The sequence below is a fragment of the Ovis aries genome, chromosome 2 (genome assembly GCF_016772045.2).
Source record: "Ovis aries strain OAR_USU_Benz2616 breed Rambouillet chromosome 2, ARS-UI_Ramb_v3.0, whole genome shotgun sequence".
In the NCBI taxonomy this organism is placed as follows: Eukaryota; Metazoa; Chordata; class Mammalia; order Artiodactyla; family Bovidae; genus Ovis; species Ovis aries.
In genome coordinates this window covers 41,903,915-41,976,003 of record NC_056055.1, presented here as the reverse complement: position 1 = coordinate 41,976,003, position 72,089 = coordinate 41,903,915, and the positions used below count along the sequence as shown (strand labels likewise).

Below are 72,089 nucleotides of genomic sequence, written 5' to 3'. Positions count from 1 at the left end.
TGAAGTAATGTTTACTTTATCCTTTGAAATCCTTCAGTTCAGTTCAGTTCAGTTCAGTCGCTCAGTAGTGTCAGACTCTTTGCGACCCCATGAATCACATCACGCCAGGCCTCCCTGTCCATCACCAACTCCCGGAGTTCACCCAAACTCATGTGCATCACGTCAGTGATGCCGTCCAGCCATCTCATCCTCTGTCGTCCCCTTCTCCTCCTGCCTCCGGTCCCTCCCAGCATCAGAGTCTTTTCCAGTGAGTCAACTCTTTGCATGAGGTGGCCAAAGTATTGGAGTTTCAGCTTTAGCATCAGTCCTTCCAATGAACACTCAGGACTGATCTCCTTTAGGATGGACTGGTTGGACCTCCTTGCAGTCCAAGGGACTCTCAAGAGTCTTCTCCAACACCACAGTTCAAAAGCATCAATTCTTCATCACTCAGCTTTCTTCACAGTCCAGCTCTCGCATTCATACACGACCATGGGAAAAACCATAGCCTTGACTAGATGGACCTTTGTTGACAAAGTAATGTCTCTGCTTTTTAATATGCTCTCTAGGTTGGTCATAACTTTCCTTCCAAGGAGTAAGTGTCTTTTACTTTCATGGCTGCAATCATCATCTGCAGTGATTTTGGAGGCCCCCAAAATAAAGTCAGCCACTGTTTCCACTGTTTCCCCATCTATTTGCCATGAAGTGATGGGATCAGATGCCGTGATCTTAGTTTTCTGAATGTTGAGCTGAAACCCTTAGCATATATTAATTATATTTGGTTTACTTTCCAAGTCTGATATTCTAATATCCCTATCATTCTGGCCCTAATTCTTTCTCTGTGTTTTCAAGTTGTGTGTGTGTGTGTGTGTGTTTGGTTTTTTTTTTGTCTTGATATAGCTTTTTAATTTTTCTTGATAGTTGGACATGATGCTTCAGGACAATGGGAAAAGTGTGAATAGGTCTTTGGTAATGTGGTGAGGTGTTGGGGGAGGGGAAGTGTCCTATAGTCCTATGATCAGGTCTCAGTCTTTTAATGAGCCTATGCTTATGACTGTGAACTTCACAAGTGTTTCTCAGTATTTTTCTTACCCTTAGGCAGGAAGAGATGGCTTTAGTAGCTTGCAACTGGGTATTTCTCTTCTCCCACCTGGAAAGGTAGAGCTGACTGTGTTGGGTATTTCATTTCTCCCAGGTCAGTTAGGCTCTAATAATAAGCTAAAGAATCTACCTACCAGTGCAGGAGACATGGGATATAACCTTGGGTCCGGATGGTCCCCTGGAGAAGGAAATGGCAACTCATTCTAATATTCTTCCTTGGAGAATCCCATGTGACAGAGGAAGCTGGTGGGCTACAGTCCACGGCATCACAAAGAGTTGGACACAACTGAGTGACTGGGCACACACGCACAATAACCCAGCAGGCTGCTGCTGCTGCTGTCACTTGAGTCGTGTCCGACTCTGTGCGACCCCATGGACTGCAGCCCTCTGAGCTCCCCTGTCCCTGGGATTCTCCAGGTAAGAGTACTGGAGTGGGTTGCCATTTCCTTCTCCAATGCATGAAAGTGAAAAGTGAAAGTGAAGTCACTCAGTCATGTCCGACTCTGTGTGACCCCATGGACTGCAGCCTACCAGGCTCCTCCGTCCATGGGATTTTCCAGGCAAGAGTACTGGAGTGGGTTGCCATTGCCTTCTCCGAACCCAGCAGGTTAGGTTCTGATAACTAATTTCTTCTGAGAGCAGGCCTTATTAAGAAGAATGCTCTGACATATTTAAAAATATTTCTTTCTCCCCTCCCTTGCTGGAAGCTTGAGGAAATTCTTTTTCTGACACTCTGAGAAACCAGTAGAGCTTGGTATAGCCAGTCTTAATTTTAGCAATTCTAGTCATGTATGGATGTGAGAGTTGGACTGTAAAGAAAGCTGAGTGATGAAGAATTGGTGCTTTTGAACTGTGGTGTTGGAGAAGACTCTTGAGAGTCCCTTGGACTGCAAGGAGGTCCAACCAGTCCACCCTAAAGGAGATCAGTCCTGAGTGTTCATTGGAAGGACTGATGCTAAAGCTGAAACTCCAATACTTTGGCCACCTCATGCAAAGAGTTGACTCACTGGAAAAGACTCTGATGCTGGGAGGGATTGGGGGTAGGGGGAGAAGGGGATGACAGAGGATGAGATGGCTGGATGGCATCACCGACTCGATGGATGTGAGTCTGAGTGAACTCCGGGAGTTGGTGATGGACAGGGAGGCCTAGTGTGATGCGATTCATGGGGTCGCAAAGAGTTGGACACTACTGAGCGACTGAACTGAACTGAACTGAACTGAACTGAGTGGGTATTTTGGAGAAGGCAGTGGCAACCCACTCCAGTACTCTTGCCTGGAAAATCCCATGGACAGAGGAGCCTGGTAGGCTGCAGTCCATGGGGTCGCGAAGAGTTGGACACGACTGAGTGACTTCACTTTTGCTTTTCACTTTCATGCATTGGAGAAGGAAATGGTGACCCACTCCAATGTTCTTGCCTGGAGAATCCCAGGGATGTGGAACCTGGTGGGCTGCTGTCTATGGGGTTGCACAGAGTCGGACATGACTGAAGTGACTTAGCAGCAGCAGCAGCAGCAGTGGGTTTTAGTGGTATCTTACTGTGGTTTTAATTTGCATTTCCCTAATCACTAATTGCATTGGGCATGTTTTCATATGATCATTTGTCTTCCATATATCTTCTTTGATGAAGTGTCTATTTAAATCCTTTGCCATTACTTTATTGGATGATTCTTTTATTATTGAGTTGGGAGAGTTTTAAGAATATGTATTTATATGCTAGGAGCAAGTCCTTTGAGGGATGTTACTGTTCAGTTGCGAAGTCATTTACAAATCTTTTGCAACCCCATGGACTGTAGCCAACAAGGCTCCTTTGTCCATGGAATTCTACAAGCAAGAATACTGGAGTGGGTTGCTATTTTCTTTTACAGGGGATCTTCCCAACCTAGGGATCTAACCTGCATCTCATGTCTCCTGTATTGACAGGCAGGTTCTTTACCACTAGCGCCACGAGGGAAGCCCTTCCTAGAAATAGTCCATGTTAAATTGTGTGGGAAGCATTGAAACTTCCTAGGTATATTGTATGGGTAAATGTTACTAATATAAGTGTTCTAGAAATTTTCTGGCATTCATAAAAATTTGGTATGTCCTGGTCAAATCAATTGTAATTGTAGTTATCATTTTAAAATGTTGTGTGTCACAGCAGTAATTAAGTTTCTTTGTCAGTTGCATAGTGATCAGGCCTTTTACCATGCCCTTTAAGTCTTGTCATTCATAAATAGTTACCGTGTCATTCTGATGCCTTTACAAAAATGCTTCATTTTCACGAAGTTTTATGGAAACATCTTTTTTTTTTAAAACAAATACAGGTTTGGTTTTTTTTTTAAATAAACTTTAGGTCATACCGTTGACCTGGATCAGAAACTGAGGAATATTAATGAAAAACCTGATGGTTTCATAAAATTGTTAACAAAAAAGATTAGTTACGTAGGAATGAGTGAGCTAGTAAATATAGTTATAGTTTTAAGTTGTTTTTTGGTCTGAACTATTATTGTCTTTTAATCTATATTCTCTAGATAGAAGAAAATCTTTCCCCGTAATTTAATGGTATCTATAGCAAATTGGTAAATTATATCTTTGCAAGCAGAATTGAAACATTTAAGCATTTATCTTTTCTACTTAATCCCACCAGAAATCAAAAATTTAGGTTACCAGAAGTCTTATCAGATGAATAAGGAAGGTTACCACCTGACAGGTGTAGAAATCTCAAGATATATTGGGGAGCTCTAGAGGAGAGAAATTCACTCAAATTTCTGATATCTTGGGCAGAATCTGTGGTAAACCCTTGGCATGGCTTTCTGGGCCTTTAAGAAACATTTTAAAAGTTTACTCTGAGATTCCTTATAGAAATTTCCAGCAAAATCAATTTTAAAAAAGCCTGTATAATCAAGTACACTTATGTAAGTAATCAGACCAGGTTTATTGAAACCAGACTGATTCTTCAAACAAATTAGTTATAATTTAACTATATTTGATAGAAATGAGGGCAATTTTAGAGAGAAAATTATATTTTGATGGATATTAAGTTCTATTATAATTAATTATCTTTGAGGTTTGATATTTACTGCCTGAAACTCACTTCCCAGATAGCTCCTTGTTGCTATGTTACATTATTGTAAATTTTAATTGAATTATTAAAAGAACGGTCTAAGCTTGTTTCTGAAGCTTATCATAGCAATCTATCTTTGGATGAAGATCAGATACTCCACCACCTGCAACCAGGAGATTATGTATACTGAAAAGAACATAATTTAAAGAACTGCCTCCAGCCTAGATGGAAAGACCTTTATCAGGTCTTTCCTAGCTCATCCTAACTAGCTCATGAAAAGTGAAACTGACAGGGTTTGACTCTTAGATTCAATTTCCCACTTAGAAAAGGCCCCTACACTGGGCTGCTTTACAGACAGGACTGCTGATTTCAAAGTCACCTTAAAATGACAGTCAAACTGAGGAGAAAACCACACCCTCATCAGATCAAGATGTCCTCAGAAGCAGACAGCTACACCAAGATGCTGGACCTGACCTGTGTGATTATTTATAGCATTTTCTTAATTTCTTGGACTTTTGCATATGAATCAATTGTTTTTTATATCATAAGTACAATCTAATGCAGAGTTTTAAAAGTCATTCAATTTGGATTTGTGGTTAACTACCTATATGCAGTCCACTTCTCAGTTACTTCAGTGGCTTTCTCCTCTCTAAGGTTCTAACTGGATAGCCCTTAGGAAATTAATTCTAGAAGAAAGAAGTTATAGTTGCCTTTGGGCCACCATTGATAATACTAGATGAGACTCTCCCACTTGGCTAATCAGGCATTCTTGCTCTAGCCCTGGCCATAAGTTTGAATTTTCTTTTCAGGTTACTCAAGCTCAATCAGAGTAATGAACTAACTTTTAGTGAAAAACTTCCTCAGTTATGGATTTATATGGGTAATGCCAGGTCACGATGGTTTAAATTTAAGGCCTCCCCATTATGGTGGGAACAATTAAAGCATACTAAGGATAATCAGCCTAATAACACTAGGAAATTGAGCTGAATGCCTTATGAACAATGCCAGTATATCATTTCCCTTAAAGATAGAAATTGGTATGGAACAGACTAGGTCAGATGACCTGGAGATATATGGTGCTGCACCTAATGGAAGCTCCTACTTTAAATTCTGACTTATGACCTTACTAATCCTACTTGGTATATTACTTGTATTCTGCCCATTTTGCAAGGTTGTTCTTCCTTGCATTACCAAAATGTGTGACTGAACCTATGACAAAATGAAGATTAGGTGACTTGAAATAATTGACCAAATGTATAGTTCTACATGATTTCCCTGATAGTTAAGTTGGTAAAGAATCTGCCCACAATGCAGGAGACCCCAGTTTGATTCCTGGATTGGGAAGATCCGCTGGAGAAGGGATAGGCTGCCCACACTATTATTCTTGGGTTTCCCTTATGGCTCAGCTGGGGTAAAGAATCAGCCTGCAATGTGGGAGACCTGGGTTCAATCCCTGGGTTGGAAGATCCTACATGATATCAATGGTAATAGTGTACCTCTAGATATGTGAAGAAGCAACAAGAGAGATTCTTTTCCTGGACCATCACAGACTAGTCAGACAGGTAGTCCAGAGACTTTTGGCTGTTAACAGGGCCTAGTCCAGTAATAACACATTGAATGGCTTATCGGTGAAATCCTGGTCTGACCTAGGAGTGAGCATTTGTAGGACTATGGGACCAAATAGTCATGAAATGCCTCTCAAACCATGGTCAGTTTTATTATTATGATCACAGTCGTGCCTGACTCTTCGTGACCCTATGGACTGTAGCTCACCAGGCTCCTCTGTCCATGGGATTCTCCAGACAAGAATACTGGAGTGGAGAAAAGTAGAGAAGGGTTGCCATGCCCTTCTCAAGGGGATCTTCTCCAACCAGGGATTGAACTTGCATCTCCTGTCTTGGCAGGCGGGTTCTTTACCACTAGTGCCACCTGGGAATCATAGTGCCCTATGATCATGAGGGGACACTGAAAACTAAAAAATGCCCTCTCTAGTTCCACAAGAATTAAATCACTAGCCACAGTTGTTGTTGACCTTTAACACATTCTGGAAGGATTTCAGGGCAGAAATCAGGAATGAAGCATAGTATACTCTGGGAAAACTTATAGAACAAGCCTTCAGATAGTTAGATATTTTCAGAATAAAAATCTATAAATCAAATTTATTGCATTGTCTCATACTTACAAAAGCACAAAAAACATTAATTAAGACATCTGTTCCTTGCAGCTAGTGGCAACTTTCTACTGAGATGTGTACTTGGTTGCATGTGCCCTTTCACCAAAATCACATGTATGCTGGCCTACCTCTTATCTCTTCAGAGAAGTTTCTTAGAGTTATCTGAGCAAGCTTTCCTGGGATATAGTCCTCAGTAAATTCCCAAATAAAACTGAAATTCATAGCTCTCACATGTGTTTTTATTTCAGCCAACACTATCGAAGAACCAGCTTTTAGTGTCGTCAGTTTGGTGTAATGTTCTATTTCGCTGTCTTTGGCTTTGATCTTTATTAATTCTTTTGATTTCCCTGTTTTGCATTTAGTTTGCTCTTCTGTTTCTAGTTCTTCATGTGGAAGCAGAGGCCATTGATTTGAGGCTTTAAAAAACATATATGTGTGTGTGTGCTTAGTGATAAGAATTTCCCTTTAAGGTAATGTCATAGAAGATGACGAAGCAGGAAGCACTGGGAACATTTGTCTCCACCTGGACAACAATAATACTGGCAGAAACTGTCTGAAATAAATATTTTGAAATACAGAAGACACAAATAACCAAAATAAGAACTGAAACTGATAACATTAATATTGACCTGACGGAGATAAAAAGATTATAAGAGTATGCTATGAATAACTATATGCCAGCAAATTAGAGAGTCTAGAAGAAATGGACAATTCCTTAAGACACATAAATTAACTAAGCTGACTCAAGAAGAAATAACAAATCTTATCATATATATAAAGCTAAAAAGATTGAATCAGTATCCATAAACCTCCCAAGAAAGAACAGTCTTGTACTGGATGGCTTCACTACCGCATTCTAACAAACATTTAAAGGATTAATACCAATCTTTCTCTGACTCTTTCAAAAAAAAAATTGAGGAGGAGAGAACATTTCTCAACTCATTCTATGAGACTAGCATAACTCTGATTGCAAAGCCAGAAGACATCACAAGGAAAGAAAGTTACAGTTCCATATTCTTTATGAATATTGAGGTAAAAATCCTGAAAAAAAATATTAGCAAATTGAACCCAAGAGCACATCAAAATGATTATACACCATGACCAAATGGAATTTATCCCAGGAATGCAAGTGTTGTTCAATATAATTCAGAAAACACAGTTAATAGAATAAAGCAAAAAGTCCACATGATTATCTCAACTGATGTAGAAAAAACATTTGGCAAAATGCACCATACCTTTAATGATAAAAGGTCTCAGGAAAGTAAGAATAGAAGAAATATTCCTCAACAGAATAAACAGTATTAGAAAAGATTACTGAAGTATTTGCATTTAAAAAAACAAATTTTGTGTTAGTTTCAGGTGTACAGCAAAGTGATTCAGTTATACATATATTCGTTTCTTTTCAGATTTTTCTCATATAGGTTATTACTGTATATTGAGTAGAGTTCCCTGTGCTATACAGTATGTCTATAAACAGTATTTATGAATAACCCAAATCTAACACAGATGAACGTGCTTGCTTTCCCTGTTGTTATTCAACATTGTACTGGAAATTCTTGCCAGAGTTTCTTATTGTTCATGTTAACATTGATTATCTGATTGACGTAGCATGTCGGGTTCCCCCCGGAAAGCGAAGGAGCTTCTTTTAATAATGTGTGCTTTGAAAGAAAGTCATTATGTACAGTATACATTTTCGGAGTGGGTAGTTACGTTCCATCCCATTGAGAGCAGAGTGTTCCCATCAATTATTTAGAATTCTTCTGTGATTTGTCTATTGTGTGTGTGTGTTGCTCAATCCTGTCTGGCTCTTTGTGACCCCATGGGCTGTAGCTTGCCAGGCTCCTCTGTCCATGGAATTCTCCAGGCAAGTATATGGGAATGGGTTGCCAATTCCTTCTCCATGGGGGGTCTTCCCAAACCCAGGTCTCCTGCATTGCAGGCAGATTTTTTACCATCTGAGCCACCATTATCTCCCATTTATTGATTAATCAGTTGATTGATTGCCATCCATGTGGCCCCATGGCTATATTATACTTTGGATTATAACTCAGTGTTTCTTTATTTTGTTGCTCAAAATAGCAGAAAAACAGTTTTGGTATTTTTTCAAAAAGTTTGGTGTTTTTTCCCCAAAACCAACAATTATTTTTTCAAATATTTTTTCTCCCTTTTCTTTCATTGAAGGAACAATATGCCTATTGAAAGTGAAAGTGAAGTCACTCAGTCATATCTGACTCTTTCAACCCCTGGACTGTAGCCTGCCAGGCTCCTCCGTCCATGGGATTTTCCAGGCAAGAGTACTGGAGGGGGTTGCCATTTCCTTCTCCAAGGAATCTTCCTGACCCGAGGATTGAACCTGGGTCTCCTGCATTGCAGGCAGATCCTTTACTGTCTGTGCCACCAGGGAAGCCTAATATGCTTATTAGTCCAGTTAAATTTGTCCAGCTGATACTCTTTCCCCCTTTTTTTCTACTCTCTGTGTTCCTTTTAGTATAGTTTTCATTGCTACGTCTTTATGTTCTATACTCTTTTATTCTGCCACATCTAATCTTCCATTAATTACGTATAACATATTTTATAATCTCTGACATTGTACCTTTAATCTCTAAGCATTACACTTATGCACTTCTTGTAGCTTCCATATCTCCACTTAACTATTTGAATATATGGAATATTATTACTGCCTTCATGGATCCTTGTCTACTCATTCTAACATCTGTGTTAGTTTTGGTTAATTGGTTTTTCTCCTCATAAGGCATCATATTTTGGGTTCTTTGCATGCCTGGTAATTTTTTATTGGATTTCAGACATTATGAATTTTACCTTGTTGGATATTGGGTATCTTTTTATTCTCTTACAAATATTCTTTTATATATATATATTCTTAACCTTTTTTCCAGGACACAGTTGAGATGCTTGAACATATTTTGATTCACTTGTGTCCTGCTTTTAAGATTTGCTAAGTGGTATAAAAACAAAGTTTGGTCTAAGGCTAATTATTTCACACTACTGAGGTAAGTTCCTTCTGAGTATTCTACTCAGAACCCTGTGAATTATGAGGTTTTCCAGTTGGCTGTTGGAAATTGACAGTATTCCTGACCTTAAGTGATTCCTGGGCACATTTTCCCTCAATGTTTTAGGTTCTTTCCTTAGCCTCAGGTAGTCTTGTCACAAGGATCAGTATTCTGTTGAATACTTAGGGGGGACCCTCTGCAGATATCTGAGGTTCTTTCCTTGTGTAACTCTCTGTTTTTTGATATTCTGTCCCGTGAATTATAACTAACTTAGATCAATTTCCTAAATTCTAGGAGTCTTTTGGGCTCTGCTTAGGCTTTTCTCCCTCCATGTCATGACCTGGAAACTCTCAAGACAATATACCGGGGCAATGGTAGGGTTCACTTCATTTCCTTCTATCTTTCAGGATCATTGTCCTTTATTACATGATGTTCAGTTTCTTGAAGGGTTTTTCTTTTTTTTTTTCCCATGGGCTTTGTCTTTTTGTTTTGTTTGGTTTGATTGTTTCAGGCAGGATGTTAAATCTTTGTTACTTTATCTTGGATAGAAGTTGAATATAATTTTCTTATTTGTTAAATATTTGCACATAACAAAGAACTTAAAAAGACATGCTGCAAGCAAAAGAGAACATCTAAGCTTTCAGTTAGCCCTTAGGTCATCAGTTCATGATTTCTGAGGAAGAAGATCACATGGACAGGCCAAAATCTCCTTATGAGAAAAATGAGAAACTTCCTTCACATGAAGCAAGTCATTATGAGCTGGTTTAGCTGAGAATAAAAAGATATTCTATGTTTTCAAGAAGAATGGAATTGGTAGTTGATGTCTCCCTCTACGTTGTAGGGTTTGCCAAGATTATTACCAAATTAAAAATTGTTCTGATTAGACGGAGACCAGAGGTTGTATGTGTATAAAACAGGGTTGCCAGGTTCAGCAAATAGAAATACAGAGCATGTCTATCTATGGAGAACAGTATGGAGGTTCCTTAAAAAAACTAAAAACAGAGCTATCATATAACTTTGCAACCCCACTCCAGATGGGCATGTATCTGGAGAAAAACATGTTCCAAAAGTACATGCACCCCAATCTTCATTCAGCATTGTTTAAAATAGCCAAGACATGGAAGCAATCTAAATGTCCATCAGTAGAGGGATGGATAAAGAAGATGTGGTATATACAGTGGAATATTACTCAACCATTTAAAAGAATGAAGTAATGCCATTTGCAGCAACATGGTGGACCTATAGATTGTCATACTGAATGAAGTCAGACAGAAAGATAAATATCATATCGTATCTCTTATATGTACAATCTAAAAAGAAATGATCTCCTTCAGAATGGACTGGTTGGATCTGCTTGCAGTCCAAGGGACTCTCAAGAGTCTTCTCCAACACCACAGTTCAAAAGCATCAATTCTTTGGCGCTCAGCCTTCTTCACAGTCCAACTCTCACATTCATACATAACCACTGGAAACACCATAGCATTGACTAGACGGACCTTAGTCGGCAAAGTAATGTCTCTGCTTTTGAATATGCTATCTAGGTTGGCCAGTACTTTGGCCACCTCATGCGAAGAGTTGACACATTGGAAAAGACTTTGATGCTGGGAGGGATTGGGGGCAGAAGGAAAAGGGGACAACCGAGGATGAGATGGCTGGATGGCATCACTGACTCGATGGATGTGAGTCTGAGTGAACTCCAGGAGTTGGTGATGGACAGGGAGGCCTGGTGTGCTGCGATTCATGGGGTCGCAAAGAGTCAGACACGACTGAGCGACTGAACTGAACTGAACTGAACTGAAAAAGAAATGATACAAAGAAACTTATTTACAAAACAAAACAGACTTGCAGGCTTAGAAAAACAAAGTTATTGTTACCAGGAGGGAAAGGATAGTTAAGGAATTTAAGATGGACGTGACACACTGCTATATGTAAAATTGATAAGCAACAAGGACCTATTGTATAGCAGGCAATTCTGCTCAATATTGTGTTGCAGCCTGGATGAGAGGGAAGTTTGGAGGAGAAGGGATACATGTGAATGTATGGCTGAGTCACTTTGCCATGCACATGAAACTGTCACAGTATTGTTAACTGGCCATACTCCAATATAAAATACAAAGCTTAAAAAATAAAAAATAAAATTGAGAGTTCAAAAAATACAGAGCATGGTTAAATGTGAATTTAAGGTAACAAGAGATAAATCTTTACTAAGTATGTCCTATGTGTAATTTGGAACATAAACTAAAAAATTATTAGATGTTTATCTTAAATTTAAATTTGACTGTATGCCCTGCATTTTTTCCTGCCAACTCTAGATAAAACTACTCAGTGAAATTGGGAGAAGAACCCAAAGTAAGTCAGGGTGAGCTGAGTTAGGAATCAAAAATCCTGCTGTGACTATAATCATAAATGGGTTGTCATTGGCTTAGGTCTTGGGATTAGTCTGGTTTTGAAAGAAAGAACTGAAAACTAAGTAGCCCACAAAGCTCTCTTAATAATACGATCCCTTACATTTATATAACACATATACTTTTCCAAAGTACTCTCACAATGCATTCTCTCACTTTATCCTCCAAACCACCAGAAGTTCAACTCATACTATCCATTGTTTGCAACCAGAAAACCCAAGGGCTAGAGAAAAGACTCAATGGACATGAATTTGAGCAAACTCTGGGAGACAGTGAAGGATAGGGAGGCCTGGTGTGGTGCAGTCCATGGGATCACAGAGATTTATGACTGAACAACTGAGCAACAACAAGAGAACAGAGACTTTTCTGAAGTCCCCAGTGAGTTAGTATTAAATCAAGACCTAAGATCTTTTTTTTTTTTTTAATGCTTATAAAGGAGTTGAAAGTCCTAAAGTAGAGGTGCCAAGCTTCAGACTCTGTGTGTGTGTGTGTGTGTGTGTGTGTGTGTGTGTGTATACATGGACAAATAGTTGTGACTGTGTGTCATTCCTAGCAAGGGAGGAAGAGGTTGATCTGCTTAATAGGTTCCTAATTCTGTGAGTTTAAGCCAAGCAACTCTTCCCATTCCCCATGTCATAGCTGAAATTTAATCAAAATCAGTGCTGGCCATCAGCGCTCAGGTGAAGGCAGCTCTACCGGTCACACTCATTTGTCTTTTGTTCCTGCTTCTCTCTCTGTTACCACCTCTCTTTGCCTCTTAGCATTTAGAGTTATCGTCCATATCTGGATCCACAGAGACCAATTTCAGATTCTTGGGTTTCATTACTTTCATCCTTAAGACACAATTTGACTTGCTCTCACCCACTGCAGCCATGGAATTAAAAGACGCTCTTTGGAAGAAAAGCTATGACAAACCTAGACAGCATTTTCAAAAGCAGAGACATCACTTTGCTGACAAAAGTCCATATAGTCAAAGCTATGATTTTTCCAGTAGTCTTGTGTGGATGGGAGAGTTGGATGATAAAGCAGGCTGAGAGCCAAAGAACTGATGGTTTCAAATTGTGGTGCTGAAGAAAATTCTTGAGTCCCTTGGATTGCATGGAAATCAAACTAGTCAATCCTAAAGGAAATCAACTCAATATTCATTGGAAAGACTGATGCTGAAGTTGAAGCTCCAATACTTTGGCCACCTGATGTGAAGAGCTGACTAAAAGACCCTGATGATGGGAAAGATTGAGGGCATAAGGAGAAGGAGGTGATAGAGGATAAGATGGTTGGATGGCATCATTGATTCAATGGACATGAGTTGGACCAGACTCCAAGAGTCTGGTAGGACTGAAGGGCAAGGAAGTCTGGCGTGCTGCAATTCATGAGGTTGCCAAGAGTCGGACATGCCTTAGTGATTAAACAACAACACCCTCTATTACTTCCTGGTCCTGCCATCTTGACTGAACTCCAGGTCTCTGAGACCCCAGCCTGCTGTTGACTTGATGAGCTGACATTTTAGCCAGGGCGGGGCTTTTGGAGGGAGAAGGTGGGTAGGAATCTTGAGTTGTGAGGGGGTGCTTTGACAGTAGTCACCTAGCTAGAGATCTTCAGCAAACCCGTCTGTTGGTTGTTTCTGAGAAGTGTGCTGTGCTGTTATATATTTGCTTTTCAGCCTAGAGTGCTATGACACAGTCCATAGCTCTGGCAGGAACCCTCATGGTGACTGACTATAAGTGTTGACTTAACCCACAAACATAGGGCCTTGAAAGATCATTTACCTCTTAAGCTGCCAGCAAATGTTTATTTAACACTTTAATTAATCTGTTTTCCGTCTCTTTCTCTCTTGTTCTGCTTTTTGCCCTCTCCCCCACCCCCTTCTCCCTTTGCCTTCCACCCCCACCTTTCTCTTTCCAATCTAGAACTATTTGAATAGAAGTAAGGAACATATTGCAATACAGAAGGCGCAGACCCATCCAGTAATATGTTTTACTCTTTTCCAGTTCATATCACTTGTGCCAAAAACCCATGACTAAGCCATACCTGAAACTATCCCTATTAACAAAGCATTCTCATCAACTGCTTTGAGCTAAGGATGGAATAAACTGGCTACTTGCATTGGAAATTTTCTACTGACCCTGATACTAAGAAAAAATACAGTAATTAGGGGTCATGAAGTGATCATTTGTATATTAGTCAAAGAAGCCCCCTTTGTTGACCTCCAAACCTAAAAATTTTAGGAGAAAATGATACAAGAGAGCCCCAACTTTGTGTCTTAATATCATCCACTTTGTTTTTTTTTAAAAAATAATTTTATTTATTCCTGGCTATGCTGGATCTTCATTGCTGTGTGGGCTTTTCTCTATGAGGTTGAGGTTAGTGACTTCATCTTACAGATGGGGAAACTGAAGATTAAAAAGTTTAAAATACCTTGTTCAAGTTCAAACAGCTAATGAATGGCAGAGCTGGGACTTGATGCGATTCTCAGGAGGCTTCAGCCTGCAACGGGTTGGAGTGGGGTTTGGGTTCCCAGCCAGAGACTGAGGCTGGGCTGTGGCTGTGAAAGCACTGGATCCGAGGCACTAGACCAGTGGTCAGTGAAAGGGCCCTGGCCTTCAGTTTTGCAGAAAAGAATTTCCACCAAATGGAAAGCAGTAAGGTAAGTAAAGTATTTATTAGGAGGAAAAAAGTGCCGTACTTGTGGAGAAAGACACAGGAAGACTCACAGGGAGAGTCCCTGAGTTGTACCCAAGTGGCAGTGTAAATTACTTATATGGTGCATTTCTTCCGGTTTCCCTTTAGCCAATCATTCTTATTTGCCTGGTTCACAGTCTGTATTCGGTATATCTCAGGATCCTCTCCTGTGTGTGCATGCATCTCTTAGTCAAGATGGATTCTACTGAAAAGCTGTCTGGGTAGAACATCCCTTGTCATCACTCTCCTTTGGGCTCCAAGGAAACTTTCTGTACATGTGTGTCAGGGAGGTCTCCTGACTTTGATAATGAGAAATATGGGGTCTGGGTGGGGCCCAGCCTTGTCGCCTTAATTGTCCTGCTGTTCTCATCTCAGAGTTTCGGTCAATAGAGAATGAATTTCCAATTGCTTTAGTATGGGAGTGGCCATCTGCCTTCTGCCTCAACCTGTTTTGATTGTAAAGCCTATCTGTGGTATTTCCCCTGCCCTAATGCCATGGAGGTAGAATCCTGTCTGTCGTCTGGTTTCCGGTGACAGGAAGGGACCGGAAAGGAAAGAGAAAAGTAAAAGCGTTAGATGTTGACCGGTCAGTGGAATGAAGCAGCCACGAAAGAACTCAGCAAGGGCAAGGATAGAACTAGAAAATAAGACAATCACAAATGAGTGAAGCTGGAAAGCCTGATGCTTCTTATATTTTGACTTTGGGTCCCATGGCTGATGGAGAGTGGTCTGGTGAGGGAGGCCACAGATTGGGGCGGGTCTTCCCAGTCATGCTTTGACTCTCACCCCGGGGTCTGTTCTGCTGATAATGACCACTTCACACATGAGCTCCAGACCCCAGGACAACTCGCCAGCCTCGGTCAGCACAGGGCTGACCACGGGGCTCACCCCAGCCTGTATAGCATGACCAGGCAAAGTGGAATCAAAGACTGTAAGCCTATGAACAGAGATGACAGCCTGGGATTTTAGTTAGGCATTAGCAGGTTTGCAGAAAAGGCATCTTTTTCATTCAAGGAGTCCTTTTCACTATAGTGAACAACCTACCCTGGTTGGCAGCTGTCTAGTTTGCATAAGCTTGAGGCTGGCCTCAGATAAAATTGTGCAGGTGATGTTAGCCCCATGGATGCTCATATTTAGGTTTTCTGACTTCCTCTGCAGTTCCTTTCTCAGGAGAAGGATATGCCTCTTCCTACTCCCTCTCTCCCCATCATGTACTTCCTGGCTGAGATGTGAAATGGAGTCCACAGATGGCTTGGAGGAGCCCCAGTGGTCTTGAACTTGGCTCTCGAAGCTGGAACGGGAGGATTCCAGCTCTGCCCTGAATGGCTAACAAATCTCAGCTCTGCTTGTAGGGCTCAGAGCTGCGCTGTTCTCTGCTTCTGGGCTTTAGGCAGTGTCTTGAGAACCGTGTAGCTGTAAGAGAGGAAACAGGTGGACACCACGTGGGCTGGAGGAAGTGCAGGGTCACCAACTCCCTCTGAGGCCCTGAAGGCAATTGCTCCCTTTGGAGAATGGTGTGTTAAATCTTCAAGATCACTGAAATGTCAGGCTGCAGAGAGGAAAGTTAGGCAGGGGATAGCTAGGTTTGTGACGAGGAACCAATTTAGCACCAGTCAGGGTTACTTTTCAGTTCTCAGTGATAAGTTAGATGTTGGAAGAAAAGCATTGTAATTGAACACTGTAATTGACACCAGGCAGATTACACTGCCCTCTCTGTCTTGGTAGTGCTTTTCTAGAGCCATGTTACTGGATAGCTGGAAAAGACCACCTGGTCTCTTATCTGGTGCTGAAGGGGCTCTCTGTCAATGTTTATTGAATCTCAGTGGATTTTATGGGCAGAGTCCTGATTGGTTCAGTGGTGAAGTATCCACCTACAATGCAGGAGACACAGGAGATGTGGGTTCAATCCCTGGGTCAGGAAGATCCCCTGCAGAAGGATTATATGGAGGAGGGCAGTCATCTGCCTGAGCTTGTGCTGTTTATTAGTACTGGAGGAGTGGGTCCTGAGCAAGGATGCCTTCTCTATGGAGGAATGTTGAATTCTGCATCTGCCTGGAAATCTGAATCTGTCATAAAAATGATTGCCAGAATGAGTCGAGTGGATCAGTCAGTTCAGTTCAGTCGCTCAGCAGTGGACTCAGCATGCTAGGCTTCCTTGTCCATCACCATCTCCCGGACTTTGCTCAAACTCATGTCCGCTGAGTTGGTAATGCCATCCAACCATCTCATCCTCTGTTATCCCCTTCTCCTCCTGCTCTCAGTCTTGCCCACCATCAGGGTCTTTCCCAATGAGTTAATTCTTCACATCAGGTGGCCAAAGTATTGGAGCTTCAGCTTTAGCATCAGTCCTTCCAATGAATATTCAGGACTGATTTCCTTTAGGATTGAGGGATTTGGTCTCCTTGCTGTCCAAGGGACTTGCAAGAGTCTTCTCCAGCACCACAGTTCACAGCATCAATTTTTTGGTGCTCATCTTTCTTTATGGTCTGACTCTCACATCCATACATGACTATTGGAAAAACCATAGCTTTGACTAGATGAACATTTGTTGGCAAAGTAATGTCTCTGCTTTTTAATATGCTGTCTAGGTTGGTCATAGCTTTTCTTCCAAGGAGTAAGCATCTGTAAATAAGAATTTCATACATCACAAGTTATTTTCCTATGGATTTGTTATTTAGAGATAATCTATCTTATTTAAAACATCCTTCACAGTAATAAGCATGTGGATCTCTAAGCCACTCTCCCTTAGCTTCTCTGCCAGGTTTTGGTTTTTGGTGTTTATTACTCTACAAACGTTGCATATTCTATGGGATCTACATATTTGTTGGGGAGGCAGGGTAGTTTAATAGAAAGAGAAAAGGATGAGGAACTGAGCAGTCCTGGGCTTCAAATCTTATCTCCACTACTGATTAAATAGATAACCTCTGGCTGGTTACTTAATTTCTCAGAATTTCTGTTTTCCTATCTGTGAAATGAGAGATAGTAAGGACAGTTTCCATGGGTTACTATGAGGATTAAATGGGATAATACATGCTTAGCCTGGCATCTAGTGCCTAGCAAGTCCTCAATAAAGGTTTTGTGTGAGTGTGTGTTTATGCTTAGTCTGTCTGACTCTTTGCAACCCTATGAACTGTAACCTGCCAAATGGACAAGCCCCTCTGTCCATGGGATTTGTCAGGCAAAAATACTGGAGTGGGTTACCATTTCCTCCTCCAGGAGATCTTCCCAACCCAGGGATCAAACCTGCGTCTCCTCCTGCTTTGGAAGGCAGGTTCTTTACCACTGAGCCACCCAGAAATCCAATAAATGTTATTGATATTTAAATCTTAATTTGGACAATACTCAGCATTAGTTTTCTTTCACTTGTAGGATATTCTGTTTTCAAAGTGAAACCTCCCTACCCATTCCCCTCCACCGCTTTTAAAATACATAACCAAATAGCCATTGCTTTGTAAAGTTGAATGTTCTTATATTGGCTGACATATATGGAAATACACATCTGTATTTTAAATTAGATCACCTGGTGTTTATAGCTTCTCTGGGGTATACAGAGGACTTTTACATCAGTTTAGTATTTTTTTTTATAAGCTCATTAGTTTTCACAGCATTCTTATGAGACAGGGATTAGACATATTGTTCATGCATTAATGAAAGTACAGAGAGGTTTCGGCACTGGTCCAACATCACAGAAAAAACCCTGACAGCCAGGAATAGCGTGGCCATGTCCATGCTGAAAACTCAGCACCATTTTGCTCTCAAGCTGACTACATGCTCTGTGTTCACACCTTTTCTCCTCTGCTTGTGTTGTGTATATTATAGGTCCTCTGTGGTACACATGGAGTATAAAGGATGCATAGGGAGGCCCTACCAGACTTGGACCACTGACCATTCCCACCACCCCTTCCCCATGCCACTTCCAACTAGGTGAGAAGGAAGGGACCTCCTGGAGGAGTACTGCCAAAGGTAAATGATATCTGTGAAATACCCAGCTTTCTTTGTTTCCACTTTCCATGCCCTTTTGCCTTCCATGATGTCTTTTTTTTTTTTTTTTAACCCTTCTGGAGGCAAGTTCTTTTCTTCCTTTCACACTTGGTTTCTAGGAAAGGTGTTCTCTATTCCTTCCTCTTTGTTATAGCACCTTAAATCTCATTCTGAACAAAAGGCATTAAGTTCTATTGCATAACCAAAGGCATTTCAGCATTGATATGATGTGCTACATATTCTGGGGCCAGTGTGTCATTCCCTGTGTTTCTAAAATCAAGTTGTAAAGGTGGGGACCTTTCCACTTCTGGGTGAGGAGTGCTGATTGAAATCAGGGTGTCAGATTTAGGCTCCAGTTGCCTTGCTCAGCTGGACATAAGCCCCCACTGTGACAGAAGAGGTCTGGTCTTCTTAGGCAGCCTTGACATTAACTCTTGAATGGCCACGTGACCGCCTGCTCCCATGTTTGGTCTCCCTGATCATGCTGGCCATCTCAGACCCTGGGGTTGGCTCATGAACTCTTCCTCCTCAATGTTTTCTGCAAAGATTTCCTGTCTTTTGTTGCCATGCCTGCTAACTGAGGACCTGGGAACAATCCTAAATCTCTTTTGGCAGCTTTCACTATGTTTTGGTTTCCTTCTTCTAGATTCTTGGCAGCCTAGCCTTGCACCAGCTCTGATTTGGGGCTTAAACACTTCCCTTGGTATTGACTGTTTAGATTTTTTTAATTAAAAAAAGTTTTTATTTATTTATTGAATAATTTTTGGCTCTACTGGGTTTTCGTTCCTGTACAGGGGCTTTCTCTAGTTGCAGCCGGTGAGGGCTACTTTTCATTATGGTGCACTGGCTTCTCATGGCAGTGGGTCACAGGCGCTAGGGTACATGGGCTCAGTTTGGGTGACATCCTGAGAAGTAGAGAGAGCTAGGGAGGGGGCCTCAAGCAGGAGGAGCAAGAGTGAAGCAGTGCAGCATGTGTCGTACAAGAAAGCATGGCTTGGTGTTGGACAGAATTGGGTTCAAAGTGTTAGTGGGTTCTGGTACTTATGGAATGTCTATGTGGGCTTTGTGTATGTTTTAATTACAGTGATTTTATTGCAGAGTTTTAGGGCTTCCCAGGTGGTACAGTAGTAAAGATTCTGTCTGCCAGCGCAAGAGACAAAGGAAACATGAGTTCGATCCCTGGGTTGGGAAGATCCCCTGGAGCAGGAAACGGCAACCCACTCCAGTATTCTTGCCTGGAAAATTCCATGGACAGAGGAGTCTGGAGGGTTACAGTCCATGGGGTTGTGAAGAGTCGGACATGACTGAGAACTCACACACACATACACATACATGTTGCAGAGTTTGAGTCAAACAAGAGAGGCACACACACACACACATACACACAAAGAATTCACAGGATGGGACTTCCCTAGTGGTCCAGTGGTTAGTACTCTGCCCTTCCAGTGCAAGGGGTACAAGTTAGATCCCTAGTGTGGGATCTAAGATCTCACATGCTGCACAGCCAAAAATAAATTAAAATTAACAACAACAACAAAAATCCACAGGAAACTCTTTTCTCTTCCCTCAAACTACAAGCAAAATTGACAGTGTGTTTGTGTTTGCATGCATACGTGTGTACATATTTAGCTTCGAAAGCCCTCTTTTTAATCATAAACATAGCAAAGTCTCCATAGACGTTGTTTTTTAATATAAAAGAGGCAGCTTCTGAAAAATGTATGACTAGTGCTCTGAGAGTGAGGAATTGTCAGAAAGTTTCTTGGGCAGATCCCTTACATTCTCTGAACCTCACCTTCTTATCTGTAACATGGGGATAACGTGACTTACTTATCAGTGTTGTTGATACTATTAATAAATGAAACTGAAAGTGAGAGTTGCTCAGTCATGTCCGACTCTTTGTGACCCTGTGGACTGTAGCTTGCCTGGCTCCTCTGTCCATGGAATTCTCTAGGCAAGAATACTGGAGTAGGTTGCCATATGCTTCTCCATGGGATCTTCCTGACCTAGGGTTCAAACCTGGATCTCCTGCATTGCAGGCAGACTTTTCAGCATCTGAGCCACTAGGAAACAGTACGCATGAGAGCAGCCAGTACAGCTCCTGCTGTAGGTTCTCAAAAGTGTGCATTTTTCATTCATTCCATGCCTTTTATGTCATCATGCTGCCTGAAATGTGGGTTTACTTAGGTAGGTTGGAGAAAGTCAGAGAGAAAAGCTCCCATTTCTGCTTCAATCTCTTCCCTGGCCAATTGCACAAAGCTGAGCTCTGAGGATGCTCCCTTTACTGATATGTGCCTGTCCCCCCTGGGCTCAGGCTTGAGTGTCTCAAGTGTTAGAACTTGCACACCAGGCTAATGATGAGTTTTCCTGCCCCTGATAAAACAGCCTGGGGATGTAAAGTGATGTCAGCCCCTTCCCCTCCAAGTGCCCTGTGTCCCTCCTCTTTTTTCCTTGTGATGATGAATTCCAGTCATTGGTGGCCTTGTGCATTTAACATGAAGCATTGTTATGGAAACTCTTGATTTATACTGAGTATAAGGAGACCGGATGTTGGGGGTAGTTTGAGCTCTTAAGTAGTACTCATTCACTCTTATTAATCAGATATGCTTGTGTGCTTATGAGGCTATATTTTGTTCCAGCTCAAGAACTGTGGTTCCTGTCCAAAGATCTTTGTTTTAGGATTTCCATCTTAGGACTTGAACCTCTGCTAACAAGATGCAATCATTGTCCCTGGTCTTTGATTCCTATTTTCCCCGTTACATTTGATGTAGTTGCTTCGTGAGGTGCCATCATTTTTCTTTAGTAACTCAAAGTGCTGCTGATCATTGTCCAGGTACCAGTCCTGTGATCCTTTATATTGGATGACCAGGATTCTTCAATTCTGTCTTTAGCGGAGTCCCTGGATCTAGGCCTTTTATAGGTCAAAATCTACCTAATCACTTGCCAGAAATACCTGGGGCTGGAAGTATCTCTAGACTCCAAACTCTAATTCTGACTCAGCAGAGACTTTGATATAGAAGGTTGGCTAGAGAACTGTGATGCTGGAGAAGACTCAAGAGTCTCTTGCACAGCAAGGAGATCAAACCGGTCAATCCTAAAGGAAATCATCATTGGAAGGACTGATGCTGAAGGGGAAGCTCTGATACTTTGGCCATGTGATGTGAAGAGTCTACTCATTAGAAAAGACCCTGATGCTGGGGAGGACTGAGGGCAAGAGGCGGAGGGAGTGGCAGAGCATGAGATAGTTGGATGGCATCACTGACTCCATGAACATGAGCTTGAGCAAACTCTGGGAGATAGTGAAGGACAGGGAAACCTGACATGCTACAGCCCATGGGATCGCAAACAGACACGACTGAGTGAGCAAGGAGAAGGGGCTGGGCTGATGGAGAGCTAAGGGGAAGTGAAGCCTACTGCTGCTGCTGCTGCTAAGTCGCTTCAGTCATGTCTGACTCTGTGCAGCCCACCAGGCTCCCCCAATCCCTGGGATTCTCCAGGCAAGAACACTGGAGTGGGTTGCCATTTCCTTCTCCAATGCATGAAAGTGAAAAGTGAAAGTGAAGTCGCTCAGTCGTGTCCGACTCTTAGTGACCCCATGGACTGCAGTCTACCAGGCTCCTCTGTCCACGGGATTTTCCAGGCAAGAGTACTGGAGTGGGGTGCCATTGCCTTCTCCGAAGTGAAGCCTAGACCTGCTGAAAATTCCCGGTGCTTCTGATACAGACGGTTAGTTCATGGATCATTTACTCTGAGAAACACTGACGAACATTGAAAACATCTGATTTTCATATAAAGGGGAATGTTGTCGTATTGGCTAACAGAGCTTTAAACCACAGGTAAGAAGGACTTGTTTTAAATCAGAGATTCTTTGGGGGACTGAAAACAGTTTAATTTCCTAAGTAAGCTAAACTTTCTTCCCGTACGTTTGTCTATCGTAAGCATATTTCTTCAGAGGAGACTCAGAGGTGAATTTCAGGCCATGCTTTGTAAAATAACTTTAAAATTTGAATTTGTTCAGGGCTGTGTTTATGAACTATGCCTGAGCTTACAAAGTATAAAGTGTATTCTCATTAGGTACCGTTGTCCACTTTCCCCACCCCCTCCAATCCTTGCCCTTAATCTGCCCCATTCTCCTGCCAGCTCCCAGTAAATATTAGTAATATCTTTCCAATAAGTGCTTCATGGGTGATCTTTCTCTAAGCCATATTTTTAGCAGAAGAGATGAAAGGAGACGGAAAAATTAAAATCAAGATAAGCAGTCTCTCTCTTGGAATGTTATTAAGAGGATATGGCCATTTAAAAGTACTTTCCCTTCTTCTTCTCCGAGTTTGACATCTGAAGTCATGGAAGATACTATCACACTTTGCTTATTAACATTAACAGAGTCACCTGTTTCAAAAGGTCCAGAACATTAACCTTAAATGAAAAGAAATGGAACAAAAGGGAAGATAAAGGGAGACTGGGTTTTGGCAGCAATTGATGCAGGCTCTCAGCCAGGCCCCTTCAGCTACTCTGTTAAATGGCTCCATGAATTTATTTTACAGGGAGATCATTTCCACTATCTGAGTATACTGAGTCTGCTGTTGTTCAGACAAGATTCAGAAGTTCAGTTAAGTTATATAATGTGTTGATCTTCCAGGAGAACAATGGAGGGGCATAGCAAGTTAGCGAAGAGAATAGATAGTAAAGATGATCAGGAGTGGCTGTTGGAGCCCCACAGGACTTGTGGAGAAGGGTCAGAGGATTCAAGAGAAGTTGGACTGAGGATTAGACACACTGAAGGCCACCGAGCCTGAGGCCAAGGGTGTGTGCAGGCAGAGCCCAGTTCTTGCAGGAAAGGCAAGGTGAAGCAGATCAGGGAAAGGCGGGTCTTACAGCAGTTGGCAGAAGGTTTAAGGCAAGGCACTGTCACTAATTTCATTTCTTTGCACTGAGTCCTGGGTTTATCAAATACTACTTCCCTAGTGGCTCAGATGGTAAAGAAGGTAAAGAATCTGCCTGCAATAGGGGAGACCAAGGTTTGATTCCTGGGTTGGGAAGATCCCATGGAGAAGGAAATGGTGACCCATTCCAGTAGTTTTGCTTGGGAAATCCCATAGACAGAGGAGCCTGGTGGGTTATAGTCCATGGGGTTTCAAAGAGTGGGACACGAGTGAACGACTAACACTCACTCACTACTGGGCTTATCATTTTATTTCTTGTTGTTACAGGTTGAATGTTCCTGAAGGATGGTTGGTGTGGGGGAGAAGATAGGATAGCCAAGATTTTATAAGATATGCGGACTCCTAGTGTCCTTCCCTGACTTCATAACCCGCTTGTCAAACCATGTGTCCTGATGTGAGGGGTAGAAGACCCTCATGCTTTACTTCTCTGATAGAAACCCAGAGGGGCTTTGAGTTTCTGTAAAACTTCACTTCCAGGTCTGCTTCGTGCCCTCTGGAGCCTAATGAGACAAGTGGTTTTAGTTCACTAGAAGGTTAGAATAGCTTGTTTTTCTGTGGAATAACGAGGACTTGAAGAATGGGTTTGATCGAAAGTGCAACAGGTGCTTTTGCTCTGATTTCTGAGCACAGATGGGTTTTGTTTGCTGATAGCTCAGTTGGTAAAGAATCTACCTCCCATGCAGGAGACCCTGATTCTATTCCTGGGTTGGGAAGATACCCTGGAGAAGGGGAAAGCCTACCCACTCCAGTATTCTGGCCTCCAGTATTCTTGGGCTTCCCTTGTGGCTCAGCTGGTAAAGAGTCTGCCTGCAATGCAGTAGACCTGGGTTCGATCCCTGGGTTGGGAAGATCCCCTGGAGAAGAGAAGGGCTACCCACTCCAGTATTCTGGCCTGGAGAAGTCCATGGGGTCCCAGAGAGTTGGACATGACTGAGTGACTTTCACTTTCACTTTCTGAGCATAGAGCTCCCCTACAGCAAGCTGCAAAAGGTTCACCTCTGGTCACTGAACCAAAGGGTCAGGAGGGGACAAAGATCAAGTGTGAATCCATTTTCCCATTTGGGAAAACAGTTCAAAGTATGTGCCATCCTGATGGCTTCATCACTGGATGAAAGGGACAGCAAATTTGTACCCCAGTAGGAATTGTTTTTCATTCATTTAAAACATAAGGAAAACGACAACAACAACAAAAACCTACTAACTGTTATCATTTTGCAGAGGTGAAAGGCGTTGTAGGTCCTGGACTGTGATGAATAGAGAGCCTGGCACTTAGTAGGAGCTGGATGGTGATGTATGAATTGCCTTGACTTTGAATTGCATGATTCAGCAGTTTTCTTAGAAAAGACCTATCTCTTAAATTAAAATTATTAGATGTATTTATGGGGAGCTAGTCCATGGGGTTGCTGAGGGTAGGACACGACTGAGCGACTTCACTTTCACTTTTCACTTTCATGCATTGGAGAAGGAAATGGCAACCCACTCCAGTGTTCTTGCCTGGAGAATCCCAGGGACGGGGGAGCCTGGTGGGCTGCTGTCTATGGGGTCGCACAGAGTCGGACACAACTGAAGTGACTTAGCAGCAGCAGTAATCACATGTGACAAGGGAGTTTCTATTTAAAAGAAGACTTCTGTATAAATATCTATGGTGAGATATCTATGGTGAGAACATGGTATCAACATATTAGACCCTTTAAATTTCACAGTAATAAGTGGTTGTATAAGCCTACTTTTTAATTCTGGCTCCTTAAAAGTTTATTCTTATCCTACAACAAAGATGTGTGTGCTCAGTCACTCAGTCGTGTCTGACTCTTTATGAGCCCTCTGGACTGTAATCAGCCAGGCTCCTATGTATGTGGAATTTTCCAGGCAAGAAGACCGGAGTGGGTTGCCATTTCCTTCTCCAGGGGGTCTTCCCAGACCCAGGGATCAAACATGTATCTCTTGTGTCTCCTTCACTGGCAGGCACATTCTTTACCATTGTGCCCATTGAAAAAATACTGAAAATATAGAAAAACCTCCAAAAAACAAAGTCAAAATGGCAGTACTCTAAGAAACAAAAATAATCACAGTTAATATCTTATTATGTAAACTTCTAGTCTGATATATGCATGTTTATGGGTACATACACACATCTGTACATATTTTTATAAAAATAAGATCATATTGTACATGAATTTTTCTAAGTTTTTTTCCTCTTATATATTTTGAGTCTTTTCCTATGTTTATAAATATGCTTTGGATCCTTTTTAATGACACTATTGTTTCTTCACAATTTCTTTAATCAGCTTATTATTGTATACATAAGCTATCTTTGTTTATTTGGTAACAGAAAAGATTTGTGATAAATATCTACATAGTAAAATGTTGTATGTAGATATTTTCTTCTAGTACATTTCCATATGTGGAATTTCTAGTTTAAAGCTTTTGTAAAACTTTAAGATCCTGGACAGTAATAGAATAGTCACCAAAAAGTCATTCTATCTTGCATTATTGTCAGTGGTGTTTGAGAGTTTAGCTTTCTTTGAACATTGATAAACATTGGGAATTATTTACAACATCTTTGTAGTTTAGATAGGTGCAGATATATGTATCTTGAACCTGTTTCACCTGAAATGGCCAATTATATTTATTCTTTTGGAATCTGCATTCATTTCCTTTACCACTTTTCCTCCCAGAGTGTTTATGCTTACAGATGCTAAGAACAATTTGTGTCTCACATTTGTTTGGCTGTTGCCCCAGAGCAAAACCTCCTAGAAAAAGAATGACCACCTTTTAATTAATTTAGATCTGTCATGTTCTTATTCAGTTAAAGTCAAGAAACCTTTATTGAGTAGCTATAACGTGCCAAGCACTCTGCTTGATAATAAGCACATAATTTTGAAAAATGACACTGACCTGGTTCTCAAACAACATATAATCTAGTAAGGGAAGAAAAACAAGTCTACAGGCAATTTAAATTCTTCAGTAGAGAAACTGGGCTTCCCTGGTGGCACAGCAGTGAAGAATCTGCCTTCCAGTGCTGGAGATGCAGGTTCAGTCCCTGGGTTGGGAAGATCCCCTAGAGAAGAAAATAGCAACCCACTGCAGTATTCTGGCCTGGAGAATCCCATGGACAGAGGAGCCTGGCAGTTCATGGGGTCACAAAGAGTCGGACACAACCGAGTAACTCAACAACAACAACAATAGAGAAATAAGCACTAGAAGCTTTGGAAGCAGTAGAAAATCATAGCAGGCTTTTTGGAGGAAGGGATAGTTTCACTGAGTCATAAAAGTTGAATAGCAAGTAGCTGGGCACAGAAATGTATGTGTTTGTGTGTGTGTGTGAGAGAAAATAATGCTAACGAAGTATTGTTATATTGTTTATTTCTTGCTTGCTCAGTTGCTTCAGTTGTGTCTAACTCTTTGAGACCCTATGGAGTGTAGCCCACCAGGCTCTTCTGTCCATGGGATTCTCCAGGCAAGAATACTGGAGTAGGGTGCCATGCCTCCCTTCAAGGGATCTTCCTAACCCAGGGATCAAACCCATTTATCCTGCATTGTATACAGATTCTTATCCACTGAGTCACCTGGGAAGCCCCAGAAATATGTGTGTGTATGTATGTGTGTGTGTGTGTGTATGAGAGAGAGAGACAGAGAATAATACTAACAAAGTATTACTATATTGTTCATACCATACTGGATGGACATAAATTTGAGTAAACTCCGGGAGTTGGTGATGGACAGGGAGCCTGGCATGCTGCAGCTCATGGGGTCGCAAAGAGTCAGACATGGCTGAGCAACTGAACTGACCTGACTGATCATAGTATTAACAAAGGTCAAAGAGATCAAGGTAAATGTATGGAATTTCATATACAATATACTTGGTTGGAGCTCACAATGAGAGAAGCAGCAGAGGAGTTGAATTAATTAACAAGAGATGAGGTTGAAAAACAAGACATGTCCAGGTTATACAGCATCTTACTCTGTGTGAAACAGCATGCAGCTTTTTCTGATATTTTAGAGTGACCATTGACAGGTTTCAAGCCATGGAGTCATGGAGTCAGGTTTACTCTCTGCAGAGAGTCTTCTGGCTCTAAAATAGGAAGTGGATTTGGGGGTAAAGGCAGGGCATTACTGGGGTCTCCGAGAGAATTTAGGAGGCTTAAATTAAGATGGTAGCAATGTGAACATGGATAAGTGGACCAATTAGAGAGATAACTGGGGAGAAAATCAGTGGTTAATATTTGCTGAGAAGGATGAGGAGAGAGGAGTCAAAGATGGTGTCTATATTTTGGGTGACTGGAGATGCTGTTCAATGAGTTTGGGGACGCAGAAGCGGCAGAAGTCTCTTTGAGGATGAAGGCATTTGGAGAGTGCAATTTTGAATCTGTTATCTTGTTGGTGGCTATCATACATCCAAGTAGAAGTATCTTTGGATACATGGATTTTAAGCTCAATAAAGTTTTCAAGGTAAATACAGAGTTTTGGAGTTATCAACACATAAACAGGAACTGAATATGGGAGTAGATGAAAGTTTCCAAAAAAAGCATGTAGAAAGAGAAGACAAGTGGAGTCAGGACAGAAAGCTGAGGAATTCCAATATTCAAGGAATGAAAAGAAGAGATGGAGCACTCAGAGAAAGAAAAAGTGTCATGGAAGACAGTTAAGGAGGATGGAACATTTGTCAATGCCAAAGGATGTTGATTAATCACATTAAACTTTTGGACTTAGCAGCAAGAAGTATTTTGACCTAGTTAAGAGTCATTTCAATGAGAGTAGTAGATACCAGGTTCCAAAGAGTTTAAGAGTAATTGGGAGAATTCCCTTTCCTCCACACCCTCTCCAGCATTTATTGCTTGTAGATTTTTTGATGATGGCCATTCTGACCTTGTGAGGTGATACTGCATTGTAGTCTTCATCTGTATTTCTCTAATAATTAGTGATGTTGAGCTTTTTTCATGTGTCTTGGCCATCTGCATGTCTTTCTTGGAGTATTGTCTATTTAGGTCTTCTGGCCGTTTTTTGGTTGGATTGTTTGTGTTTTGGTTTGGATGTGTGGACAGAGCTGGAGGGGGGGGGAGGTGGGTGGGATGAATTGGGAAACTGGTACTGACGTATACGCACTACTGTGCATAAAACAGAAGGCTAGTGGGAAGCTGCTGTATAGCGAAGGGAGCTCAGCTCGTTGCTCTGTGCTGACCTAGAGGAATGGGATTGGCCTGGGATGGAAGGGAGTTCCCAGAGGGAGGGGATACCTGTATACATATGGCTGGTTCATTTAGTCATACAGCAGAAGCTAACACAATATGATAAAGCAACTCTACCCCAATTTTACAAAAGGGAAAATGGGAGACGAGAAAATGCGGAAAATAAATGAAGATATCTCTTTTTAAAAGACTGATCGTAAAGGGATGAGAGAGCTGACAGATGAGATGGCTCTGAGAGGAAGCAGAGAGGGAGAGGCTGCTGTTGTAGAAGAGAGGGGCATTTGGAAGGAAGGGATAACGGTTGGGATCTAGAACTCGGGAGAATTCCTTTTTCTGAGACAGGAAGAGAGATTTTGCACCTTTTGTGATAGGAAAAGTAAATAAAGATAGGTATAGAAGGGTCAGGAGGAGAATAGGGAGAGGTTGGATGGCAGCCAACCTCCTGACAGGGGACGAGATGGCATCACCGACTCAATGGACATGAATTTGAGCAAACTCTGGGAGATAGTGAAGGACGGGGAAGCCTGGGGTGCTGCCATTCATGGGATTGAAAAGAGTCGGGCATGACTGAGTGACTGAACAATAACACTGGAAAAGAGTCTGGTGGTGGGAAATTGAGGGGTTTTCCACGTGGTGCTTTCTATTTTGTCTGTGCAGTAGGAGGTACTAGGTGTTAGGAGAGTTGTGGCCTGGTGGGAGGTTTGACTAGATTGGATGTTTGAATCCTTGTTATGGAGAATAGAAAGGGATGCTGAACAGGGATGGATAAGAAGATGCCCAGGCAGTGCTGAGGGTCCTGTTGAGCTTGAAACCGACAATTTTAAGTGACATTGTATCAGTGTATGGCTTTATAATTTTTTTCTCTTTTGCTGAGAAGGCAGACTTCAAGGTTAGGATTTTTTCCAGTTGAGTGTGACAGAAGATTGATGAGGCAAGCTATTTGAGGGCAATGCAATTGCATGGTTGAAGTGAAATTAACCATGGGTTTAAGGCTGGGCAGAAAGAGGACCTTGATAGGAGGAGGGTTGAAAGAAAAGGAGAATGTAGATGGATCAAAGTCCTGGAGTTTGGGGTAAAGGTAAAGAACTGGTATAGTACAAATAAATGAGTGGAGAGCTGTAAGGAAACGGTTGCAGTCAGAAAGGGAGATTTTGGAGTTAAGTTTTCAAAATTGTACCATTTTCAAAAAAGGGTAGTATTCAACATGTTTTTAATTGGAGAATAAATGCTTTACAATACTGTGTTAATTTCTGCCATACAACAAAGTGAATTTGCCCATATGTGTACATACATCCTGTCTCCCTTGAGCCTTCCTCCCACCCCACCCTATATCCCTCTCCTCTAGGTCATCGCAGCACAGAGCTGAGCTCCCTGTTCTATACAGCAGCTTCCCAGTAGCTATCTGTTTTACACATGGCAGTGTATATATGGGGCTTCCCTGGTGGCTCAGAGGATAAAGCATCTGCCTGCAATGCAGGAGACCCGGGTTCGATCCCTGGGTTGGGAAGATCCCCTGGAGAGGGAAATAGCAACCCACTCCAGTATTCTTGCCTGGAGAATCCCGTGGACAGAGGAGCCTGGTGGGCTACAGTCCACGGGGTCGCAAAGAGTCGGACACGACTGAACGGTTGTGTATTCTCTCAATTTGTTCCACACTCTCCTTACTGCACAGTGTCCACAAATCCGTTCTCTTTGTCTGCATCTGTATTCCTGCCCATAAGTAGGCTCATCTGTACCATTTTTCTAGATTCACTCTATATATATACACACACACATACAGTAACATATATTTGTTTTTCTCTTTCTGACTTACTTTACTCTGTATGGCAGACTCTAGGTTCATCCACATCACTACGCATGAACTCATTTTGCTCCTTCTTATGGCTGAGTAATATTCCATTGTGCATATGTAGCACATCTTTACCATTCATCTGCTGATGGACATTTAGGTTAGGTCAGTGTTCTTACATGGACAACGACCAATCAGAGTAAACCATACAGTCGTACTGGTGTGTACTTTTGGATTCTAGAGTGTGGGTATGGGATGGAGTTGAGGAAGGATGATGAAGAGTGTGAGCTCTGGATGAAGAATTCCCATGAATATTGAATTTTCCAGACTGCCGAAGTGACATGAGGGTGGAAAGGAAAATCATTACTCTGTTACCAATATTATCGAAAAGTGAAGGAAGCCATTCTTGTCAGTATTATGCCAAGGTAATTTTGGGCTGGGTAACCATGATAAGGAGAGGAGGAAAGTGATAAGAGTCAGGCGGGGCTGCTGTAACAGAATACCCTACACTTAGAAACAACAGAGAAGAAAACAAGAGAAGACTCCTGAGAGTCCCTTGGGCAGTGAGGAGATCAAACTCTTAGACAGCGAGGAGATCAAACATGCCAATCTTAAAGGAAATTAATCCTGAATATTCACTGGAGGGACTGATGCTAAAGCTGAAACTCCGATTAACTTTGGCCACCTGATGCAAAGAGCCAACTCTTTGAAAAATACCCTGATGATGGGAAAGACTGAAGGCAAGAGGAGAAGGGGATGACAGAGTCTGAGATGGTTGGATGGCATCACTGACTCAATGGCAAACTCTGGGAGATGATGAAGGGCAGGGAAGCCTGGCAAGCTGCAGTCCATAGGGTCACAGAGTCGGACACAACTTAGCAATTGAACAATGAACACAAACAACAGAAATTTACATCTCACAGTTTTGGAAGCTGGAAATCCAAGATCAAGGCATTGGAAGATATGATATCTGGTGAGAGTTGCTTCATAGTTCATAGATAAGCATCTTCTCAGTGTGTTCTCACTTGTTGGAGGGGGAAAAAAGCTCTTTGAGGTCTCTTTAAGGGCACTACCAGCAGGAGCAAGGGCACTATACTAATTCCATTCATGAAGGCTCCTCCCTCATGACCTAAGTGTCTCTCAAAACACCTCCTAATGCCATTACCTTAGGGGTTAGGATTTCAGTGCATGAATTTTTTTTTTTTTTTTTTGCAAGGGTGAGTGGGTGACATAAACGTTTAGACCATGACCAATCATCTGTTGGTCAGAAGTTTTAGAGGACAGTGACGGAGTTATTTCTTGAAGCAGTGTTGGAAGAAAGGCATATGGACCTCACCCTCCCACCTCGGGGATTTGGAAGAATAAGCAACCATTTGGGAAGAATGCAGGGAACAGTGCTCTTTGAGGAACCAGGTTTCAGTACGACGAGAAACAGGAAAGTGAAAGTGTTAGTTGCTCAGTCATGTCTGACTCTTTGTGACCCCATGGACCTTAGCCCACCAGGTTCCTCTGTCCATGGCATTCCTCAGGCATGAACACTGATATGGGTAGCCATTCCCTTCTCCAGAGGATCTTTCCAACCCAGGGATCAAACCCAAGTCTTTCATATTGCAGGCAGATACTTTACTGTCTGAGTCACTGGGGAACCCCCAAGAAATTGGAGGGGATAAAAGAGAGGGTGAATATAAGTAGATTTTGTTTACCCTGGAACAAGCAGAGTTTGGAAGGAGGAGAGCCATGGAAGTGGACTGAGGAAAGAAAGACATACAACAATATGACTCTATGAAGATAGAAGGATGCTAGATGTCAGAGAGGCTTAGATCTTGAGTACGGTCTTTGGATAGCCAGGATATGAGGCATGAGGTGATTAGCAAGCTGCAAGATTTCCACGTAATTAGTCCTAGCGGTCTCTTGATAGATGGAGACTGGGGAGGATAGGAGCTCAGGTCACTGTGGAAAGAGTGATCCCTGGCCTAGAATGACTGTGCTTCCAAGAAGTCCCAAGACAGGTGAACAGGCTGTCACTGGAACTGGTTCCAAGATTTTGACCAAATGTTGGAAACACTGACAGTCTCTTGTGGGACTTATACTGTATCTGGTTTTCCTACAGCAGAGTACACCTGCAGTGTGACTTAACTGTGCTAGAGTTGAGAATAGCATTCTATCCTCAACTGGAAGCCACAAATCCCCGAGTGCAGAAGGGGGAGCAAAGATGCATTTAATTGGCAAGGAAAGATCTGAATTAGTGAGGACTCAGCTTAGCCTGCTGCATGCTGTCTCCAGGTACAGTATCAAATAGCATATAGGTCCTCAGATGGTACTTATTCAAGAATTTGGCTTCAATTAACTATTTGCAAAATGGAGTGGTGTGCATCGCTCTGCAGATTTTATAGTAGAGTGGTGGGGTAGGCTTGGTCAACATCGCACTCTAGTCCTCAAGTTCTTCCTTGGGGTAAAAAATCAAAGGACCAGGGGGGATACAGTTCATGGCAGAGCTTGAGGATAAAGAATTAGTGAACCAAGTTCAGTTCAGTTCAGTCACTCAGTTGTGTCCGATTCTTTGCAGCCCCATGGACTGCAGCATGCCAGGCTTCCTTGTCCATCACCAACTCCCAGAGCTTACTCAAACTCATGTCCATTGAATCAGTGATGCCATCTAACCATCTCATCCTCTGTTGTCCCCTTCTTCTCCTGCCTTCAATGTTTCCCAGCATCAGGGTCTTTTCCAAGGAGTCAGTTCTTTGCATCAGGTGGCCAAAGTATTGGAGTTTCAGCTTTAGAATCGGTCCTTCCAATGACTATTCAGGACTGACCTCCTTTAGAATGGACTGGTTGGATCTCCTTGCAGTCCAAGGGACTCTCAAGAGTCTTCTCCAATACCACAGTCCAAAAGTATCAATTCTTCGGTGCTCACCTTTCTTTATAGTCCAACTCTCACATCCATACATGACTACTAGGAAAACCATAGCTTTGACTAGTCGGATTTTTGCTGGCAAAGTAATGTCTCTGCTACTTAATATGCTGTCTAGGTTGGTCATAGGAGCAAGTGCCTTTTAATTTCATGGCTGCAGTCACCATCTGCAGTGATTTTGGAGCCCCACAGAATAAAGTCTGTCACTGTTTCCCCATTTATTTGCCATGAAGTGATGGGACCAAATGCCATAATCTTAGTTTTCTGAATGTTGAGTTTTAAGCCAACTGTTTCACTCTCCTCTTTCACTTTCATCAAGAGGCTCTTTAGTTCTTCTTTGCTTTCTGCCATAAGGGTGGTGTCATCTGCATATCTGAGGTTAGTGATATTCCTCCTGGCAATCTTGATTCCAGCTTGTGCTTCATCCAGCATGGCATTTCACATGATGTACTCTGCATAGAAGTTAAATAAGCAGGGTGACAATATACATACAGCCTTGAATTACTCCTTTCCCGATTTGGAACCAGTCTGTTGTTCCATGTCCAGTTCTAACTGTTGCTTCTTGACCTGCATACAGATTTCTCAGGACACAGGTCAGGTGGTCTGGTATTCCTGTCTCTTTCAGAATTTTCCATGGCTTGTTGTGATCCACACAGTCAAAGGCTTTGGCATAGTCAGTAAAGCAGAAGTAGATGTTTTCCTGAAACTCTCTTGCTTTTTCAAGAGATGCTCTTTTAATATCCAATGGATGTTGGCAATTTGATCTCTGGTTCCTCTGCCTTTTCTAAAGCCAGCAAAGGGTATTATAAAAATAAGTACATGAGAAAATGAGGAAACAAGAAAACATAATGTAGCTTCACTTGCAGATGGTCTTATTCCTTCTGTGTTACAGCTCTCCAGTATGATGACTTGGATAGACTTAGTGAATATCTAAACATGCTTGCTGATGAATCTTTTGTTGCTCATGTTACTAGGAGAAAGTAACAGCAAATGTATACTTATATCAAGATCAGTGCTGTAAAGAAATATAGCTATGGGCTGTTGTTTCAAGCTGGCAGACTTAAGAATACCCAGCTGGCACCTGGAATTAGTTTTTCACCATGGCAACACACTCTCCACTCCCAGCATACTCTGCTATTGCTGCTAAGGTCCCCCACATCCTAGTAGAGAAAGAGTCATGGATTAGTTGATGGTGGTCAAAAGACTTCCTTCCTTCCTTCCTTTCTCCACTCACAAATGCTTCATGCATGCCAGCTTTGTGTTAAGCACCGGGAATACAAAGATGACGAAATCTTCTCTCCTTGTAAGCAGGCTTGAGTGCAATTTGTTTCAAGTTTGGGTATGCTGGGAATGTTTCCCAGGTGATAAGGGCTTTGGAGAATGAAAGAGAGTTGGAGAGAAGAATATTCATTAGCAAGAATAATAGGTGTGAAGATAATCTGTGAAAGTAATGAGGCAGAAAAGGTCATGGTGTCTTTGGGGCAAGAATGAGAAATTAGCATGAACAAAATCTGAGATGCATACTGGCAAGAAGGGCCCAGATTATGAGGAACTTAAATTTGAAGTCAAGATGCTTGATTTTTGTCCTTTAAGCAGTAGGGAGCTACTAGAGCAAGGAAGTGAAATGATTGTACTTGCTCTTTAGCAAGGTCCTTATAGTGGCTGTTTCTGTGGAGGTCTCTAAGATTGAGGAACTGGTTTAGTTAGGTCAGAGCACTTGGGATCTTACCACTCGAATTATGCTCTGTGGAGTATCAGCTTCCCTGTCAGCATCACCTGGGAGCATGCTAGAGATGCAGGTTCTTGGGCCTCACCCAGAGGTACTGAATCATTTTAACAAGATTCCAAGGTAATATATGTGTACGGTAAACTGGATGCTACATTGATAGATAGCTCTTACGGCATTCATGTATGACCCCTGGGAGAGATGACCCGATCTTTTCCTTCCCTTATACCACAGATTCAAAAACAATTCCATGATCTTTTAATCTCCATTTTTAAAAAGACTGATAGAAATTTTAAGAGTATATTTCAAAGAACAAAATAGTGCCATTTTCAGCAACATGGGTGCAAGTAGAGATTCTCATACTAAATGAAATGAGTCAGAAAGAGAAAGAAAAATGCCATGTGATATCACTTATAGGTAATAAGGAAATCTAAAATGTGGCGCAAATGAACCAGTTTACAAAATAGACTCACAGACATAGACATCAGACTTGTGGTTGCCAAGGGAGAGCTGGGGAGGGAAAGGGATGGCCTGGGAGTTTGGGGCTGGTAGATGCAAACTATTACCATTTAGAATGGATAAACATCAAGGTCCTACTGCATAGAACGGGAACTATCTTTGCTATCCTGTGATAAACCATAATTGAAATGAATATAACAAAGAATGTATGTGTGTATATAACTGAGTCACTTTTCTGTATAGCAGAGATTGGTAAAATATTGTAAATGAAGTATATTTCAATTTAAAAAATGTATATTTCAATAATCTGAGAAATTCAATTTTTTTAAGCTTTGGGTTTTTGAAACATTTTTGACACAGGCTGTTAATGTATAAGTGGGTTCAGGGAGTCATGCAAAAAAGACTATTATATCTGTGCTATTTTAATTTCTTAAGCTTGGTGATGGAATGCAGGTATTCATATATTACAATTTGCCATTTTGGCTAAGTTGCAATATTTTATCATTCAGATTCATAAAATCTTGATTAAACAATAATGTTTAGTGATCTACAAAGGGAAAAAGAGCAAGAAACTTCATCCAAAATGGTATCCCAAGACTCATGTTCAAGGTGGGAGAACATAAATGATATTAATAATATTCATGTAAATGGTAATAGTTACATTTGTCCAGTGCTTAATAAGTACTATTTTGGGGATACTTGTTATGTGCTAGACATTAAGTACTTTATGTATAACTCATTGAGTGTCATGACCACTCTAAATGGTAGGACCTATTATTTGTTTTGATTTCATAGGGAGTTAAAAAAGTTTATTGACACCTAGTTGACCGACTCCAGTACTCTTGCCTGGAAAATCCCATGGGCGGAGGAGCCTGGTAGGCTGCAGTCCATGGAGTTGCAGAGTTGGACACAACTGAGCGACTTCCCTTTCACTTTTCACTTTCATGCATTGGAGAAGGAAATGGCAACCCACTCCAGTGTTCTTGCCTGGAGAATCCCAGGGACAGGGGAGCCTGGTGGGCTGCCATCTCTGGGGTTGCACAGAGTCGGACATGACTGAAGTGACTTAGCAGCAGCAGAAACAGCAGTTGACTTACAATGTTGTGTTAATTTCTTCTGCACAGCAAAGTGATTCAGTTGTACCTATGTATATATTCTTTTTCAAGTTCTTTTTCACTGTGGTTTATCATAGGATATTGAATATAGTTCCCCGTGCTATACAGTAGAACCTTGTTATTTATCCATTCTGTATTTGATAGTTTGCATTGTTTAATCCCAAACTCCCAGTCCATCCCTCCCTGAGCCCCCGTTCACCCTGGCAACTCATGTTTATTCTCTATGTCTTTATGTTTGTTTTGTAGATAAGTTCATTTATGTTATATTTTAGTTTCCACATATAAGTGGTAATACTTTGGCCACCTGAAGTGAAGAACTGACTCATTGGAAAAGACCCTGATGCTGGGAAAGATTGGAGGCAGGAGGAGAAGGGGACGACAGAGGATAAGATGGTTGGATGGCATCACTGACTTGATGGACATGAGTTTGAGCAAGCTCTGGAGTTGGTGATGGACAGGAAGCCTGGCATGCTGCAGTCCTTGGGGCTGCAAAGAATTGGACGCTACTGAGTGACTGAACTAACTGATAAGTGGTACTATATGATATTTGTCTTTCTCTGACTTACTTTGCTTAGTATGATAATCTCTAGGTCCATCCATGTTGCTGCAAATGGTATTATTTCATTCCTTTTTATGGCCTAGTAGCGTTCCATTGTATATGTGCACCACATCTTCTTTATCCATTCATCTGTCAATGGACATTTAGATTGTTTCCATGTCTTGGCTATTGTAAATAGTGCTGCTATGAAATAGGGGTGCATGTATCTTTCTGAAGTATAGTTTTGTCTGGATATATGCCCAGGAGTGGAGTTGCTGGATCATATCAACTCTATTTTTAGTTTTTTGAGGAAAAACTCCAGGAAAACATCCCCCAGACTGCTTTCCACAATAGCTGCACCAATTTACATTCCCACTAACAGTGGAGAAGCGTTCTCACAGGGATATTTTCATAGATGAAAAAACAGAAGGTGTTAAGATGTTAGACATTTGGCCCAAGGCCACAAATGAGAATTTGAACTCAGTTCTTGGAAATTCCAGGTCCAAGTTCTTAAATCACTATACCACAGGACAGTATGTAAAGGGTCATAATAAAATAAACGTACTGTTTTTCTTTTGTCAGGCCAGAGAAAAGCAAATGCAAAGCATATTTTGGCTTTGGGGAGACAATTCTTATGGTATTTGTTAGCTGTCTTTTCTATGTCCAATCTTGGGAAAATGCAGTTTGGAGCTAGAAATGAATGACATTGAGAAACACTCCATTTGAATTTAAGATATGGAGAAAATCTACTAATTAAACAAAATTAACTATATGAGACCACTCCTTGAAACAACTATACTACACAGGTTCCGAGTTTCTGTGACTGAATTCTATGACTGAAGTTGTAACTGTCCTTCAAGACTCAGGTAAATGTCATTCTGCTGGGAATCATTTCTCTGTTATTTTGAGATGAGGTGCCTCCTCCTTTTGTTCACATCTCCTCTTGTGATGATAATAGCCGACACTTATGACATCACAGTGCATTGAACATGTAAAGACTTATCTTGTAATAGCTCTTTGGAAAATTATCACTATCCTCATATTATGGAGGAAGAAACTAATACGTTTTGAGATGAAATAGTTTACCTAACATTGTACTCAGCCACTAAGTCATGTCTGACTCTTTTGTGACCTCATGGATAGCCCACCGGGATCCTTGGTCCATGGGATTTCCCAGGCAAGAGTATTGGAGTGCGTTGCCATTTTCATCTCCAAGGAATCTTCCTGACCTAGCATTTGAACTCATGTCTCTAGTGTTAGCAGGCAGATTCTTTACCACTGAGCTACCAAGGAAGCCCTATCTGATGCCATGCAGTTAACAAAGGGCAGAGCCAGAATTCAGATTGCAGAAGTCTGATCTTGGAGCTGGATTCTTATCACTCTCAAGCTATCTGCCTCTCTTGCCCCGCTGATTCAAGTGTCTTTTCCCTTCTTCTGATTTGTTCTAAATCATCCATTGGAAGTGTTGAGGGTATCCTATGAACTGGATGCTTTTCCAGTGCTGGGAACACACTGGAGAAGCAAAAGTGCTGCCTGTCTAGGCAAAGGATGGAGGGAAACATCTAGAAAGTGAGAACAGCATAAATAAAGGCATGGAAAGGAGAGAGAGCATAGCCTGTTCCCAAACTGGGTCATGGAGGGAGAATAGACTCCATTGAACAGAAGGTGTATCTTGAGGCTGGAGAGTGAAGCAGCACCAGACTATAAAGCTTCCTCTGGGGTGGTGAGGAGTTTGGGATGCAATTTTACTGTGCAGGTAATGGGAACCACTAAATGGTTTTAAGGAGATTTGGAAAATGTTGATTTTAAACTATGTTCATTTACATATTGGCATTTCATCAGCAACTGTAAAGAAACTAATCAGCCATTCACCTCATGTTCAGAAAGTCTCATTCAAGAAATTTTTAAAGAATAACAATGAAAGACATAGGGGAAAAAAAAACAATAAAACGTAACACTTTATTATTATTATTTTTTATCTTAGAAGGAATTCACCAAAGGCTTCATATTATGCTATGGTATCTTTAATTATAAAAATAAGCAAATAAAATAACTTGCATCTGTCATTACCATGATATGTTTCATAACCTTTATATGCACATGGAGCTTAAAAATGTAATTTAACAATAAATAATGACATATACCAGATATGCTCACTGTTTATTCCAGTACTCAGCCAAAAACCTAAATATCATTTAAATTATAAATACATAATGCAAATATAATGGCACAAAAATGTCTAAAGTGCAACCAAATCACAAGAGAAGAATCATGCAAACTGGTCTAGGTCAGCCCCCCAAATCACTCTGTGCAGCAAACACAAGACAAAGCTTTGGAAGTTGAAGGGGGAGTTGGAGGGAGTAGGATGGAAGGAGAAGAGATGCAAAAAATTAGCAATATTGTGAGAACTGCTTCTTTCCATATGTGTAGATATATGTATTATAGATACATATATAAATATTATTGTGGGGAGAAAAGGAGGGGGTACCACGGTTTGAAGAGGTCACAGCAAATCAAAGAGAATCCACTGGACTGAAGTAAGAGAGAATTTCGCTAGGAGTACTCATAAACTATTAGTTGCATTGGGATCCTGGCTTAGTGCGAAAAGGACATAACACACAAAACTTGAATAGCTTTTCTGGTTTGGAGAAGCCAGCCTTGCCTGGGGGCAGGTTTGGGGTGGGGAGGGGTGGTGGAGGGAGGGTGAGGGAGAATCAACTTAGAATATGATCTACCTGATTTCCAAGAGGCTAAGGCAGTGTCCATATGTTTGGGGACCTGGGGATGGGGCAGTTCTGGGTATAAAAATGCTCTTAACAATCTGATGTCAACACGCTGAGAGGCTGTGTGGGGACAAAAGCAGCCACGCTCGTGCAGCTGCTAGGTCTGCTGCATCCGCTCTTGGTCCTTGAGCAGCACGTTACTGGTTTTAAAGGCTTTGTGGTAAAGTTGTATTGCTTTTCGTTTTTCTGGAGATGTGCCCTCCCTCTTCCCACCAGGATCCCTCCCACTCTGATTAGGACAGATAGGAAGTTCATCTGAGTGAGAGTCAAGCACCAGTGGTTTCTACCTAAGCGAGTTTGGAGTGGCCCTTACAGTCCTACCCCTCCTCCCTCTTCCTCTCTCGACATTGACCTTTGGTGGGCAGTGACGCTCCTAAGGGACTGTTGGGTTCAAGGACAGTGACCCTGAGAAACTACTGTTGTTCATAGCTAGGTTAATCATTTGGCTTTGGTGGTCGCCATCTTGTAAACATCATGGCAGAAAGGATCAAACCGCCAGCTCTGTTTTTCCCTCTTTTTTTTTTCTTTTTTTTTGTTTTTTTTTTTTTGTTTTTTTTTTTCTCTTTTTTTGCAATCCTATACAGAGATGGCCCGGCTGCCAGGACTACTTCGGCAAGGCAGCGTGCTACAGGACAAAAATGTAATAAGAGGAGTTTATTAAGGCTGGACAACCCAGGGTTACTTATACCCCCTCAGCCCCAAGTCCCCCGAACTAAAGACCCAAAGGCTGATTGACTCATTCCTGATTGAGTTCATGGAAAGCCTCCTACCCCATCATCATGTTGCCAGAGAACCAGGCACTGATGAAAGGTGACAAGTCAAGAACTGCCACTTCCCAAGGCATAGCAGGCCGGATCACACTCTTAAGTGGCCCAAGCTCAAAGGGTTGCTCTTTCTGGCTCCTGTAATTCTCAGTTGGATGTGACAGAGCTGTTTCAGGATAGGTCTAAGTCAAGAGTAGCCTCTGGGTTGAGGTGGGCTGGGAGATTAACATCTTGCCTGGGGTCCTTCAGATAAACCTGTTGGTTTTTTTTTTTTTTTTCTATCTCATATAGGCCCATCTTAAGTTTTGATGTTGAGTAAAACTACTTCTACCCCCTTAGTTATAAAAAAGGCCACAAGGAGCATTTATGTGGATATCTGGAAGTGAGATAGTTATTCCATTCCCAGGAAAAGAAAAATAAAGCTAAGTTACAAAACTAAATCTATATGCAATAAAGTTATTATATACTGCTTTGTTTAAGCAGAGTCCTCTGGAATTTATGTACAGTACATTAGTTTTCACCTATTTATATTCCACAGTTAGACCTTAAGATTCTCTGGTTTTAAGACAATTGTTAAAGATACTTTTAAAGCTCTGAGCAGTTACAGTACTTAGAGATGTTAGCTTTTTGTTTTTCATTCAATGCAAGAAGATGCAGGCTCTAAGTCTGGTTGGAGAGCCAGGCTCGAGCAATTTGGTAAATGTGTTGGGAAGGAAATTAGACACTGAGGATCAAGACCATAAGACACTAGCTCATGAGAGATCAAGAACTCAAATATGACATTCATATTCGTCCATGGCCAGCACAGATTCATAACACGAATTCCACTGAGCATCTTTATGAGCGTTTGTTTAAGACATGCATTTAAATTAAGTTGCTTCTTATCAGCTAACTCTACTGGGGCAACCATTCTAAAGGGCTCCGCATCTTCAAATGACAATGTCTGGGGAGTTATGTGAATGTTTTGTGTTTGAGAGTTGTTGGAGGGGAGCTGGGAAAAGACCGAGTGGAGGGAAGTGATAAAAGAGGCCACTTTCTCCCGAGGAGAGGCATAGAGATCACATATGTTCTATTGGTGGGAATGCTGCCATTGCAAAATGTTGAGATATTGATTACAGAAGCCTAGTTTCATGCAATTTTTCTTTAAGGGGAGGGGGATAGAAAATAGGAACTACTTAAAAAAAAAATCAAACCAGGCACAGTACACTCAACGTTGGTGCGTAAACACCCTTAAAACGATCGTAGTTTGCTGAGGCTGTGATTGCCTCTCCCCGGCTAGGCACTCTCCTGGGAGGTGCGTTTGATGTGGGAGGGAGAGGCCACCTCACCTCGGAGGTTCCTGAGGAGGACTTTCAGCTTCTGTGGCTCATTGGCACGCCTCCTGTTGAAGTCGGCTCGCTGGTGTGTATGGGCGCAGTGATCCGTCTGCAGGATGTGAAAGAGGCTGGCCATGTTGGGGCCGATTTTCTCCATCAGGCTGTCTCTAATGGTGCTGACTGTGTCTTCGTCACAGTCCAGTAGGCTTCGGACAAGTCTGTTATAATATCTGCATTGGGAAAGAGGGGTCATTCGGTGAGAGCAAGGCCAGACCCTGGCTTTCATCTGGGCTGCAGCCAATACCCAGCCCAAATGGCCAAACCAAACACCCATGGGTAGCATCAGCTGAAGGTGGCTTTTGCCTCTAACCTTCATGCAGCATCTTCTTAGTGTGAGTGTATGCGCTGCCTTGAGTTACCACCCAGAGTAAAGATGCTTCTGTGTTCATGTTTAGTGCTTAGGAGACTGAGATTGTACTTTGAAGAGTGGGCTCATGGTGAGTTCTAAAGTCTTTAGAAACAGAATCATGGAGCTTGATGGGGATTGTGAAGGTAATTTAACAATTATTTCATCATCTCTTTTTATGGAGAAGAAATTAAGGTAGGAGAGCTGAAGTGACTGTCTGGGGTCATCCAATGGGCTAGTGTGTGCTTAGTTGCTCAGTCATGTCCGACTCTTTGTGACCCCACAGACTGTAGCCCGCCAGGCTTCTCTGTCCATGGAATTTTCTAGGCAAGAATACTGGAGTGGGTTGCCATTTCCTCCTCCAGAGGATCTTCCTGACCCTGGGATCAAACCTGCATCTCCTGTATTGGCAGGTGGATTTTTTACCACTGAACTACCAGAGAAGCCCTCCAGTGGGCTAGACGTAGAAGCAGAGACTTGGTCAAATGTATGATGTAACCCAGCACTCACACTTGTATTTTAATAGTCACTGTACACATATGAAATCATTTACAGTTATTTTGGTGACTCTGCAATTTTTCTTTTTTTGATGGTATGTGTGCATATTCTGACTAAATTTCTATTTTTTTTTTTTTTCTGGTCACATTGAGTGGCATGTGGGATTTTAGTTCCCCAGTCAAGAATGGAACCCATGTTCCTCAGTGGAAACATGGGGCCCTAACCACTGGATTGGCGAGGAAATCCCTAAATTTAAATTTTTAAAGGAGATCCCTGTCTTCAGTTATCTCATGCATTTTTCTACTCAGTCTGAGTTCCCTGTCATCCCTTGGCTAGCCTCTCTGAAGGTTATTGTCTCAATCATTTTCAGTCTTCCTGCAAAGGGATAGTGCAGTGAGAGGACCAAATGCCAGGCAATGAGGATATTTACATAGAAAGGCTGGAGATCCTTAATGGTTCTTGCTTTCTATCATTTCAAGAAGTTTCTCACACCACTCAAGCTTTTGCTGGTCTCTTCTTTTTTTTTTTGGGGGGGGGATGTTTTTATAGATATTTGGTGACCATCACTTGTTTACTGATGGTTTTGTTTTCCTGACTAGACTGTAAGCTTTACTGAAGGCAGGATATGTGTCCTTATTCTCTGTGTTCCTCGTGTGCCCAAGTCCTAGGGCCATATTGCCTGCTCACTGTCTATTTGTTTATTTATTTTGTGGCCATTGAGGAAATGAAGCTTTCAAAACAGAGTTCTTTCCAAAGTCACGGTTCCCTAAAGAAAAAATTATCTGTATGTCTTCTCATAAGTTTCACAAAAAAATTTGGTGTTTGTTATAAATTTCCTTCATCTTTGATGTGAATTCTTGAAGCATCTGAAATACTGTGGCTAATTATTGTGGCTCAGAAAGGATTAAACATATATATATATATATATATATATATATATATATATATATATTTTTTTTTTTTTTTCCATGAAGAACATGGTTTGATCATTTTAGTCATAGGACATTTTTCCATGAATAAGATGGCAGTGCAGAAGATGTGAAAACAATTGTGTAAATGTTACACAGCAAATATTCTTAGGTAATATTCCCTTTGATGCAGTTTTTTGAAAAAATCAGTACCTGTGAGTTAGACAGCATGGAAATTACCAAAAAAGGGGTCTTTTATGACATCAAGAACACACTTGAACCTTGTCATTGACCTTTTGTCAGTAAACTAATATTTAATGCATATAAATTACTGGTCCTATTGGGAAGACAGTTTTGGTATTTTCCAATTTGAATTGGGATGCATCTGCTCCATTCTGAGGAGGCAGTTGTCAAGCCCATCAGTTCTGTGCTCACTAAAAGGACTCTCCTGATGATGGTGCATGCTAAGTTGCTTCAGCTGTGTCCAACTCTTTGCCACCCTATGGACTGTAGTCCACCAAGTTCCTCTGTCTATGGGATTTTCCAGTCAAGAATACTGGAGTGGGTTGCTGTTTCTTCCTCCAGGGGATCTTCCCAACCCAGATATCGAACCCATATCTCTTGTGTCTCCTGCATTTGCACGCGGGTTCTTTACCACTAGCACCATCTGGGAAGCCCCCTGATGATGGTGGTCTGCAGTATTTACATAGCGAGACCCTTTCCTCAGAGGAGCCCTAAGACTGCCAGGCCACGATCTTCCATGAAAAGAAACCTGTTTATTTTTAACTCACCTCACAGAACACAGGATCAAACATCTTTTCAGAATAACTTATCCCTCCCCCCACCTTCAGAGGTCCTTTCAAGGATGTGCAGTAAATAGAGTGGAATATGAAGCAAAGCCATCACCCTTCTGTGAGGAAGCAGAACGAAGCTGGGGACACAGGGAGTGTCTGGGTCTTGGATACAGTCCTGGCTCCACCTCTTCTGTGAAGGAGGATTATATCCAGCTGTTGTTAAAATTGGGACTCCCTGGCACAGAGATACATTTTCCAACCCTTCGGAATTATAAAGCACATGAGTCAAAGCAGATCTTGCTTGGATGGGGAAATGGGGAGAGAAGTGGTTTTGGAAAAAGTGAGAATAGACTACTTTGTATGAACAAAGTAGACATCTCCACACCCACATTGATCCCCAGGCATCTCTTGTGCTCTGCTAGGATGTGGTTTCCTGGATCTCTTTGTCTATTTCACAGAGTGTTTTAGATCCTAGAGAAGAAGGTTTGTGACCCCTCACCTTCCTGCCCACCACTCCCTCCCTCACCCCACTCCCTCCCTCACCCCCACTCCCTGCAACATGGACTTTATAACTTAGAAGTTACTGTTTCCATTTCTAGAAAGAATTGTTCATACTTAATGGTCTTCCAAATGGGCTGGAAAAAATGATCTTCCCTTAGGGCAACACTGAAGACTCTAGTTTGGATGAAAAGTCCAACACCAGTAAAGGAACTAAGCTTCTGTAACTAGCCTTACCTCTTTAAGGCCATTTATGTGTTCCCCTGGTCCCGTTTTGTCCAAACACCTGCTCTCCAACTCTGAAAACACCTACTTTTACTGTTGCTTTCTCTGCTAACCCCAATAGGCCACCTGTTCTTAGTGCTTCTTGAGGATGACACTGGCCAGACTGATTGCTCTTAGCAACTCCCCCCAAATCTACCCTTAGCCTCTCCCATGGAGCTTGTTAACTAAACAAGGGTAGGCTAAGAGAGCTCCTTCGAATAGAAAATGTCCATGGCTCCAGCAGCAGCTCCTGCAAATGTGGGAAACCTATGAGACTGCCTTGATGTTGACACCATTTGCCTGAGCAAGCAAAATGTTAACCCTACACCTCTTCATTAAGGGCTGGAATATGGCATTGACCTCTGGGGTTGTGGGTGATTGAGACAGATCTTTCCTATCTCTAAGCCACCTCAGTGAGGTAACTGAAGAAATCGTGTCCCCAGAAAAAGCTGATTTAGCACTTGTCACGTATTTCTGGATCACCATCTTGTATCGAATCTTGATGTTACTATAGCTGTTGGTGAGATGTGCCTTCTCTTTGAGGAGACAATGTACACAACTTTAACTGTTGATCACCAGGGGCTACATTTATTGTATTCTGTTTGGTATTCCATTTTTAGACTGTGGTGGTTATCTCCTACAGGTTTTACCTGCGGCCATTTTTGAAGTGGAAATCAAAGAGCTTGGCTTGGGGCTGTGTGAATTTTAGGCTCAACACTGTCATTCACTAGCTGTGTGACTTTCAGCAAGTCACCCCCTCTCTTGGTCTGTTCTTTAATTACTAAAACGAGACAGTTAGCCTAGATAACCTTTATGGTCATTTCTAGCTATGACATGTTATGTTTCTGGGGTTTGACATATACGTTCCTTCTCAATTTAACAATAGCAACACAAAAATAGTGCAGATTTGTTTAAGGACCATCCTTTGCAAGGAGAGTTAAAACAATTTAAGACAATCCCTTTTGTCATCTTTATGGGGTGAGGCGGTGGGAGGTACTCCCAAGATTTGGTGGGTAAAATCCTGATCACCCAGACTGATGGGTGTGTGCTCCGTCGCTCAGTTGTATCCAGCGTTTTGTGACACCATGGACTGTAGCCTGCCAGGCTTCTCTGTCCATGGGATTCTCCAGGCGAGAATCCTCCAGGGGATCTCCCTCATCCAGGGATTGAACCTGCGCCTCCCGTGGCTCCTGCATTGTCTGGGGGATTCTTTACCACTAAGCTACCTGGGATGACCTCCTCCTCTCCCCTCAGCCTGGAAGTACCCTTTAAAGCATGTTTCTTGCTTCCCCTTTGAAAATTCCATCAGTGATTTATTTTCTTGGTAAAGAATAAGATCAGATATTCTCCATAGCTACTGTTTCAGCCATGCTTACCCAAATACACACATACTGCCTAGGAACATTCTGTGTGAAGGTTTATAAATAGTCCTTTGTTTCCCTTGATCAATATTATTCTTCTGTTTCCTGTTCCCTATCCATGCCCTAGAGAGTTGGAAGCTTTGTCAGTTTTCCCACTCTGGATCTGGAATGGTCCAATTTCTTCTCAAATCTCACAGCTGCCCAACCTGCCTGATCAATTTTGCTAGTTTCCCTCCTTGTTGAAAATATAGTTTGCAAATCCAGGCAGGGGGAAACTCCAGCTATTCTTCCTCTTTAAGCCCATTTCTCTCATGGAAAAGTTCCCTGTTCTGGCTCCTGGTCCAGTCACAGGGTTTTGGATTCTCCCAGGCCCAAATCTCATGCTAGATAAGTCACAGGAAGGTGGAATGAACCTGTAACTACTTCCTTTCACAATTCTGTGCCAGTTGGCACAACTTACTGTGTATCTATGGTGGGACAGAGGCTGGGAAAGCAGGATGTGTCAGGAGAGTGAGAAGCTTAAATAGAGCAAACCAAAGCCCAGCATGGAACCGGAAATCTCTAGTTCTGAGCAGGAATAATGCTAGCCAGTTGAAGTCAAATAATTGGGGAAAGGTACAGTTGCATGGAAGATTCTAGTCTTCAAGAGAATGACTGTTTTCCCTAATAAAGGTGATTCTTCTAAGATGAGAGAGGATGATAACCAGATTCTGTGTGACCACTTTCTAAAGGTGAAAGAAGACATCTGTTGAAAAGATTAAGGGCCTGCTTAAACATTTCTATTACTGGGCTTCCCTGGCAGTCCTGTGGTTAAGACTCAGCTTCCACTGCAGGGGTCGTGGGTTTCATCCCTGGTCAGGGAACTAAAATCCTACATACTGCACAGTGCGGCCAAAAAAAAAAAAAAAAAGAAAAGAAACTAAATTTAAAAACTCCTATTTCTAGTTTGTTTTTAGATTCTTAGTATCACAAGTCCACAATCGCTATTCTCCTTTCTCTAAGAGCTCTGGCTTCATAATGAAAGACACTACTGCAGTTGAATCAGAGATGTGAGTAGTGTCTCAAAATTGGCCACATGCCATATTATAGATTATGAACTGTCTTTGGACCCTTAAAGATTAAAACTGATAATGGCTATACTAACATATTCCTGCCTACAGTTACCACACAAACATATATTTGGTCCTTGATGTTGTTACTGAGTCACTAAGTTGAGCCTGACTCTTTATGACTGCATGGACTGCAGCATGCCAGACTTCCGTGTCCTCCACTATCTCCCAGAATTTGCTCAAGTTCATGTCCATTAGCCCCCTGCTCCCTAGCCCCTGTCAAACCTAGCAGTTTTTACTTCTTTTCCTTAGGGTGAAGAATCTCCAGGTATCAGACTGTTTTTTTTTGTTTTTTTTTTTCCCCCTCTCCAGATGTAGTAAGAATCTTCCTAGGAGAATATTAAGACTAATGTCAATATAAAGAGACAGGCCACTTGAGATAAATGATGAATTTGACTTTCCTGTTCTCAGAACATCAGTTAGGACCATGACAGAGTCACTTCCAAAGACTGAACACATGACTTTTATAAACTGACATGAGGTTCTGAAGTGCAGTGATCTGTAGCCAGGGTGAATTAGAAATTTACAAAGTTTAATGTCAGAGGCCTCAGCCTTTCCCTAAGGAGGAGCTACTTTTCCATTTTCCAGCGTGTGTGCATGCTAAATCACTTCAGTGATGTCTGACTCTGTGTGACCCTATGGACAGTAGCCCACCAGGCTCCTCTGTCCATGGGATTCTCTGGCCAAGAATACTGCAGTGGATTGTCGTGCCCTCCTCCGGGGGATCTTCCTGACCCAGGGATAGAATCTGTGACTCTTACATCTCCTGCACTGGCAGGCAGGTTCTTTACTACTAGGGCTACCACGTATAAATGACTAACTTAATGGTAAGCCCCAGAAGGACTAGGTTATTAAGGACTCTCTGAAGAAGGTAGGCAGCCTCTGGCTAGGAAATCAATCTGGTAAGGCTGTGTTAGCTGTCTTGTGGTCAGAGTAACTCATAGGGTCTGATCTTTGTGAATATGTGCAGATTTGACTGGAGAATCAGAGAATAATAGCCCTTCAGGACTCGGAGTCAAGTTTTAGGCTGTGCACCATCACAGGAGGCCGAACTTGACTGGTTTGCATTGTCCCTGCCATACTTCCATGCTGGCCCCATTAGCACCTCTGAACTTGATCATGGATGATGAAGCCCAGGTCTTGCCAGAAAGCTTTCTAGACCATGGAATGAGCATGTCTGCCATCTCATGTCTTAGGTGCTCACTCCTGGCTGGTAAAGACAGTGAGTCAAGGATGCAGAAGGGCGTGATGCTCAGATATTACTAGCTCAGTGGCTTGGGCTCACTGTCAAATACTAAGATGAATATGGGATCCAGGGAATCAGCAGAAAACCATTCCAGGAAACCCTGGACTAGAGGAATGGGATGACAGACCTGGAAGGGAACATAGGAATCATCTAGTCCAGCCATTTCACTTTTCCCAAAGGAAATTTGAGTCCCGCTGAAGTGAGATGGCTTGCTCTGGGATACCCAGTGAAATATCTGAGTGGACTTCAGACTGACTCAAAATACATGCAGTTTTAGAAGTCTGTTGGTGACATTTGACTAAGGTTTTCATGATGACCCATTGTACTTTGCCTAGTCATGATTTCAGCCCAACTGGATGTCTCAAAAGCTTGTTTCCATAAACTTCATAATTCCCTTCAAGACAATGCACCCAGGGATGCTGTGGATGAAGTTTTCTATTAGATGCATGGAAAGACTTTTCTACAACAGTGAAAAAAAAAATCCAGGCTGCCTAAGCTGTCACAGACAATCACAAACATATTTTTTCCTGCAAAAGCTGGGAAGACTGCAAGCTAAAATAAGAGCACGGCTGTGGCAATTTAACCCCTTCTGTATCTGGCTCTGCCAGTCAACCACTCCCTCCTCCCCCACAACTGCCAAAAAGCGGATTCATCTGTACCTGTTGGAGAAATGATTAGGGAGCTGGACGACTTCTGTGATGGCTTCCGGGTTCCGCTTGGCGACACTGCACACGTTCAGCTTGCTGTAGCACTCCTCCTGGACCTCGGCAATCATCCTCTGGAAAGTGGAGCACCTCCGAATGGCCAGGAAGACCTTGGAGGTGACCCCATTGGCGATGCACTTTAAGCTCTCTTTGACAAATGCTTTTCCCTGCCGAGGAAGGAGGGGGGCAAGAAGACAAACTTTAGCTTGAGATGAACAGACAGGACAGTGCCTACAGTATGTAGAACTTAAGGGGGCATGCCTTGGCACTGTCTCTAACCCTAACCCTAACCCTTAACCCCTAACTTTAACCCCAGACTGGATGGTAGATGGCCCTCTATGTGCATGCATGCTCAGTCACTTCAGTCGTGTCCAACTCTTATGACCCCATGGACTGTAGCCTGCCAAGTTCCTCTGTCCATGAGATTGATTCTCCAGGCAAGAATACTGGAGTGGGCTGCCATGCCCTCCTCCAAGGAATCTTCCTGACCCAGGGACTGGACCCTCATCTCCTGCATCTTCTGCATCGCAGGCAGATTCTTTACCACTGAGACACCAGGGAAGCCAGCCCTCTAAATGTCCTTGTAATAAGAGAATTGTAGGCTGCAGTCAAGATTTTTTTTTTTTTAAAACCCTATTCCCTTAGACTACCTTGAGAATTGAGCTCCATAGAAATGAAATGAGATGACAAAAAGAGATGAACCATAACCAACCACTCTGCAGCCTAAAAATAGCCAGAGTATGGCTTTGTATTCTCTGGATTGAGATTTGGTAACTCAAATCACAAGCTAGTAAATAAACAAACAAGCAAGCTAGTATGCTGGCTTATATAGTGAGAAGAGATTCTTTGTTAGAACATTTTTATTTCCTCTTGAAGACGCAAAGATTTTCCGCTCATCACCCCTCCCTTATAAGACAGCCTCTGTCAGCGTGTTACAATTGTGCATTAGAGTGGGTGGAGAGTGGCTTATATAGAACCTATTTCTTGGCCCACAGTGTGTGTGTGTGTGTGTGTGTGTGTGTGTGTGTGTGTACACACGTTAGAGATGAGAATTTAGAGTAGGGAGGCTGAGAAGCAGAGCTGGTTCCCTACAAGACTGGGTCCGAAGAACAATAGTCTCATACACTGTTAACAACACATAACCAGTGGGAGCAGGGGTCAAGGTCTTATTACCTGAGTGTCAAATTTAGCAGCGCTGTACAAGAAGGATTTACAGATGTCGTACATCCCATCTGTGTCACAGGTGGAGTTTTCCAGGCATGCAAAAGCTCCACAGCCAACCTGCAGTGCGCTGTTGAGGCAGCGAACCACTTCAGCTGAAACAGACAAATCCATCCAATCTGGGTCAAATGGTGAGGATGCTCTGGACATATCATGGTGTTGTGGTGGCAAAATTCAAAGACAAAGGGGTGAGAAAAACTTCTCCTGGGAGTCTGTGATGGGGCCAGCAGAAAGACCCATTCAGAGTGGTGTAGGGGGTGAAGGAAAGAGGGGACTCCTTTTGCTTATAAGAACCAGAGCACATGGAGGAGTGGGAATGAGTTTTCCCTTGGAGGCACACTCTTGGTCTCACCATCCCATAGAGTTTTGGTGGTTGGAGAAGTAAGGTTGGAAGATCAGGCATACACAGTTCTTGAAGGAACTCTGCAGAATCCAAGGTCACGTCCTAAAGGCTGAAAGCCTGGGAAGGCAGTGATGGGTGGGCAAGTTTAGGAGGAGGAAGGGCCAGGGAGTCCATCTGGCCTCCAAAAAATACACTCCAGGGTGATAAGCATGGACATGCGTGTGTGCGTGTGCGTGCTCAATTGGGTCTGGCTCTTTGTGACCCTCTGACTGTAGCCTGCCAGGTTGCTCTGTACATGGGATTTTCCAGGCAAGAATACTGGAGTGGTTTGTCATTTCCTTCTCCAGGGGATCATCCTGAACCAGGGACTGAACCCATGTTTCCTGCATTGGCAGGCAGATTCTTTATCATCTGTGCCACCAGGGAAACCCCAATAAGCATGGACATTTGGTCTAAATGGCAGAGAAGAACTTGTTAGGAGTCCACTTGGAGACTCTTCTGATTTAGGGCGTTTAACTTACCTTCCTATCGGCAGAAAGAAATCTGATCCTTTCATGTTTCATCCCAACCCCCCACCATAGGACAGTGCTTAGAGGTATGTATAATCTCTCTTATATTAAAAGCCATTTTTTTTTTTTTTAAAAAAAGAGAAACACAGGTGTAGAATAACAAGGCCAAGGCACCCCCTTGTGTAAGGCGGAAAGAAAACCGCAAAGAACTTGCATGAGGCTTTCTACATTGTGGATAAGATCTCCCATAAAAGTAATTTCTCTCCTACAGAAGGGGGGGGGTGTGTTCTGGCAGGCAGCTCAGCGAGAAATGATCTGCAGCCTTCATACCATAGAAGTCTCCTCTGAGATCAAAAGCACGTTTCGGTTAGGCGGCCCCTCCCCCCCCCCCCCCCCCCCCCCGCCCCCCGCAGCCTCTGGGATGTTACAAGTCATTTCCCTAATTATATATTTCCACGGGTTCAAATTATAACTTTGCTTAAAGCAGTTTTAATATGCATTAGGGTTGCTATTGTTTTAGGCAAGCTGGAATTGTGAATCACGGCATCTCTATAGCAACTAAGTACAAAAGGAAGTGAACCAAAGCCCTCCTCTCGGCAGGGACCTGTGCTCTTTCGAGGGGAGCGGCGTCCAACACCTGCGAGCCCATCTTTGCTGACAGTCGGGGCGGGGCGGGGTAGAGGCAGAGAGAGAGAGCGAGCCGGCATGGAAGGCAAGCAAGATGGACAAGCCAAGTCCAAAGGCAGAGGTGTCAATGCCGGCTTCCTGAGGACTCTTTTCCTTTAGAGGCTAAGATAATACACAATTGACTGCTCCGGGAGTCAGGACTAGAGCGAGACCCCCGCCCCCTTGCAGAAATAGCTGCTACCTTTCACAAATACTTTTTTACGAGGGGGCTCCCTGGCCACGGGGCTGCGTGGGGATTGAATGGAGCCCTGAGAGAGCAGGTACAGACGGAAGGAGCAGTGCCGGGGGCGGGGAGTGGGGTGGGGGTGGGGGTGGGATGTGTAGGGTTTTCTGTAAATCTGCCCTGAATTTGTCAGACTGGAGGGCTATGGCTCGGTAAATAGCTCTGCAGAGGGAGCTTTCTGTGTGTTCCCTGAAGGGCCAAGGAAGTCAAGTTATGGGGTCTTTAGGGTGAAGGAAGAGGAGCAGCATCAGACAAGTCACGTCTCACCTCAAGATCAGCTTCGGCTTCTGGAAAGTATAGAGAGCGCTTTGAAGCATGCCAACATTCAAGCCTCTCCCCGCCCCCTCCCCCGTCCACCCCCCCCCCCTCCCCACCAAGAGGGTACGTGCCAGATTTCAGGCAATCAGGCTAGGCTTATGCAATGAAATACCCTCAGCAGAGCGCCCAGCTTCTTCGTTAGTTGCATGCCATTTATTAAACAAAGGAGCTCCACTTCCTAAGGCTATTGGATTACACTGGCAGTCTATTGCCTTCAGGCATGCAGCACATTTATTATCAAGATCAGCCGTCACAGACACAGTTGCTAAAGCGAGAGGCAAATGAGGACAGCTCCTTGCGGGAGAAACCGGTCCTGGGTTTGCCGCTTACCTGAGTTCTGAGCTGCCACCCGGGATTTCCTGAGGCTCACAGAATCATTCTGCTCCGCCTCATGGGTTGCAGAAGCACTGATCACCAGCACCAGAAGCACTGCTGAGTTTTGGAGCATTCTCTGAGAAGTTTCCGCTAAGTTGCTGGGTTTTTTTTTTTTTTTTTTTTTCCTCCCCCCCCCTTTCCTCTTTCCCTCTCCCGGCTTGAGTGAAGATGTGGATCTGGATACACTGAGAACCTAGGTGAGGATTTGATCAGGATTTTTCTGTTGTTGCTGCTGCTGATGTTGCTTCCGCTGGCGCTTTTTGCTGCTGCTGCTGTTGTTGCTGCTGCAATCGCTGCTTCTTGCACCTCTGGCTTTTGCAAACTGGGGGCCCAAGAGCTGCACCCAGGGATTTTATAGCCGTTCTTATCGGTCCTCAGGATCAAGGACCAATCAGGTCCCTCAGCTGGTCTGGCCAGCCAATCGGAGGGCGTGCTCATTGGGTTAGAGCTGTTTGACTTCTTAGAAATATTTTCCAGCAAATTAAAAGTACCTGCTGCCAATGTTTTATACGTGTGTGTGACTGTGTGTGCAGAGATGTATGAAAAAGCTATTTTCACAGAATTCAGGGGTTGATTTTCTGTTGGTCGAATTAAAGGGAAATCGTATGATGAACTCAACCAGGTGCTTTGGGAAATCTAACCATCTTTTAAAACTGTGTGCTATGGGGAGGAATGCAATCCAGGCAGGATGAGTAGTGGGGTCTCTTTGAATTCGAATTTAAACTCATTATAGCAGTTTTACTATTATTTTCATAGCACGGTCTCAGTGTTGTAAGTTAGGTAGATAGTACCTCCCCATCTTCCCAGTGTAAGTGTGTTCACAGGTCTGTGAGGCATTTTGGCTGTATGTGGACATCCATCCTGAGTTTTCACATATATGAGCTCTTGTAAAGGGACAGATAGGAGGATAAGGTTCCTGGTGGACTGGAAAATGAGAGCTCTGAGCTGTCACCCCAGTTCCTCTATTGAGCAGCTCTATGACCCTGGTCATTACCCTGTTCTACCTATTTTCCAACCTGTCAAATGCCGAAGTTGGAGTCTAGCATTCCTGATATCTCTAAAACAATGTCTAGTAACACAAATTAACCTTGACTCCATCTTTTTTGTTACCAGCAAGACTGCAAACTCCAAGAGTGTTAGTTACCACAGCTAGACACATGAATACCTACGTATATTCTGCTTAACAGGGAGACATTGTGAATGCCTGGAAATTAATAAACTGTGTATTCAAGCCCAGCAACTTCATAATCACATTGAAACAATAAGCTGGCCAAAGCAAGAATAAACCTGCTGGGTAAATTGGATGGGGGGAGAGGGATTAGGGGGTGGGCAAGACAGGGAAGAAGGGGTAAGAGACCAACATGTGTTGGAGAAAGGACTAATAAGCTTGATATATAATAAGAAAATTACTGTGGTATCACAACTGTGCCTAGGATAGAAGTGCATACTTTCTTATAAGTGGGCTGTAGGCAATACTGAGACTTGTCCCTAACTTGTGAAGGAGGCTAATGATCTTAGAGAGGACTTAGGATTGATGGTTAGGATTGAAGGTGGTCATTAACGGCTGGGTTGGAGTGAAGCGATTAAGCAAGACAACCTTTAAACATTTGAAGGAGGTAAATGAGAAAGGGCCATCAGGGATTCGTCCAGACGGGCAAGATGATCTTGTAAGAACACAGAGCCAAAGACTTCCATGTAAATCATCACATCTTCAAACAAAGATTGGAGAAAGAGCTCCGACTCTTAACCACAAACCAAGAATCAACTACATGAGTGTGGGGAGTGATTATAGGTTGCCTGGCAAGAAAGAGAAAAAAAGGTTGTTTGGAAAGCATGACGTTTGCTAAAAGAAGGAATAGAGGAAATTAAGGGTAGAGGGAATATCTAGAGAAAAGAGAGGGAATTTTCAAATTTCTTTTAACATTTTCAATTTAAATTAACTGACAGTATTGGTATTTCTCAAGTACCTTCTAGGCTGGGAGCTTAGGGGATGCGTGAGGGAAGGTAAAGCAGAAGAGAGGAGGAGGAAAAGTAATGATTCTCATCACTGAGAAGCTTATAGTCAAGTTGGGAAGAAGGCCAACCCCAGTCATATTTCCTAAGGGTTCAGGGTGTCAGAAACTTGTATGGTAAGAGAAGGCCATGGTCAACATTGGCTACAGATGTGGACAAAGCTTCATGGAAGGGTCAGTGCAGGAAAGATGTGAACTGCTGTTGTTGCTTTTGCAGAATTTATGAAAAAGCCATGATATTTCATTTTTTAAAAGTGTTTTTGTTCTGGCAATCTCAGAGGTTGTTTTTATTGCTTCAGGCAGGAGTGATAGGTGTCTGGCGTGACGGCACTGCAACACAGTATTAATAGTTGTGTGTTTTCTTCCAGAAGGAGAACAAGAAGACAGATGCATATTCTTCCCGAGGATTTGGATTTCTCTTCCTCTGCATTCTCTACCTCCTTAGCCATTTTTTTCTCGTTAAAGGCGGTGCTGTTTCTCTTGTTAGACTTTCCTTGTTTTAACCTACTGGCTTTGAAGGGTGATGACTTACTTTTCACCATCGCCATTCTTTTCCGCACACCCTGGTGTTCCCATCAGAACAGATTGTTCCACAATTGTCAGGGTGTGTTTTGCATCTTCTGATGTTGGTTCATTGTTTCTCTGGATTTCATTAACTTATCGTCATCTGTCTGGAGGTTCCTAGCTGGGTGTGTGGAATGTCTCACTGTGACTGACCACATGAAGCAATCCAATGGTGGGCAGCCATATTGGTTTGCATATAACTAGTGCATCTGTGCTTTCGAGAACATCAAAAGCAGAAGCTGAAGCCTATCTAGAAATCCCTAATGTAAATAGCATCTCTTCCCCAGAGTTCAAGGACATCTGAATGTCCCCAGTCCTTGTGCTCGCATTAGACTTTGATATAAGAATGATAGAAGAATCTGGGGAGCACTGGAGGTGATGTCCAGTTTCTTTGTAACTTCTCCTGGGATGGGGGAGTAAGGAAGAATAAAAAAGAGCTTGAATATCAGATTTCAGATTTTGAATTTTATCGTGCAAGCAATGAGGAGTCAAGGGTTCTTGAGTAGGAATTGCTAAATGTGTTGAAATTAGCATTAGGGGAAGGTCGTTTGATTGTACTTAGGATGGCTTGGAGGAAGAAAAGAATGGAGGTTGTAAAGCTAGTTAGTAAGATCAATTTGTGTTGATGAGGTCCTGGACAACCAGGATAGCAGTAGGAAAGAAAGGGGGCAAATTATGAGAGATGTTTGAAATAAGATGGAAATTATCAATTAGTATAAGAACTTTATTGGAAAAGAATATTTCTCCTAGTTTAATGACAGTACATCAGGGGTTTTCCCTTCCCCATTCATTGGTTATGAATTTTAGTTCACAAGACTATCTAGCGTCTCCGTTAGACTGGCACTTTCTGGGGTTCTGTTAAGGTAGTAACTTAGCTCACAAAAAGATGTGATGCACTTAAGGGAGATGAGGAATCTTCCCAAGCCCTACTGCGGCTGTGCAAGTTGGAGGCACCCCCAGGTGCAGTAGGTGGGAGGGAAGGGGAGCCTTTGCCATGCCCCCAGGCTGGGAAAGTGCAAAGAAGTGGGTGGGAGAATCTGCCAACACCTAAGGCTGGGTGATGGTGCCCTGACTGTGCCCGTGCGAGGCTGGCATGAGTTCAGTGAGAAGATTACATCAAAGATCTCTGGGGCTTTGTTGGATTTGGCTAGCTTAAAACTGAGCAATGAATGGCTCTGGGCTTTTTGGTGAGAGCAGCCCAGGAGCATGGTCTCTTGGTAAATGTTTCTTTTGTGCTTAACAGACTGCAAGACTCATCAAGGTTGGTGTGACATGGTAACTAAGGTCGGAGTGTCACTGTCATTCTTCTCTGGGAATCTTGAGGTCTGACTGCACTGTAGGACCATTCAGTCATGCCTTCCTAACTTCAAGAAAAAGAAGGAGAGGAAAAGAAGGAAGATAGGGGGGCGGGTGTGTGGAAATCATCTCTTCCTTCTATAAAGATACATGTACTGTGCAGACAGTCTCAAATTCTTTGCCTTGTTAATTGCCTCTGACTGCTTTAAACTCTGCCAAAGAAAGAAAGGGGGAACTATATTAAGAGGGAAAACTCCCCCTACCCCTACTGGATTAGGGAGGGTTACTGAGTTCTTGGTATTAAGTCAAGTGTTGTGGGAAATGTGGAGAAATGTTTGACCTTTTCTTGTGTGCCACAAACTCCCAAGCTACTTCTTAATGCACGTAGGTTGTATTTGATGAGGAAGAATATCTGTTTTCTGGAAATCTAATATGGCAAGTGGATTGGAATAGAGTTTACAGGTTTAGATTCAATTAACATTTGCAGGGTGTCTATCTGCTCTACACTGGGCATTGGTGGTGGTGGTGCTGCTTCTCATCTGTGAGAAAAAACCTCTCTCTCCTCCCACAGAAAGAGCCTGAGACCAGAGAGGATGACTTATGCATGGTCATAGGGTAGATGGTGGAGCTAGGTCACCTGAGATTTGCTTGTTCTAAAAGGAGTTCTGGGCTCTTCAGTCATGTGACCCCCACAGTGGAGAAGAACCACGCATCCTTAGCGCACTGCCCCTTGGGATGGGGCAGGAAGAGGAAAAAGAATACACAAGATAATCTAACACATTTAAACCAGGACAAGCAAGTGGAAATTAGCCTCTATTCTTGTGAACACTAGTGTTTCATCCTTTCAGGTCTAAGTTACAATGTCACTTTATATCAGGGAGGACAAGTTCATAGTCCTTGGGCAGCCTGTCAATCTTCTGTCACAGGAGCATACTGAAACAAGTACAAAGAAACGTGTGTCATTGAATCTGTCAGTATCATGCCCTTTGGAGACAGAAAGGGACAGTACTCTGTTGAGACACATGAGGGCGCCCGAACCAACCAGCAAGGAGATTTGCCTTTTACATTAAAAAAAAAAAAAAAAAAAAAAAAAGTGTAAATCCTGGCTGTCAGATTGACCATTGATTGTTTCAGGTCATCAGGATGCTTTTTTTAAGGGGATGGCTTATATTTGTAGTCTAGGTCACACACCTGTGACTTAGCCAGTGAGCTTGCAGATGACTGGCATGGTTCTACATATTTTAGGAATTCTGTGATAAAACCATTCTGTTTACCATCCTATTATTACCTAGCAGAGAACTATCAAGGGGTTGTAGGTTTATTAACTATTAACTACTCTGCCCTAGTGCTAAGCGGAGGATCTATTTACTAACTATTCTGTTTATTAACTAGTTAGGGTTTATTAACTACTTTATTTATTAACTAGTCTGCCCCAGTGCTAAAGGGGAGGCTCACATCCCTACCTAACCGTTCAGGGCAGATGAAGGGCTATATCAGATAACACAGATGTTATTTTGAGCTCCTTGATTTAAAAAAGCAATTCTATTTCAAGGTGATAGTGAACATTGCACCTTGCTAGTGAAGAAAATGAAACTTCTTTGACCCATTTTTTTCTTCTTAGCGTTCTTTCTTTCAGTGGTCTGCAGACAGAGGTCAAGGCTAAATAACTTTCTACTCAATTTGTAACACTTTTTTGCATCTATCCTACTGCTTGGAAATCTTCCAGGGGAGTGTTAGGAGGTCAGTGTGGAGGCAAATCTGAGCCTGAATGTTTTCCCTTGCTTCTTGGTCATCCTCTCAGACAGCTTTGTGACAAATCCATTTGTACTCCAAGTAGAGGAAGGAATAGTCGAGGGGTGGGGCCAGCCTGTCATTCTGCCCATGACAGAAAGTCTTCCATCCAGTGCTCCATGCAAACCCTTCCTGTTAGAGACCAAGGCTTGCTACTTGGAGTAGACCACTCCATCTATTGGGCTTCCCAGGTGGCTCAGTGGTAAAGAACCTGCCTGCCACGCAAGAGATGCGAGTTCTACCCTTGGGTGGGGAAGATCCCCTGGAGAAGGAAATGGCAAGCCACTCCAGTATTCTTGCTTAGGAAATCGCATGGACAGAGGAGTATGGCGGGCTACAGTCCATGGGGGTCACAAAGAATCAGACACGACTGAGTGCCTAAACAACAAACAATACAACTCCATTCACCCATAGTCCTTTAGCTTTATGTACCTGGGATGGTGAAAATATATGCGGTGAAAATGCAGACAGTGCAGTGTGGGGCAAGACATGGAGGCGTGGACCTGAATCCAAGGCAGCAAATCCACAAGGTTCAGCTGTGAGCTATAACGAGTGAGACTGATGGGTGATGCCAATGAGTTTGTGAAATAGAAATTTTAAAAAAACCAAAAAACAAAAACTCAGGCTGAAGCATCATTCTGACATATGTAGCCTAAAGCCAGCTTGGCATTTGCGAAATGCTGTCCAAGTATAAAGAAGTGTCTTGCAGCCATTCCTGGGTGCTAGACAAATCTATTATTCCGAATTTATTGGCTGAGAAAGAGGGATGTGGAGAGGGAGAAGCCTTTATACAAAGTTACCCTGCAAGTCAGCAGAGGGGCCAGCCTAGGAGGTTATAGATTTCTTTACTTGAGGTTGGGAAAGCTTACCAAGAAATTTATTAGGGCAATTCAAATGCATTTTATAATCAAGTTGTATTTAATATGCTTTAGGCTAAAGTGCAATTAAGATAAACCGGTTCCTTGTTCTGAATGGGTATCATGGGAGTCTCAACATACTCTGATTACTGTATCGTAGTAATAGAGTGCAGAATGCAGTGTCAGAATTCATACTGTAAGGGTTTTATAATGGTAGCAAAAACGGTCACCAAGCGCCATTCTCTTTGCTTTCACTGAGCACGTTTTTTGTCAGCTGTTTGAGAAATGGACTCTCTCAGCCCTTTAAAAAATTAATTGTAAGGAAATTTAGTGGAATAAATGGAAATCTAAGTGCAAAAGGAAACACACTCTGGCCTCAAGGCAAGCATTTTCTTGAACATGTCATCCTGCACTCTCCAGTGACAATAATAGGAAGGGGGAGGAAGAGAGAGAGAGAAAAAAAGTTACAGCTTTGGAGGAAGCGGTGAAGTCCTTAAGGGCAAAAAACATCAGGGAGTCGCTATGCGAAGACAGGGAAATTTAACTCAAGAAAGCATGGAGCAGAGGAATATTACTCTTTTCGTATAGCAAATTTTAATTATATTTTCAGTCCTCCTTCTCACATTTGTACTTATAATATTTTCTTTACATAGTTGTGATTGATTGTCTTTACTGTTTTTCTTGCAAAGTTAACAAAGGAAGTGCAGTTTCCTCTGTGTGTGTGTGTGCATGCGTGTGTGTGTGTGTGTGTGTGTGTGTGTGTGTGTGTGTGTGTGTGTGTGGTGAGGGGGCTTACCCTTCACTTGTCATTTAAATCACTCACACCAGACTTTGGAATATGGAAAAGAATGAGAAATGAACCACACTGTTAAAGTCAAACATTAGAAGTGAGAAAAAGTATTTCCTAACATGATATTAAACAGACCTTCATTGGTATGAAGGGTGGGTCAGTGTTTGGAGCTTTTAAAGTCATAGCTTCTCTATTTTTTTTCTCCAAAGAATTAGATACACTGATGGATAGTTTTGCCTAATTCCATGAGTCCAGCTGTCTTTCTGATCAAGGGGAAAGTTGCGAGGATAAGGAGTCATTTCTCTTAGGACGTCAGGTGTAGCCTACACATAACGAGCATCTCATCTCAGTTGGGGCTGACCTTGAGCAGGACTCGAGGGAGCAGGATACATCCATAGTAACAAGACTCTGAGAATCTGTGCCTTTCCTTATGTGTCTCTTTTCCAAAAAATAAAAAATTTTAAGACCTTAGAAACAGTGAGATTTTCATTCAGCCCCGTTCAAAGCCCTTCCCCCACTCCCTCCTTATAATGTTGCCTTATGCCACGAATTGGAAAGAACCACTGAAAGCCCAGAGCTGCATTCAGAAGCAATGAATGCAAAACCATCAGCTGTAAAGTAGGTGCTGTGAATGGTTGTGCACAGGGAGGGGGAAGAAAGCTTTGCCTCACTGCAGCTTCTGTGCCTATTGCCAAAAAGGATTTGCTACATGGTTGAGAATTGAAACCTTGCTGAGTCCTTGGGTATGGCGGGCTTGTGGAAGGTGGGAAGGGGGAACTCCCCCTAACTGACCTCACTATTAAGTGATTGAATTTGACTGCTGCTCTCTTGCCAGGGGCTTGGTTTATAATCTCGGGTCTTAATTGGTTGGAATTTCTCCAGCTCTGTGGATGTGTGTGTGTGTGCCTTCTTTTTGCATGTTCATTCTTGTACATTACATGATTTAAAGGTATGGTCCTTATTAAGATAACCAATGGCCTTTCTAAACTCTAGGCTCTTATTCTAATGGAATTCTTGAATAGGGAATGTGTTATGATCCTCGTATATTCCAAGGAAACTACATTTTTGTACAATTATATATGATGTCTTGAACAGCAGTTGACATAATGACATGATGCTACATTTTGTAGACATTTGCTTAAGTATCTATTTCAAATTTTTGCAGTTTTCTTACTGTATTTTTTTTTCCTTTGGAACCAGCAAAAATTTCCCCAGTTCTTCATCATCTTTAAGCCCTTAAAGGACTTATAGATGATGGGTACCATCCTGTAATGCCTAAGAGATAAGTTGGTCTGAACTTTAGATGTAAAGAGTTAACAGATAACTCAGGGGCCCATTCATTCGTTCACTTATTTATTTTATACTTCTTATTTTTACTTTTTATTGAAGTATAACTTGCATTAAGAAAAATGCAAAAATCATTAAAAGTACAGCTTGATAAATTTTTACAAAGTGAACGTACTAGTGAAAACATCCTCTCTCCAATCAGGGCTTCTTATGGGCCTAGCCCAGCTAAGAGCCAGAGGGCAAAGAAGTCCTATACAGATAATCCTCGCAGCAGAAGGTTTAATGGAGAAGGCTAGAGTATTGATTTAAAGGGACAAATAAAAGAAAGATGACAAAGAGTCTATTGAACTTGCAATGAGAAATTCAGTGGAGACTTCCATGTCTAGAAGGACGGAGGATTGAATAAGGTGAATTGTTCTCTAACTTAAAACAACAATATATGTTGAATAAAAAATTATGTCAATTTTTAAAATACTTCATTGATCTCAAGAAATTTCAGAATGCAGACACCAACAACAAAGTAAAATTCAGAATCTCACGATTTGCCATGTTCGTAGGCTTCACGGGGAGCTGAGGGGAAAAAAAATCTAAGGCCAAGCCGAGGTAGCAATTTTAACAGCAGACCTACCTATAAAGAGAGTGGAAGACAGATCCTAGGGAAATATTGTTGGCAAAAGTCTTCTTTGGAAATCTGTAATTGACAAATCCATGTTACAGGCTATGAAGATGAAGAAACTTAGTGACTTGATAGCTAGTGTTTTCTCAAAGAGGATCTGCTAGATTGGCAATTCTCTGAGACTAGTTTGATTATCTTACGGTAGTTTGTTGTTACGGGAGAGTCACTACTTTCTAACTGAAGCTGATCTGTCATCTTTTTAATCATAGAACAGGACATTTTTCTGCACAGGAATTTACAAGAATCATGCCTCTTTTTGGGGGAGTAAGTACCAAGGGGACAGAAATGTGTATGTATGTATTCTCCAGGCTTCATAACTATATGAAAGCATGCACGTAAAAGCCAAATTGTGGAAATAGCAAGGGTTATCCTTTTTTTTTTTTTTTTAATTTCACACTATTTCTAAACGAAGGACATCAATAAGGATAGGGAGAACATATGTTTTGTTAAATATTACTTAGGCACTTGACATGTTATGGGGGCAAAGTCCAACTGCATTCTTACATTCAATCTTTCATTAATAGTTTGGCTAAGTGGCAGTTACAGGGTAACACAAACAGTCATCAATGTGCTGAGTGTTACAGTACAAAAATTCAAGACAACAATCAGACGAGGTGGTCAGAGAAAGTTTCATAGAGGAGGAGGTATTTAAGCTGAAATAACAATAACCATGATGTATTTCGGCAGCCGTAGGGGCAGGGCAGTTGGGTTGTACAATTCTGGGGATCACCGATCATAGACCTGTTACCATCACCTACCATAGTCTAGGTGTATGGTAACCTCTAATTATTCAACCCTGATGTGGAAATGTATGCAGTGGCAACAGGGGCTGAGGGGGAGGTTTCCAGTGAGAAGGACCAGCATGCATGGCATGGCCATCCTGAGATGCAGTATGGTGGATCTGAGGGACTGAAAGTGTGCAGCAGGTGAAATTTAGGAAGAGAAAGAGTGATATTAGATGAGACAAAAGGGTTTGAATCTAGCTAGACCAGGCATGCTTTTATAATCCACGTTAAGATTTCTCAACTCTTTCCTACAGGGGAATGAGATATCATCAAAAGGGTTTAAGCTAGCAAGTATAGTAGGTAAGGTTTGTATTTAACAATGTGTATTTCATAGGATGCATATATGTGGAATCTAGAAAAGTGGTATGAATTAACCTATTTGCAGGGCAGGAATAGAGACTCAAACATAGAGAATGGATGTGTGTACATGGGGGTTGGGTGGGGAGTGGGATGAACTGGGAAAATAAGATTGACATATATACACTCCAGGTGTAAAATAGATAGCTAGTGGGAACATGCTCTATAGCACAGGGGACTAAGCTTTGTGCTTTGTGATGACCTAGAGGGGTGGGATGGGGAACTGGGGTGGGAGGGAGATCCAAGGTAGGGGGATATTGATATATGCATACATATAATAGATTCACTTTGTTGTACAGCAGAAACTAACACAACATTCTAAAGCAATTATACTCTAATAAAAACGTTTATTTCATGCTACAGTGTGAAGGAGTGATTGGTTGAGAACTAAGGTAGTGTAGGCACCCTAATAAGAGATGAATGATAATGAATGATGCTTGGACTACAGTGATAGTGAGGTTGGAGAAAAAATGTATGGATCCAAGAGACATTTAGGGAATTATATCAATGGGATCAGGTGATTGGTATTTTGGAGTGGGATACAGTATGGACAGAGAAAGGGTAGATTCAAAGATAATTTCTGGGTTTCTGTGTTGACCTGGATGGATGGGGTGACATTTACTAGCATGTAAGACACTAGTGGGAGAGATTTTTTGTGTGTGTGAATGCAAAGTCATGTCTTGGTTTTGGACTGAATTAAGATGCTATGTTGTTTAATGGGAGATTTTGAGAGGTGGCTGGATATATGGATCTGGGGGTCAAGAGGGGGATTGGAGCTGTAATTACACAGCTGGTAATTACAGCTGGTATTTACAGCTGACAACAGTGGTTGTCAAAGTTTAGAAACTCTGGAAGTGTTTGAGATTATTTAGATAAAAGTGTAGGGTTAGAATTAAAGAAGCCCCCTTCCCCAAAAGAGGTTTCTGGAAGTCACATATGAAATGGCTGGATAGAGGGAAAGGAGGTTACAAAGGAGACGTAAAAGGAGAGTTCAAAGAGATAAGAGAGTGCAGTTATCAAAAGCAAGGGAAGAGGATATTTCATGAAGAAGGAAGTATTTACCTGTTAAATGCTGTTGAGGGATTAAGGGTGTAAGGTAGGACATCTTTAGCTGCAAGCAACAGAAAATCTGATTCAAACTTACTTTAACAACCAGATTATGTATCAAATCTTCTAACTGGAATTTTAAAAAGATACTGTACCTGCTTTCATGACCCTGGATTGGGTTGGTTTTATCTTTAGATAATGATGATGATTGCTATTATAAATTATGGTTGCTTCTGGCTTCATATCAATATGTCCTTGTGTCCAGAAGTGAGAGTTTGTCTCTTTCAACTTCCTCACCATTGAGAATGAGAAAATTTATTTTACAGAAGCCTTCGGCTTACTCTTCTGACTTATTATTGAACTGTACTGAGTCATATGCTCATCCTGTGCCAAATCCTGACCAGAAGAATACTTTGCATTTAACAAGTTAAATGTGATTCCTGAAAATATCACTGCTGTGGGGTGGGGTGGGTAAGGGGAGAGAGGCAAAAATAGACCAGCAAGGCCAATCCCAGGAAATTGGAATGGAGTTATTTTCTCTTGAGCGACAAAAGTGAAGTCCTTTTGGGAATGATGGGACAGAGTATGGATGGGTTGGGCAATCAACAATGTCCAGTATATTAACATAAGAAAGGGCTGAGGATTGTATTTTGGAATTAAAAAAATTTTATATGTATATATTGAGGTATAATTGACATATATAACATTCATATTTATAAAACTGTACCATGAAACTGTGATCACAATCAGGATAAAGAAGATATCCATAACCACAAAAGTTTCCTCGTGACCCTGTGTAATAATTTTTTCCCCTTTCTGACTGTCATACCTCTCTCTTCTTGTCCAGTCCTCAGGCAGTCATTGATGTTTGTGTCTTCAGAGGAATTTATCTCTTTCATTAAAATTGTCTAATTTATTACTGTAAAGTTGTCTACAACATTCCCTATTCCTTTTAATATCTGTGGAATCTGTAATGATGTCATCTTTCTCACTGCAGTTATTAGTTACTTACCAGTACCAAAAGATAATTATTGCTTACTTACCAATTATCAAAAGGTAATTTCTGGGTTTCTGTCTTGAACTGGATGTTTTCTCTTTTGCTCTGCATCATTCTGGTGAAAAATTTTGTCCACTGGATCTCCTTTCTTGTCCTCCTCCTCCTGCCCACCCCATCCACTTCCTCCCCTTTCTTTTTCCTGTATGTTGTTAGAAAATGGAAATTAAAAACTGTATCAAGTTAAGACTCACTTAAAGCAAGTACCTCTCCAGCACAGCCAGGTTTTAACAATTCTTTTAAAAATGTTAAGTTACTTTATGTAAGATAATTATTTTCACATCGAGAAAATTTGCAGTATGCAAGATCAGAAAATAAAACTGAAAAGTCCCATTTTGTTTCTCACCTGTCTCTTTATACAGTTTTCACACACTTTGACCTCCAGATGCGGTTATTCTTAACAGCTTGATGAATATTCTCCTAGATGCAATTTAAATTTTAAAAAATTAAATGGACTTACATTGTACATATTGCTCCATAATTTATTCTGTTTCCTTTAAGAACATTTTGTAGAAACTTTCAGTTAAATAGACAGATAGACAGTATTTTAAAAACTGTTTTGTTTTTTTTGGCCATGCAGTATGTGATATCTTAATTCTTTGACCAGGAAGGGAAGCCACATCCCCTGCATTGGAAGCTCAGTGTCTTAATCACTGGACCACAAGGGAAGTTCCTAAAATTGTCCTATAGAAAAAATGTGCAAAATACATAGCCAGCCCCTTAGTAGGCATAGAGCAAAAACATAAAATTTTATGGAGGTTGAAAAAGCATCCTCTTTTGTACCATTTCTTTGAATAGTCCATAAGAATGACAATTTCATCTAGACACTCACCAATGCCAAATAGCAACAATTAGAGAATATTAGGTGAAATTAAATTGTCATTTAGATTTTATTTGCTAGGTTACTATTATGTCTTTCAAAGTGAAACCTTTCCTCTACTTTAAATTTATTTTCATTTGTTTCCTTTATTTGAATTTTCTACTCTTTTTTTGTGTGTATATATTCACAAATTATGTTTTTCATAGAAAAAAGTCATACATCAAAATTTTCATTATTTGGCATAAATTTCTTCATGGTATTTGCTTTGAATTTGTAAAATATTCTCTGTACCTGTAATTAAGACCATTTGTTGGCTTTAATATTTGTGGGCTCAGGAGGGCCTAGAGGAGCTATCCCACATTGAAGGTCAGGAAGGGCAGTGGTGTGGAGATACCCCTCATCCAAGGTAAGGAGCAGTGGCTGCGCTTTGCTGGAGCAGCTGTGAAGAGATACCCCACGCCCAAGGTAAGAGAAACCCAAGTAAGATGGTAGGTGTCGCAAGAGGGCATCAGAGGGCAGGCACACTGAAACCATACTCACAGAAAACTACTCAATCTAATCACACTAGGACCACAGCCTTGTCTAACTGAATGAAATTAAGCCATGCCCGTGGGGCAGCCCAAGATGATCGGGTCATGGTGGAGAGGTCTGACAGAATGTGGTCCACTGGAGAAGGGAATGGCAAACCACTTCAGCATTCTCACCTTGAGAACCCCATAAACAGTATGAAAAGGCAAAATGATAGGATACTGAAAGAGGAACTCCCCAGGTCAGTAGGTGCCCAATATGCTACTGGAGATCAGTGGAGAAATAACTCCAGAAGGAATGAAGGGATGGAGCCAAAGCAAAAGCAATACCCAGCTGTGGATGTGACTGGTGATAGAAGCAAGGTCTGATGCTATAAAGAGCAATATTGCATAGGAACCTGGAATGTCAGGTCCATGAATCAAGGCAAATTGCAAGTGGTCAAACAGGAGATGGCAAGAGTGAACGTCAACATTCTAGGAATCAGTGAACTAAACTGGACTGGAATGGGTGAATTTAACTCAGATGACCATTACATCTACTACTGTGGGCAGGAATCCCTCAGAAGAAATGGAGTACCCATCACGGTCAACAAAAGAGTCCGAAATGCAGTATTTGGATGCAATCTCAAAAACGACAGAATGATCTCTGTTCATTTCCAAGGCAAACCATTCAATATCACGGTAATCCAAGTCTATGCCCCAACCAGTAATGCTGAAGAAGCTGAACTTGAACAGTTCTATGAAGACTTACAAGACCTTTTAGAACTAACACCCCAAAAAGATGTCCTTTTCATTATAGGGGACTGGAATGCAAAAGTAGGAAGTCAAGAAACACCTGGAGTAACAGGCAAATTTAACCTTGGAATGCGGAATGAAGCAGGGCAAAGGCTAATAGAGTTTTGCCAAGAAAATGCACTGGTCATAGCAAACACCCTCTTCCAACAACACAAGAAAAGATTCTACACATGGACATCACCAGATGATCAACATCGAAATCAGATTGATTATATTCTTTGCAGCCCAAGATGGAGAAGCTCTATACAGTCAACAAAAACAAGACCAGGAGCTGACTGTGGCTCAGATCGTGAACTCCTTATTACCAAATTCAGATTCAAATGGAAGAAAGTAGGGAAAACCACTAGACCATTCAGGTATGACCTAAATCAAATTCCTTATGATTATACAGTGGAAGTGAGAAATAGATTTAAGGGCCTAGATATGATAGATAGAGTGCCTGATGAAATATGGAATGAGGTTTGTGACATTGTACAGGAGACAGGGATCAAGACCATCCCCATGGAAAAGAAATGCCGAAAAGCAAAATGGCTGTCTGGGGAGGCCTTACAAATAGCTGTGAAAAGAAGAGAAGCAAAAAGCAAAGGAGAAAAGGAAAGATATAAGCATCTGAATGCAGAGTTCCAAAGAATAGCAAGAAGAGATAAGAAAGCCTTCTTCAGCAATCAGTGCAAAGAAATAGAGGAAAAGAACAGAATGGGAAAGCTTAGAGATCTCTTCAAGAAAATTAGAGATACCAAGGGAACATTTCATGCAAAGATGGGCTCAATAAAGGACAGAAATGGTATGGACCTAACAGAAGCAGAAGATATTAAAAAGAGGTGGCAAGAATACACAGAGGAACTTTGCAAAAAAGATCGTCATGACCTGGATAATCACGATGGTGTGATCACTCATCTAGAGCCAGACATCCTGGAATGTGAAGTCAAGTGGGCCTTAGAAAGCATCACTACGAACAAAGCTAGTGGAGGTGATGGAATTCCAGTTGAGCTGTTTCAAATCCTGAAAGATGATGCTGTGAAACTGCTACACTCAATATGCCAGCAAATTTGGAAAACTCAGCAGTGGCCACAGGACTGGAAAAGATCAGTTTTATTCCAATCCCAAAGAAAGGCAATGCCAAAGAATGCTCAAACTACCGCACAATTGCACTCATCTCACACGCTAGTAAAGTAATGCTCAAAATTCTCCAAGCCAGGCTTCAGCAATACGCGAACCGTGAACTCCCTGATGTTCAAGCTGGTTTTAGAAAAGGCAGAGGAACCAGAGATCAAATTGCCAACATCCGCTGGATCATGGGAAAAGCAAGAGAGTTCCAGAAAGACATCTATTTCTACTTTATTGACTATGCCAAAGCCTTTGACTGTGTGGACCACAATAAACTGTGGAAAATTCTGAGAGAGATGGGAATACCAGACTACCTGGCCTGCCTCTTGAGAAATCTGTATGCAGGTCAGGAAGCAACAGTTAGAACTGGACATGGAACTACAGACTTGCACAAGACAACTCCACTTCAGATCACAACGTTGGTTGTGATTCTCTTGGAGAATACTGACTAGTATACTTACCAGAGTATAAAGAAGATATAAAAAAGCCTTCAAGACTATAAGAAATAAATGTCTGTTGTTGCTCACCATGAATGGCTCTATAATTAATACCAGGACTTTTTTGAGTGTAAACCTTGGTGAATGGCGGTAAGAGAATTGGAGTGGAGCATCAAAATTCTGGGTATTTATGAGCTGGGTAAAGAAGCGCAGGAAAAGGATGCTGGAGATTCCAACACAGCTTCATTCAGTCATGGCAGGAACTCCATGATGGCACTCTAAGATCACCGTGGGAGACATCTTAATACTCATTGCAAATGTGTGTTTACTTGCTTCAGTTATATCAATTTCCCTTATCTTCTCATGTTAAGTATTCAGCCCTCCATGTCTTGTTTCCTGTATAAATGGGAATTATAACTCAGGAATCAGTTATAGGGACTAGGTGAGATTATGGATAGGAAAAATGACACAGCTCTTTGCACATGAAACAGATTAGTGTGTTATTGTGTATTTTTTTGTGACCTGCCTGGCATATAATGGGCATATTTGTTGCACGTGACCTAACTGCACATATGCAGTGCACACAACTTGTGGCCATGGTTGGGGTTCCTGCAAACTTGTTTCAGGAATGTACCAGAAAAAGGGTTTGCAAGCAGAATACCTGAGTCACTTTTTCTTCCTCCCAATGAGTATTGTATTCTCCACTTCTGAAGACCAGACCCAACCCAGCTGACCTCCTTTTTGCCCTTTTCCCATGAGCACACACATCTTATTTGTTAGAACCCTCTATTGTTACCTGTTGGATCCAGCAAACTTGGCAATTCTTTTGTTAAAGGCTCTTGTCAGACAATGCAGACTAGAGTGGACTATGGCCAAGAAAGGCTCTTTGGAACACAGTCATCCAGTGAATATTTTTATCTGCCTTTGGGAACTGGTTGTATTTTGGCCTCTTACCCCAAAGGTGATCCCTCTGACTGAAGGATGTGACAGGTCTTATAGTTCCTTTCCCATCAGAAGTTGCTACACTTCTCCTGAGCCCATTTATTTTTGAGAAACCGTCCCTCTTTTTCTGGGCTATGAGAAGAGGAAGGAGTTGAATTTAGGGATGAAGGGCTAGTGTTTATGGAAAACAGTGGATCTGAAAGGAGCTCTTTCTACACATGCCCTTTATCACCAAAGAAAAGATCCAACACTGAAGTTAGCTACCCTGTCTTGGAGGAGTGTCATTCTGCCCCACTTCCCGTTGTCTAGTGGTCACTCAGAGCCAGTATCTCCTGAGTATGCCTCAGTATGATAACTAGCAGGTCCACAGACTGTAGCTAGACAGTTATGCTAAGAAAATTTCTTCAAGAAGTTGTTGCTGTTGTTTAGTTGCTAAGTTCTGTCTGACTCTTTGCATTTCCATGAACTGCAGCACACCAGGCTTCCCTGTTCTTCACTATCTCTTGGAGTTTGCTCAGATTCATGTCTGTTGAGTCAGTCATGCTATCCAACCATCTCATCTTCTGTTGCTCCCTTCTCCTCCTGCTCTCTCCTCCTGACCTCTGTCTTTCCCAGCATCGGGGTCTTTTCCAGTCAGTCAGCTCTTCACATCAGGAAGCCAAAGCATTGGAACTTCACTGTTAACATCAATCCTTCCAATGAATATTCAGGATTGATTTTCTTTCTGATTGATTAATTTAATCTCCTTGCATCCAAGGGACTCTCAAGAGTCTTCTCTAGCACCACAGATCGAAAGCATCAATTCTTCGGTTCTCAGGTTTCTTTATGGTCCAACATGTCCAACATCTGGACATGACCACTGGGAAAACCATAGCTTTGACTATACCAACCTTTGTTGTATAGGAGGGGATCCTATAAAGCAGAAATAGCATAGTGGCAGGTGTCAGCATGTTTTGGATTTTGGTCCCTGAAACTGCACAACATATGGATGTGGTTGGTGCTCTGGTGTGATAGTTAATTTTATGTGTCTTTCATGTGTCAGTGTCACTGAGCCATGAGATGTGTAGATATTTGTTAACACATCATTCTGGGTGTTCCTGTGACGGTGTTTTTATGTGAGGTTAACATTTAAATTGGCTTTCCAGGTGGCAAAAAACTTTACAGTGGTAAAGAACTTGCCTGCCAACGCACAAGATGCAAGAGACACCAGTTCAATTCCTGGCTCAGGAAGATTCCCTGGAATAGGAAATGGCAACCCATTCCAGTGTTCTTGCCTACAAAATTCCATAGACAAAGAAAGCTTGAGGGCTACAGTCCATGAGGATGCAAAGAGTTGGACACAACTGAGTGACTGAATATACAACATTTAAATTGGAAATTTCCTGGTGTTCCAGTGGTTAAAACTCTGTTCTTCTACTAGAGGGGGCTTGGGTTCAATCCCTGGTTGGAGAACTAGGATCCCATAGGCCACACAGCCAAAAAAATCTATTTGGGAGTTCCTCTGTGGTCCAGTGGCTAAGACTCTGTGCTTTCAATTCAGGGGATCCAGGTCTGATCCCTGGTCAGGGAACCAGATCCCAC

At 42.0% G+C, this 72,089-nt stretch overlaps 1 protein-coding gene across 1 annotated transcript; it reads right to left on the bottom strand.

Annotated features, from left to right (window-relative positions):
- Window positions 1-38,977: 38,977 nt before the first annotated feature.
- Window positions 38,978-53,688, bottom strand: STC1 (stanniocalcin 1). The gene is made up of 4 exons (XM_004004182.6): window positions 53,320-53,688; window positions 50,862-51,004; window positions 49,644-49,855; window positions 38,978-42,130 (listed from the first exon to the last, which is right to left on the bottom strand). Exons 1-4 carry the CDS (start codon window positions 53,435-53,437, stop codon window positions 41,860-41,862), a joined length of 744 nt encoding a protein of 247 aa, XP_004004231.3. The 5' UTR covers window positions 53,438-53,688; the 3' UTR covers window positions 38,978-41,859.
- Between the last annotated feature and the right edge of the window lie 18,401 nt (window positions 53,689-72,089).

Excerpts from the sequence above, each read along its gene's own strand:
- STC1 (XM_004004182.6), bottom strand. The coding sequence starts at position 53,437 with ATGCTCCAAAACTCAGCAGTGCTTCTGGTGCTGGTGATCAGTGCTTCT. Across the intron at positions 49,856-50,861 it reads CTGCTAAATTTGACACTCAG|GGAAAAGCATTTGTCAAAGA; the intron begins GTAATAAGACCT and ends CTTCCTCGGCAG. Across the intron at positions 42,131-49,643 it reads CCTAATCATTTCTCCAACAG|ATATTATAACAGACTTGTCC; the intron begins GTACAGATGAAT and ends TTCCCAATGCAG.